Raw genomic sequence first — 60,948 nt, forward strand, 5'->3', positions numbered from 1 at the left:
TCCTGGGCAACCAAACTCTGCCTTGTGCCTATGGCTGGCACAGGCCTCCCCCCCTCCCCCAGCAGACTTAGTGTCCAAAACAAGGTCCTAGGCCTGAGAGTGTTTCCTGCCTCTGCCCCAAGGGGCATCTACCCACCCCTCATGACCAGGTAGCTTGGTTTCCACTTCTCCCCCAGCAGTGGAGTGTTTCTGCTCAAGCCTGGGGAGCAGGAGTCTTTTCCTTCACTTCTCCCAATAGCATTGGGCTTTTGCTTTAGGAAAGAAAGTCCATGGGAGTAGGAGGGGTTTATGCCTCTGACCCTGCTGCGGCTGAGCATCACTTGCATGCCTGCATCACTGGTCAGGGCTTCCTCATGCTCCCTGCCCTGCTTCCTGCTTTTCCTGGGAGCCCACTGCAGGAATCTGCAGAAAAGATATCCCTGAGGCTCTGAATTCTACACTGTCACACCAGCCCATGCCCAACCTTTAAGAATTCATTCCAAGTCTAGCTCCTTTGCTCTCTCCTACTTTATGGCAGCCAAACCTGCTCCTCATGTTTTCCAAAGGTGACACCTTTCTTGTGATGAAGGGCTCACTACTGCTTGGGATTCAGTCCATGTGGCTGCCTCATGAGCTCGGCTCTCCAAAGGGCTCCAAAAGAGTTATGATTTGGTAGATTATCAGGCTTTTTCCCATAAGGGCAATGGGAGGGACATTCCTGGGTGGGAGGGATTTCTACATTCAAAGTAGAAGCAGGGCTTCCCAAGCACATTAAGTCTGAAGTGATCTGGAGACGGTCAAGTGAGCACGTGCAGGAGGCAGTTGACCATATGGGTCTGGAAAGGAAAAACAAGAATGGAATTTGGTCCAGTTTATCAACTGCTGTATAACAAACCACCCCAAAACACAGCAGCCCCAAACCCTGCTTATTTAGCTCAAGAATCTGCAGTGTAGATAGAGAGTGGTGAGGATGCTTGTCTATGCTCCATGTTGGTCAACTGAGGCTGGAGGAGCCATTTCAATATGATGTATTCACACATCTGGCTGGCACAGGGACACTGCTGTCAGCTGGACCTCAGGCAGGCCTGGGAATGGGGGGTCTTCTTGCAGGATGCATGAACTTCCTCACAGCATGGCACAGGGCCCGAGAGCAAGACCCCAGGAGAATCATGTGGACATGTTTATGACCTACTCTTGGAATTCGCTTGGCAACACATCCCACCAGGCATAAGGGGATGGAACATGGACCCCACCGCTGAATGGGGAGACTATCACAATCAGATTAGCAGGAGAGCATGTAGGACGGGATATATTGACAGACTATTTTTAAAAAATACAATCTGCTCTAGATTCTAGGATTTAGATGCAGGCTGGTGAGGACAGGATGTGTCTGGACTGGGATCTTCCTTGGGGGACACACCATAGAGTGGATTCCAAGGCCATTAGTTTTCTGCTTGCTTGAAGAGTATGTTGAACCCCAAAAGATTGTAATAAATATGAGAGGGTGGTAAAGGGTCCCTCGGTGGCTCAGTGGTTGAGCATCTGCCTTCAGCTCAGGGCGTGACCCCAGAGTCCTGGGATCGAGTCCCACATCCGGATCCCCGCAGAGAACCTGCTTCTCCCGCTGCCTGCCTCTGCCTCTCTCTTGTGTCTCTCATGAATAAATAAATAAAATCTTATAAAAAAAAAAAAAAGAAAGAAGGTGGTAGAGCACAAGGGTTTGAATCCCAGCTCCACTGCTTATCACTGGAGTGGCTTTGGACAAAGGAAACAACCTCTGCGCACAATCTTACTTTCTCCAACCGTAAACCGGGGATGATAAATAGTTTCTACTTCCTAGAATCGCCACAGCATCAGATGAGATCACTCATGTTAAAGATCGTAGCATAGTGCCTGGCATTTAGAAAAGAGATGTTAATCACAGATAACAATATATAATAACACAGAGGAATCCTGATTCAAATGTCTGCTGTGAACTCACATTGGCCGGCGCACATACGAGCCTCCAAACCAAGTTTCACAATTCAGAGTTTGGAATAAAAATACCAGAGTACCTATTTCTTGGCTAATAATAACAGAACATTTGGGGAGCATTTTCTGCTTCAGCCTTGAAGCCCATTCCCTCATGAATTGTTAAAACAACCCAGATGAGAAAGTGGATGCTGGGGGGAGGAAATGCGCCCACGGAGCCACAGCCAGGCAGGGGCAGGAAGGGGCGGGAGGGCAAGGACGGGTCAGGCAGATGGTCTGACTCTGAGTAGAAGATGGTCTGACTCTGAGTAGCAGTCTTCTTCTCCCCCAGAAGAACGAAGACCAGACACACCCCCCGTGTTTTTCCCTGGAGATTTCCACTCGTCATTAATTATCTATTGTAACGCTTCGGGTTTACAGCCTCGGCTGAGAAATGCAGGATTATTCCAAGTTATCACTTTTATTAATGATGATCAAAAGTATCCAGCGATGTTTAATGAGGTTCTTCAGAGAGACAATTACCAAGGCATTGAAGACTGGGAATAATTCATTACATACTAATGATAAAACTGGAATCGGCTTTAATGAAAAGTTTATAACTTCCAGCCTGAAAGGGCTGGACTCTGCACCTTTTCTCTTCTTGCTGTGAGCCTCTTTTTGGGAGCAGGAGAGACAGACTGGTCTCACTTTCTGGGCTGGGGAACAGTGGGCAGAAAAGTAACAGGGGGGAACCTGTGATCTTTGGAAGGCCTTGCTTGGGGTCTTTGACACTGGGAGACAGTCCCTTCGTACCCCCATGGCACGTGGAATCCTGGTCACTCACCTCCTACTGTGTCGAGTGTGCAGGGAGCAGTTTGGAGCAGCATCCAAAGCAAGGGGCTCCCAGTCAGGAGACTGGGGTGGGACCTGCCTCTGCTAGGAAGGCCTTGGGGTTCCCAATGTCTTACTGGCACCCCGAGTTGGTTGTGCCAACCAGCAGGTGCCCAAGCATTCCCTGTGAACAGGGATGTGTTTCACCTCAAGGTCATCGCAGCACAGGGGCCTTCCATGGGGTGGGGAGGGATAGGTAATGATGAAAACACTGATTCTCCGCCTGCCCCACCACTCAGCGCACTCGGCCTCTCTTGCTATCATGGGACTGAGTGTCTGGCCGGCGCCAGCCGCAGGCCTGCAGGACAGATGGGGCCAGAGAGGTTTCCTGGAGCAGCTGTGGGATCCTGGAGCACAGAGCTAACCGCTGTCCTGGGTACACGGGTTTGCGGTTTGTCCTGTGAGCATGCTGGCCAGAGGAAGAGGAAGAGGGACTCCTGCAAGGGCCACTGGGACACCCCTACCGCAATCGCCATGCCACCATGCACACCGGGGACCACAGGCTGGCTCGTCCACGAACTCATTGTGTGATCACCAGCAGGGCGCTAGTCTTCCATGACCTATCTTCTCGCCATCCCAGAAAGAGCACACGGTGGGTCGCCACCACCAAGGGCCAATGACCCTGGACCTGGAGGGTCAGCCTGCACTTTGTTCTGATCCCCCCCCTCGTGCTCGGCAGCCACATGCATGACCACCACACTGTTGCCATGGCAACACTGATGGGCCCTGGATTCAACCTGCACCAGCATGGTCCTTCTTGTCATATCTGCTGCCCCTGTCGCATGGCCGGCTCGGGGTCGGGCATGGAGGAGGCTGTCCTCTCAGTCCCCTTTTTCTAGGAAGTCACAAGAAGTTCCATCATTGGTCTGACTACTCCTCAAAAAAAGCAGAATGTGTCAGTGGAGTTATGAAGCCTCACCTGCCATCTGTGGTCTGGGGACCCCTGGCCCCACTGAAGGTGCCGCAGTGGGTGCCCCAACCCAGGAAGGACAGCCAGCCCCAAAACCTCTCTTCTGAGGCGACCATTAGTCTGATGCCTCTTTAAAAGGGCATTTTGCACGTGTTCCTACACGATCCCACCAACTCGTTCAGATTAAAAAAACCTGATGATAAAGTATTTCATACATTCGGAATATAACATGATGCCTGTGAATCCAATTCCCAGATTGGACAGAATGTCAACATTTTATCAATATTGGCTTTTTCTCTCATCCTCAATGCCATGAGTCTAGATGTGGATTTACTTTTTTTTTTAAGTTTTTTTTTTTTTTTTTGCATTCAGGATTCTTCAATCTGAAGATTGAGGTAGTTCAATTAGGGAGCATTCTCACCCATCCTGTCTTCTGGGGGTGTTTGTTTCCCTTCTGACCTCGGTCGTGACCTGTAGCACGCACAAAGAAGCCCACACGGCTGGAAAGCACGGTCTGTAACTCAGGGCCCTGGAGGCGGCCCTCAATCCCTGCCCCTCCAGAATCCTTCACCACCTCGCCGTTTGCGGCCATTTGTCTCCAGGTTTTCCACACGGGTTTACCCCAAGGATGCGCGTGTAAATACCAGGGTCAGCTCCGTCTGTTTTGCAAGTGTGTCGTTCCGTGCATGTTCTCCTGAACGATCCCATGTTCTGTAATCCGCCGCTCTGCGACATGCTTCGATAGCATTCGATTTGCGGCAGAAAGCAGGACACACGCGGCTGGGGAAGAGTGTTCCTGCTGGAAAAGCGAACACCCTCACCATCCATCGTAAGCGTTTTTAAGTCAAAACACGGCAATAGCGGTTCACAAAGGCAGAGCAGCGTCAGGGGGTGCCGCCACCCCCCAGCCTTCCAGGTGTCAAAGCTTCTAGTGGGTGGAAACAAGCTGACCCCAAAATAACGGGGCTGCTCATCAAATTGAAGAGACACAGGAAACCCCAATGAGCCACGCGGTGTGTTTGCGTCTGTGTCTGCGGCGTTTGCACCTGTGTCTGCAGCGTTTGCACAACGGCCAGCACCCTGCCCACGGTGGGGAAGGGGGTGTCTGTGGGAACAGTCATTGTGTAGGTTGCAGAGGAAAGTAGATCACGTACAACCCCAGAAATCCCAGAGAGTCGAAAAGATAAAGAAAAACAACTCCCTGGCTATGATTTGCTAACATCGCAGAGTAATGATGATAAAATAGATCCGCAACAAGACCCATCAGTCAAAAAACAGGCAAACATCCCCCACCACCCCTCACCACTGCCCCTAATTCTGAGTCGTGTCAAGAAACTCCAAGCAAGACAGCAGAGGGATCGATGAAGATGCCGCGAGTCTGTCCCCATGGGCTTCAAGCTCGAAGTCAGGTTCTGAAATACCAACATCATTCCTTGTTTTTTTTTTTTTTTTTTTTTTTTTGAGAAATGAAAATTAATGAATTAAGGCCTCAGCTCCAAACGGCCGGGGGCGGGTAGAGGAAAAAAAAAAAAAAGACATGTGAGAGGAACAAAATAAGCTTAAGAAAAGCAGAAGAAGGAGCTGCCGGAGATAAGAATAAAAAGTGATGCATTACCAACCGAGGAACCAATAAATACACAGACGAGCCGGCGCTTGGGGGGAGATGTGATAAAATAAGTAAACTGCTCGCTCATCTAATTAAGCAAATAAAAAAGAGCAAAAAAGGCAAATATGTTAAAAGAGAAATGAGAGAGTAAGAGGAATCTCCAAAGAGAACACGAGACGATGGAAAGAATCGCAGAGACAGAGGAAATTAAAAACGGATGATTCCCGGGGGCCTGGCTCCCCTCGCGCCGCACCTGCTTTGGCGCCGGCACATCACGGCCACACCCCCACCTGGGCCTCATGGAGATGCTCTGTCCCAGAGGACACGCGTGGATGTTGGCTGTGCACCTGCCACCCTGTGGCCGTGGTCAGGGGTGCTCACCCGCCTGCCCGTCCATGGCGCAAGCACCTTCTCTCCTTTAAATGAACCGATAGCCATGGGGTGATGTGCGGGGGGGGGGGGCGCTGGCATGAATTTCCTGTTGCCCTGTGTCATGTCCCCCTGTGGCGCCGTCATCCTCTGTGTCCGTCCCTGCGGGGCTGGCTACAGAATGCGGACTTCAGCCCCAGTTTTGAGAGATGTGGCTCGAGGAAGCCGAGTTCAGCTCCCACCCAGGCATGGGCCTTAAACCCGTGCATCCTGCCACTCCTCCCTGCTGCGCGGGGAGGGGGCGCTGCTCCGGAAACTCTGGACCCATGAGTTCTGGGGCAGCTGCCAGGACACCTGCGTCACCATCAACCCATCCTCTGGAGCTTGGGCTCCTGCAAGCAGAGGGGAGGGAAGCAGGGCTGGCGGGCATGGTGGGCAGCAGGTGCGGTGAGATCTGTGACCCACTAAGCGCCGTTGGCCGTGGGTTCTGCAGCCTGCAGACCAGTGTCGGGGTGGCTGCCTGTGCTGGCGAGTCAGAGTTAGTCCCGTTGGCCTCTTACGTCTCCGCTGACACCTGTACACACGCAGGTGTTCACTTACCCCCTGGGTGCTTGTTTCAGTTGTGTTGATGCTGCAGCAAGATTCGGATATCTCACCATGCACGCCTCACGTGGCTCGTCACTTGGAACTAATGACAAATGTCCGGCGTTTGCAAAATGGTTTCATTTTAAAAAACTAACAAAAACTGGAGGCATCTGGGTGGCTCAGTGGTTGAGCATCTGTCTTTGGCTCAGGGCGGAATCCTGGGGTCCTGGGATCGAGTCCCACATCGGGCTCCCCGCAGGGAACCTGCTTCTCCCTCTGCCTGTGTCTCTGCCTCGTCTCTGAGTCTCTCATGAATAAATAAATAAAATCTTTAAAAAAGCCAATAAGAACTGGAGAGAATTTGAGGTTATTTTGGTAAGATATGCTTTCATGCACTGCTCTGGCGGTGAGATGGGAACCAAACCTACCAAATGCCTAGAAGGTACCCAGAAATCAATCTAATGAAAGACTTGTAAGAAGACAACCTGCTGTGCCGGAGGTCCTTAAACTGTCACATGCAGCAGGGTGACCTGGGAAGTGTATTCAGACACGAATGGGCCTGGGGCCCCAAGTGTCTGACACCGCTGGCGGGAGATGAAGTTGGCAACCTGCGTGAGCCTGATGCTCTCGGCCCTTGGTCCATGCTCTGGGGACCTCTGCCTGCCACTTGCCCTGGGAGCCCGCAAGGCCCGCCCCCCTGCCCTCCACCCATCCCCAGGCCAGGCTGTCTGGGAGGCCCTGGGTCACGGTTTTGCCTGCACCAACACCTTCAGCTGGGTGCCTGGCTGCGTGGCCACAGCTGAGCATATGTCCATCTCTTGGAAACTTCTCCTCCCATATCATGTTTGTTGTTGTTGTTATTGTTTTTCTTCTGAGGGAGAGCTCCCCACCAACTGAGTCAGTCAGACAAGAACCCGGGGTGCAGCTTGGATAGCTCCTTGGATCCTTCCAGGGGGATTGTTGGGCAGGTGGCAGGAGGCCCAGCCATCTCCAGGCTTTGCCTCTTGTCCCTGTGCTGAAGATGAGGTTGAGGACAGACAACAGAAACCATACAGACGTCGAGATATGTCATCCACTGTATTACCAATGAAGGTGGATCAATGAGCTCATGACAGACTGAGCCCCACACACTGCGCGGGCATTTGAATTTGATCAGCCACCCGGCGAGGGCTGAGGGCGGGAGCATCTCCCCGGGGGCAGTCCCATCCCCAAGCCTCCTGCGAGGAAGAAGCAGCTGCCGGGAGCGCATGGGAGGAGCGGGGTCCGTCGCTGGTCACTGGCAATGCTTGGCCGGGGGTCTTCACCGTCGTGTCTCTGATTTGATGAGGGTTTTCCCATTCTCGGAGGAAAGGGCTGCAGAGAAGGATGGGAATGTTCCTCCAGCCCCATCCCATACTGGGAAGCCTCCTGTGCTCCCTGGAAAACACAAGAGGATGGTGAGCACTCCCTCCCCAGAAGCCCCTAGAACGAACCGCTGACCTGTGCTGAGCCCCGGTTTCCCCGTCTATGGGTGTGAACCTTTAGAACAAAGGCTGCGAAGGTCTCCCAGGCTTTCAGCTTTGATTGACTCCCGTGCTGGAGGAAGGCTGCGCTAGCAGAGGTTTTCCAGAGGAGCGGGCAGGCGATTTGTCATTTAATTACTCCACGAGAAGTTGGCAGCCCCGCCCTCCCCGGGGGCCCAGAGAATATTCCAGCAAACCTCCGGGAGGCTTGCATCCTGTACGGTGGAAAAATGACAGGCGTCAACACAGCGCAGGACTGCGTGTCACGCTTCCCTCATTCCTTCTTTGCCCGGGGCCGGGTCAGGCATCTGGGCCCCTCACTGGGGTCAGGGGGCCGCAGTCCGCGTGCAGCTGGCTGCCAGCAAGGTCACCCGCCAGCCAGGACAGAGCCGATCGTCAGCAAAGAACGCAGGCAGTCAGGTCACAGGGGAGAACCAGAGGGTCAACACCAGAAGGACAGCGCAGCAGGGAGGGCTTCCTGGGGAAGGCAACGTGTTAACTAGTGGCTGGCGGTGGAAGGCACCCGGGCCTGCGGGGTCCGCCAAGAGGGTTTTCCAGGGAGACGGAGGCTTGAGGACCAGAAGTCACCTGCTTGACTCAAACAGATGGTGTGGAGGGAAGAGTCGAGGCAGATCCAAGACAGGACATCGTCATCATTTCAGAAAGTTCTCCCCTCCACACTGCCTCCAGCCTGAGCCTGATCCACATGGGCGAGTCTGCCCGAACTGGGACCTCACGTCAACGGAGGCGCATGTGCACTGTGGTGTCTGGCTCCTTGGCCTGGGAGGAAAAGTCTAGCTTGTTGCAGAATGTGCCAGCAGGTGCATAAAGCTACTGCTTTGGGCTGCCCTGAGGAAGCGTCGAGCACTGTGCCCTCCTCGGGGTCGCAGCCTCTTTCCTCAGGGATGACCCCCGGGGACTGAGAGAGTGGGTCCAATGGTCAGTTCTGCTCGGGAGATGTCTGTGCGCTTCTCGGGCACCTGAACACACACTTCCTACCTTCTCTGGGCTTCCGCCAGGCATCAGCAAGAAAATGGAAAAATCTGGAAAAATGTCAGAACATCTCTAAAATCAGGTTTCCTTGCACGGTGCAGCCTAGCTGTGAGGCTCAGCCCTGAATCCCCACCTGTGCCCAGAACATGCCACCTGAACACCTCAGGGGGTTGGTGTGCAGCCTAAGCTCCTGCTCTCGGAGGAGACCGGGCAGGTGTGCAAGGCTCCCGCGGGCCAGTGCATGCCGGGTGGCCAGTGGGCGCCGAGTGGACCCCTTGGTGGCAACTCCGAGTCCCTGGAGAACCAGCCTGTCCCACCAGCCTCAGTCCCTGTAGATCTGGTCTTGTCTGGTCTGACTCTACACACCTGCCAGGCTCTTACCAGGCTCTCGGGCTGAGGTCCCTTGGGGTCATTGCCAGCCCGCCCCGGGTGGGTTGTATGGAAGAAGAAGGGATTTGGAGCCGGGAAAGGTGCAGCGTGGTGGCACGGGGACTTCCTGGCAGGGCTCGTCCCTTCCCTGTGCTGTCCCGCTTAGGCTGTTTCTCTGCTGCTGTCACCAGCGTCACTGACATGAGCTTCTAACCTGTGCGAAGACGTTACCCCAGGCCCTGCCTCTAATCACAGCTCATCCCCTGCACATCGGGGCTTCTGTCCCCACCTAAGAGCTGGCTGGGCCGTCCAGGGGGTCGTGTGCACATGCCCGGCAAGCGGGCCCCACGGAGGGAGGATCTAAATGCACGGCTGGTGGCCGCTGGCACCCTCGGCCGCAGCCTGTCCCTGAAGGCCGACGCTGGTGTCACTTTGATCTCCTAACTCCCATCCCGAAGGAGGTTCCAGAAATCTGGGCTCCCCACAGCCCCAGCACAAGTGGAGGCGGGTGGTTGGCCCTGGGGTCCTGGGGCTGGTGTCCCTCTGTGTCCTCCCAGGAACAATGAAAGCTTTGTACTTGTGACCCGGAGCGTAGACGGATTCGTGAATGGGCAGCCCCATGGACATCCCAGTGCCCGGTGCAGGCCGAGGGATGGACAGCTGAGCCCCTGTATCCCACGTGGAGCATGTCTCCGGGTGGGCCGTCTAGGCAGGGTCTGCTGAGTCTCCCTCGGGGTCCCACCCCTCCCCAACCCACCAGGAGAGTGAGGGTCAAGGGTCAGGTGGAAAGTGGGCGCCTCCCTCCCCGGATGGTGAGGTCCTGTCTCCTCCGTCTCAGGCCAGAGCCCCCGTGCTCAGCTGTGTTCTCGGCCCCCGCTCAGTCTGCATTGTCCATGCTGCCGTGTGCATGACTGGTGAGCTGCCCGCCTTTGGAAGCCGCATGCAGAGGTCAGGGCAGCACAGGTGATAGGAGCACGAGAGAGCCAGTTCCCTCTGGGGCAGGCACACACCCAGTCGGAGGGTCCTGACCACCAGCCACCTGGCAGCTGCACAGTCGGCATCCGCACCAGGACTCCCACGTGCTGAGTCTCGCCTGCCTGGCCTGTGATTCCCACAGACCAGGCTCGTGGGACTTCTGGTGCCTGCCTCCAAAGGAAATTTCATGCTATCCTTTACGTGAAGGTTTGTCTTGCGTTAGAGTCAGGAAATTGCACCCCTTGCTGAGCAGCCTCTGCGCAGATGGGAAGCCAGGGGCCGCCGTGCCCAGAGTGGTGCTGACCCAGCAGGTCACCACAGTCCCATGGACACAGGCAGCTGCCACACACACATCGGCCCAGAAGAGGCATAATCCTCAGACTCCGGCTTCTCTGCCTCTAGGGAGGGGGTCCCTGGAGCCCCTGCCACAGTGAGGGCGGCCAGGAGTGCTGGGCCCCTTGTTGACTCAGGGCCCGGGTGGCCCTTCCCAGTGCACAGGGTGCTCGCCTGCAGGGCAGCTCTTCAGGAGGGTGCGTGGTCCCTGGCCACTGACCTTGCCGGACCAGCTATGGCCTTCCCTGGGCACCGGCTGGACAACGGTGTGCTGCGGCAGGCATTTGTATCTGACCACTTCAGGCATCCTTTCAACCTCAGGACTCATCACCACAGGTGGCATATGAGGAGTACATGATGGAGGAAGTAACAAGTGCATAGGTGAGGCAGGCTGGTGGGGACGGAGGACAGGTGCCTCACAGGGCTGCCCCGCCTGCACCACTCCCCCACTCGAGAGAGGGAAGCTGCAGATGCCAGCAGAGGGAGGAGCTGGAGCCATGAGGCCAGGTCCCATGCGGACTCTTCTTGATCCAGAGGTCATGTTACTGAGCCCTTATCAGCATCAAAGGGCATTCAGCTCCGCCCTATTTCATCCTGTGCCTGTTTGCTTTCGAAAGAGCCAAGGAGATCTAGAAAACTGTGGTCTGGGGTTTCAGTGAGGGGCCAGGGATCATTTTATTCAGTCCTTCATTGTGCAGGTGGGGAAACTGAGGCCAAGAACATGGCAGGAATTGGTCACTCAGCAGACGGATGTCCAAAGAGGACTCAGGGAACAATGGGGAGAGTGCAGGCTCAGAGTCAGGAAGTGTGTGCATGTGTTCATAGATAAGTACACGAATGTGCGTGTGTGCATCTCTGTGCATATGTGCGTGCATATGCATACACGTGTGCATACATGAGTACATGCATGTGGGTGCAGGTTTGCATAAATGAGTACATGAATGTGATCGTTGTGTGCATGTGTGCGTACATGTACATTTCTGTGCATGCATCTGTGTGTATACATGTGTGTGCATGCATGTATGCACACACGACTACATGTGTACTCACATGTACTCACACAAGCACACACGAGCATCTGTGTGTGCTTGTGTGCATGCATTTTAGTGTGTGTGTGCATGCATCTTTGCATATATGAGCACACACATGTGAGTGTGTGCATGCATGTGTGCGCACAGGGGCATTTGTGTGCATGCGTGTGTACAGGCGTATCTTGGAGATACTGTGGGTTCAGTTCCAGGCCCATGTAGTAAAGCAAATATCACAATAAAGCAACGCAAATGAATCCTTTGGCTTCCCCACGCATGTATGAGTTATGTTTGCATCGTACCGTTGTCTATAAGAGCTCTTGTGTGCAAGAGCATCATGGCTAAAAAAACAATATATGCACATTAATTTAAAGATCCTTTATTGCTAAAAAATGCCAGCCTTCCTCTGAGCTTTTAGCAAGTTCCTGATTATTGATCATAGATCCCATCACACCAAAAACATAATAACAAAAAGTTTGAAATACTGCGAAAATTATTGAAACGTGACCCAGAACAGGATGTGAGCAAACGCTGTTGGATACATGGTGCGGACAGACATGCTGCATGCAGGGTGGCCTCAGACCTTCACTTTGCAGAACACGCCGCATTTGCCTGCATGCATATCTTGGCACCACTGGAGGAAGAGCAGCGTCTACACTTTGTTCCACTGTCTGGACCCCAGTTCTAGAAACCGCTCGGCGACAGAAAGTCCCGCGGTCAGACCCTAAACCCTGGCGGCTTGTCCACCCCTCTCAGCGGTGGCTGTTTGGCCCAGAGCGTGGTGAGACAGTCAAGGAAGCAGAAAACAGGAAGCAATGCTCTCACCCCAATGGCAACGAAATCATGGCTAATTTGCTGGGATGCAGACGTTTATTCTCAACAAGGAAGCCATTCCTGAGGGCCTGTGGTGAATACCAACTGGGGAAGAGCCTGGCTGACGATTTCATGTCCCGGAATGTGGGGGAGAAGCCGGGAGGGGGGCCCTCCAGCCCCTTCCCCATGTCTCTGCCATCCCACCTGGCCCCAGCCCCGGGACCATCTAGAAGCTTTCTGCTACCACACCTGCTTGTTTGCCTCGCATCCAGATAGGTGCAGTGTGTTCTTTAAAACATACGTAGATAAGCCGAATTACCAGAGAAGAAGTATGTTCAGGAAAGCACACACACGTGGCAGGCCGTTTGTCACACGTTCGCTCGGTGAGCATATCCACACCAGCTCCACCCCATGGAGAGAGACGCCGCCGCCAGCCCCTAGAAGCCCTCTGTGTGTTCTTCCCTGTGGCCATCAGCCCCTTGGCCCCCCACGCCTTGAGTTAGGTTAGCCTGATTTTGAATTTTACCACAGAGACCACAGAGAAATGGGACCACAGAGCACATGTTTTGTGTCTGGCTCTCTTCTCAGATTCCTTCACGCTGTCGCTGTCGCAAATCATCACAGTTGCTTGTGTAGTTCACCATTTGCTACTAGTTCACAAGACGAATATGCTGCAACTTGTTTACCCAGGAGGATACATAGCATAAAAAAACAGAATTCCTTCTGTTCTACTGGACTTTGCAGTCGCTCCTAGTTTTTACCCCTCGCAGGTACCATATAGGTGGCGCTTCTGGTGGTAAATGGGTTTGGGTCATTTCAACTTGGGGAGGCCCACCAAACTGTTTCCTTAAAGGGTTTGCACAAACCTATGTTCCCACGAGTGGCGCAAATGCACCCCATTCCTCCACGTCTTTGTCAGGACCCTAAGTCTCTTTATTTTGGACTCAGAGCGAATGGTGGTATTAATGCGTTTCCCTGATTCCCAATGACCTTGATTGATTTTCAGTTTATTGGTCACTTAAATATCCTTTTTCTTTCCCCCAGGGAGGTTCCGTGCCCAGCATGGAGCCCAATGCGGGTCTTGAACTCATGATCCTGAGATCAAGACCTGAGCTGAGATCAAGAGACGGATGTTTAATCAACGGAGCCACCAAGGTGCCCCTAAATATCCTCCTTCTAAAGCACCTGTTCAAATACGTTGCCTGGTTTTCTCATCTTTTTCACTTACGGGTTTGCAGGTGCTGCCATCGCATCCTCTATCAGTCCCAAGTCAGTTATGAGTCGAAAACGTCTTTTCCACAGTGGCCTTCCTGCTTCCCTGTCCCCACCCTGATGGTGTCATTAGATATACAGAGCTCACTGCAGCCCAATTTGTCTGTCATATCTTTCAAATTTAGCGATTTTGTGTCCTGATGAAATCTTCGCTGACTCTGGCGTTATAAAAATAGTTCCAGCTCTATTGTATAAACAAGTAAATCTGTATAAAGTGTATAAATAAATTCTTAAAAAAATCTTGACATCTAAGAGCATAAAGATCATCTTGTACGTTCTCAGCACTTTTAATTTCTGTATGAATTTTAGAGTTGACTTACCAATTTTTACACACTCACTGCACCTTCTGGGATTTTTACTGGCACTATGTTGAAACTGCAAATCAATTTGGGGAAAATAGATGTCTTTATAATATTGCGTCCTCTGGTCCATAAACACAGTATGTCCCCTCATTTATTTAGGTTTCGTTTAATTCACGTCAATAATATTTTATAGTTTATAGCTTGTGGCTTTTAGAGCAGAGGTCTCTCACATTTTCTGTTGGATTTTTATGTAAGTATTTGGGTTTTACACCATTATAAGTGGTAGATGTAAAAATTCTCTCATTTTCTCTTTGTGGTTAGCATATGGAAACATAATTCATTTCTGTGTATTGACCTTATGCTTAGTGATCTGGCTAAATTCATGTATTTACTCTAATAACTTATCTGTAGATTCAGATTTTCTAAGTATGCAATTATGTCATGGCTGAAAAATGATGAGTTGATATTTTTCTTTCTAATCCCACACATTTGGAAATACTTAACTTCCTCATTGCAGCAGCTAGGACCTCTATGCAGAATAGAATTATTTTTAAAGGTTTATTTATTTATTCATGAGAGACCCAGAGAGAGAGGCAGAGACACAGGCAGAGGGAGACGCAGGCTCCCTGCAGGGAGCCCGATGCAGGACTGGATCCCAGGACCCCGGGGTCACGACCTGAGCCAAAGGGAGACGCTCAACCACTGATCCACCCAGGGGCCCCCAAAATAGAATTTTTGATAGCAAACTATCACTTCATTACTAAGTGTGATATTTGCTGGAGATTTAGCAGGTTCAGGACTGTCTTCCGATTCTTTTTCTAAGTCAAAATGGGTCTTGGACTTTGTGTGCATTTCTTGCATTTATGGAGATGATTATGTAACTTTTCTTCTATATCCCCTTGTATGGCAGCTTGATCCTGGACACTGACTGTCAAAAGCTCGGTCTGTTTCGGGTTAGCCATTTGTCCTTTGAAGTGTCCCCAGTGATAAACCTGGGATAGTTGTGATCCTGGTGTACCCTGAGTTCCAATTTTTGAGTCCGCCAATCTATGAGGCCACGGAAAGCTCTCGACCTCACATTTGCTATTTTAGACAATGCTTTGGTGACTTTTCTTTTGCCTTTAAAGTCTCTTTTTTTTAGGGCAATTTTAGGTTCATAGTAAAATTCAGCGAAGGGTGCAGAGATCTCCCGCACACGCAGAGCCTCCCCACCAGAATGCCATGCTTGCTGGAGGTGATGAATGTCCGCCGACCTGTCGTGATCACCCACAGGCAGTCAGTCACAGGATGTGTTAGGGTTCGCTTGGCTCTTGTATGTGGGTTTGGGCAAACATGTGATGAAATGTACCATGTACCATACAGAATATTTTCCTGCCCTAAAATCCTCCATGCACCCCGCTCACCCCTCCCCGCCCCGCCCCGTGGCCATACCTTTTGGCAGGTCCTTTGTGACCTTGGGGCAAACTCCCATGGGTGAGGTTTGTGGGTTCAGAGCAAGACCCCCTGGAAAGTCTCTGTGTCCTCTTCCCAGCAGTTCCCCGGAGGTGCTCTCCAGTGGGCCACGTGCAGGATCCCTGCAGGGTTCCAGCACATTCTAGGGAGGCAGCTCCAGAGAACCAGGTGCCTGCAGCCGAGGGCAGGAGTCAGGAGACGCTCACCGGGCTCCAAGGTGTGGAGAGAAGCAGGCTCACGGCCTGGCCAGCGGAGCCCAGGGCTAAGTGACCACCGAGTGCAAAACACCCTCCTCCCTTTTGTCACGAGCTCCCAGAATCCAGCTGAGACACCAGAAACAGAATAAATTCACTCACAGAATAATTTGTTGTCAAATTCAGTTTTGGTGTTTCGAATAGGGCAATTTTCCCAATCGCGTCAGCTTGTTTAGCGTTTAGACGGCTGCCCGGACACCAACACTGACTTGGGTTTATGAATAATTGAAGAGGAACTGCAGCAGGCGTAGCAGTAATCAGCTCCTCGTCGGCCTCTCGAGCCACGGTTCCTCCTTTCTTACGCCCTCCCCCGACTCCGGAGAGGCTGTCTGCTTTGGGACTGTGGTCTCAGGGAAAGAGGACCCTCCCTCTGTCAGGGAGGCAGGACGGAATCTCCCTGTTGGCAGTTATCTCCGTGAGCTGCCGAGAGAACCGGGTGTGACCTCCACGTGGTCTGGGTTAATGGGAAGGTCTCTGTCCAGAGGGCCGGGGCGCAGAGCCGCAGCACCGAAGTTTGGGACACAGAGCCGCAGCACAGAGGGTTGGGGGTAGAGCCGGGGCGCATGCCACAGCACAGAGGGCTGGGACGCAGAGGTGCAGCAGAGGGTAGGGGCACACGCTGCAGCACAGCAGAGTCATAGCCCCAACCTCACAGGTTTAGGTGTGTGTCCTCACCTACACTGGGACGCTCAGCGATATTGCATCTGCTGGGTGGGATAAAGCAGGGGGAATCGCCAGCTCATGGCAATGAGGATTCCCAGCCTCCCTCACCAGCTGGAGGTCGACTCTGGGGGAAAGTGGTGGTTACCCTGGCTGCCTGCCCGGCATCCGGGGGGTCCTGCTTCGGTGGAGCTCAGGGAACAACCGTCGGGGACACTGAGTCAGTGAGAATGGGCCTCCAGCCCAGACCCTAACCTGAAGGGACTCCTCAAGAACATGCAGGTGGCAGGGCTGAATGGCCACTGGGCTGAGGGTACAGTGGTGCAGCCTCCAGGAGATCCTGGGACAAGAGGCGCCAGCTCTGGGCTCCTAGTCCCAGGACCAGAACCCCTGCTGAGCTCCTGACTTGGACCTGTGCTGGGGCCGGAGCCCGTTGGATGGACTCTGAGAGGTCACAGCAGTGGAGGAGGAGGCAGGTGGCCCTGAGAGGGGGGATACTGGGCTACTTTTGGACGTTCACATACCTGCAGTGGGCAGGCCTTGCTCACTTAGGCTTCCTGGTTCCTGCCCAGAAACGGGGAGACATCATGGTTTGACGAAACATTGCTGGTCTTGGGGCCACGTGGACTAGGTTTGTACACCGGGCTCGGGCCTGTTCAGTAAAAACATGGTGTGTGCCTTCCAGGGGGGCCAGCGGTGGAGAAAAACATGGAATATGTAATTATAAAAGAAGGAAATGCATGAATGTGCACATGTGTGTGCCTGCGACAGCAAGTGTGTGTGCCTGCGTGTGAATGCATCTGCATGTGTATGCGCATGCATGTGTGTCATGTGCCTGCATATGTGGGTGCATGTTTGAACATGTATGTGCACCTGGTTGGGTGTGTGTACATGTGTGCATGTGCCTGCATGAGTGTGTACATGTGTGAGCATGTATGAGCATCTGGTTGGATGTGTGCATGTGTGAGCATGTGCATGCGTGCATGTGCCTGCGTGAGTGGCATGTGTGCTTATATACGTGTTCCTGCAGGGGTGTGTGTGCATGCATGTGTACATATGCGCGTGTGCCTGTGCTGGTCCCATCACAGCAAGGGGTGACTGGGCCTCAGGGCTGCGGCAAAGGCAGCCCAGAGAGCAGGGGTGGCTAGCGGCGCAGAGCCAGGGATGCGTGGGCTCCTGTATCTGCCCGGCCTTGCCCGGTGCCCAGTGCGGCTGCCACCAGACCCTAGGCCTGACAATACTGCCCTGAGGGACTCACGTCCTGGCGGGTCGGGGGCCATCGTCTTGCCGTGCTTGGGCTCCCATGGGCTGCTCGTCCCCGATCTGAGGTGAGCCGTGGGTGGCTGGGAGTCCAGGTAGTGGTGTCTCACCCTGCCAGGTCCCACTGCAGACGTGGGGGTACTTGACGTGCTCTCCGTCCCCTCTCGGGTGGGCCCCCCATGCGAGGGCATTGTGGGCAGGGTAGCCCACGTGATGGTCCCGGCTGGAGAGTCAGAGCCTGGCAGGTGGGTGGAGTGGAGCTGGTGGGGCCGGGAAGTGAGGCCTCCTGGCCTCCAGGAGAGGCGGACGCGGGAGCTGGGTGCGCAGATTGCTGGCGGTGAGCGTGGTGGGGCCGTGTGCAGAGCCCTAAGCTCCCAGCCTGCGGTCTGTGTGCACAAGGTCCCTCATTTAATTGAACTCTTACAGGGACCTTGGGAGGGAGGCTTTTTTATGCCTATTTTCCAGACAAGGAGACTGAGGCTCAGAGTGGGAGAGTCAGTGGCAGGGCCAGGGCCCCAACCGAGATTGCAGTGGGAAGGGGGTCACCTGGGACAAGGTGGGGCAGGGGGTCGGGCAGAGACGCTGCCCTTTGTCCTTCACTCTGGCCCGCACCAGTTGAGTCCCTGGAGGGTTTATAACAGGGTTGCTGTGGCCACAGTGGACGATGACTGCATGGACAAGGACACGTCCACCTCAAGGGTACTAATCCCAGGGCAGCATGAGGGTGGCTTTGCTGGTCCAGGTGTAGGAGCAGAGCAGGTGGCGCTCAGGCTCTGGACGGGCCGTGAGGCTGCAGTGGAGTTTGCTGACGGGATGGACACCCGATGGCATGGACGGCAGGATCAAGGAGGACACGGGGGGTGGGGTCTGAGCGCCCGGGGAAACGGAGCCGCTGTGAACAAGAGCCGCCTGGTTCCAGGCTGTCCTGGCCGAATCAGCGGAGAGGAGGTTGCTTCCAAGGTGCCGGCCGTGACATGGGTGCCCAGGTGCCCGGCCCCTCCCCTCCCAGGCAGGCCCCCCAGCAGACCCAGGGCCCCATGCTGAGCCTAGGGGGGAGCCCCCCATCCCCTACCATCCTGCTCCTCAGCGATCCCCAAGCAACCCCGACAGCCGTGCGTTCCCTCTGACCCCTGTTCCTTCCACGTGGCTGGCCCGGGGCTTGGAGCAGGCGCTGATTGGAGTGATGCCCCAACCCTGGGGGGGGGTGCCCTGCCCCCTGCACACGGCGTCTCCCCTGTACTGCTACAACCAGTGGGAACCAGCCTCCCCCAGGGCCCAACACCTCCTTCTCTTGTGGCTGCAGAGGACATGGATGTGCTCGGGGCACACTCTGACCCGATGGGTGGGGGACCAGCCTGGCTATTCCCTGGGCTGGACCCCAGGATTTTATTTGTTCCCTGATGGTGACTAGAAGGACTCAGCTCCGACCCCGGGGCTCAGGCCTGGGCTTCCCTCCTCACTGGCCCCTCCAAGAGGAGGTTTTCCCTTTGGTCAGAGCCCTGCCTGGAGGAGGAAGCTTTCCCTCTGACAGGGATGCAGCCACCAAGGGGACTCAGGACGGGGATCTGGCCGTGAGGACACGAGTACCCTGACCAGTTGCTCCACGGGGAGGGGGTGGGGGGGCTGTGGGAGGAGCAGGCCTCAGGCTGTCCCTGCCCCTGAGCTGGGGAACAGTTTCTACCAGGAGAGACTCAGCCCTGATGTGAGGAAAACACACATGGATATTCAACCCTCCGTGACCTTTGGGGCCCCTGGGGAGCAGAGCAGGGAGAGAACTTTTGGATAAAGTCCCAATAATCCTGCTTGGAAGGCAGTTGCTATGGTTACTCCCAAAGTCTCCAGGGCTGTTCCTCACTTGGGCAGGCGCTGGCAGGTGTTTGCCCCAGGGCGAAGCCCACTGACCAAGGGGTGCGCTGGGGGGGGGTGAGCGCTGGGAGCCCCCCACCCATGTCGAGGGAGCAGGAAAACCGAGTCCTGATGGCGTGGCGGTCAGGACCCCACCCCTCTCTGGGCACCGGACAGGCACCCATGTTTCACCGATCCTCACTCACAGCATCAGAGGGAAGGAGGTGATGCTCCCAGGTCACAGCCACAGCCACTCTGGCCCTGCAGAGGCTCAGGCCCTGGCTGATCCCACAGCAAGAGGTGGAGCCAACCCCAGCCCAAGTGCACGGGGTCAGCTCTCTGGGAGCCCCGGCCCAGCACTTCCTTCTCCTTTCTCTGGGTCCTTACCTAGGGGGTTAGTAGGGGGTCGGGGGCCAGTCCTGCAAACACCTCTGATGTTGGGAGGCCCTGCCCACTGCCGTACCCCCCAGGGAAATAATTCAGGAGCATCCCAGCTCCTCCTGCCAGGTGGGCTGCCACGGTGATGAAGTGGAGGTTCTGCCGGGGATGGGGTGTTTCCAATGTTCCCTGGCCTCTGACCCCAGAGAATTTAATTCTGCTCCTTTCATAACTCCTGGGAGCCTAGATTCTGTGCACGAGCAGGTTTCCTCCTGCAGAAACCAACCTGGATCCTGAAGCTGCAGGCTGCTGGTGGGAGCGGTAAGCATGAGCATGGGGCTGGGATGGGAGGGCTCCAGGGGTTGGAAGTGCGAGCCCCTCCTCCATCATTCATGCCTTTCGCTTGATGCAAGAAAATTTATGTTCCCGTCACTGGATAGGGTTCAGGAGGAGGCAAAGAGGAGAAACGTGTGGCCCCTGAGAGGAAGACAGACATGTGTGGACAACAGGTATGGTGGGAACAAGGTGCTCCAGAGTGTAAGGCTGTCCTGCCGTCCGGGCTGCACTGATGCACACCTGACCCTGGAGGGGCCGCTCAGGGCCCCGTCTGTAGAGCCCTGGGACTGAACCGGGAGCTTTGCTGGGTGTGGCTAGAACCACACGGAAACATGAGAAGGGGAGGAAATACCTTTCTACCGTGTGGCTGAGCTGAGGAAGACATTCTGCAGAGACAGACTGAGGGTCAGAGGGGGAAAAGGGGGGAAAGAGACTCTTTCCCGGGTAGAAGGGAGTGTCCCGCGTTCCAGGTTTATACTCCGAGGTTTAGACCGAGGCCTTGCCCTCGGGATTCTGAGGATGCCCCAAGGGCCTGGTAACCGGACCCTCTTTCTGCCTGCATGAGCTTCTGACCCTGGGGGCACAGGAGTCCCTGTGATGAGGCTGAGGGGCTCGGGTGTGTGTCGGCCGCGGGGGCGGCCTGGGAGCTGGGGGAGGGCACCAACATCTCCGAGGACAGTTGGCTTGTCAGAGGATGGTGCTGACGCCCAGGCTCAGAGGACAAAGGGCAGGGACAAACATCGTCAGATGGTCCTTGTGCCACATGCTCCCCAAAGCGCTGGAGGGGAGTGGGGGTGGGGTCTGCGCACGGCCCTTGGGGAGGCCTGGGAAGCAGCCCCCCCCCCCTCCACGATCCTGTTCCTCAGACGGAAAACTGAGGCCGCGGGGGACTGTGGTGTTCAACCGTGAGTGGGAGGGCAGAGATGTGCTCCGGGACCCTGGCTTGTTCAGACGCTGGGCTGTACGAACCCCTCCCAGTACTGCCCTCCACCGGCCAGGTTTATCCTGAGGACAAGGAATGTGCGGCCTGGATCTGGGGCAACTGGACAATGTGGGGAGACCCTTAGTCATGCATGATTGAGAATTTTAAGGGAGGGGCACAAGGTGGCTCAGTGGTGGAGCATCTGCCTTCAGCTCAGGTCATGATCCCAGGACCCTGGGATTGAGTCCTGCATCAGGCTCCCTGCTCAGTGGAGAGTCTTTGTCTCCCTCCCTCTCCCTTTGCCCCTCCCCCTGCTCATGTTCTCTCTCTCTCTCTCTCTCTCTCTCTCTGTGTGTGTGTGTGTGTGTGTCAAATCAATAAAACCTTAAAAAAAGGAAAAGAAAAGAAAGAGTTTCAAGTTGACAACATTAAGGCAGATGCTGCCCTTCTGGCCACCGGGCTGCCCAGGAAAGCGTCTGGAGCCTGGACAGCTACACCACCATTTTGAGCCTGGCACTCAGCGGGGAGTGTGGTGGGCATCACAGCCCCAGTGAGGACAGGCTGGGGGGCTTAGCTTCATCCTGGAAGAGCCAGGGAGCCGGCAAGGGGCTCTGAGGCACCGCGATTCCGTCAGAGCCGGTACTCACACAAGGCCGCAGGCCGTGCGCGTGACAGGTGGGCAGGGAGGGCGTCGTTTCCATGCAGGATTCTGACGAGGTCGCCTTGATGTGGGCTGCTCATGGCCTCGGACTGCATAGGGGATCCAGCCAGGAGGGTTCAGAGGCCGGGGTGGGGAACGTACCCACGTAGGGGGAAGCTGAATCCATTAACACAGTATTTTTTGAAAAAGCCTCAGCTGGAGGAAAATATTTAAATAGAAGTCATTAGTGAGCATATTTCTGAAGCTGTTGATGCCTAATAAGCCAGAATTGCTTCCCCTAAAAATGAAACCTATTGAAAGTTTCCAGCCCCCTTTCTGAAGTCCTCAATAAGGAAGGAAAAAAAGAAGGAAAAAAATCCCTGTAGCTCTCCCTGGATTGAAATTGCTGAGAGGCGGGAGTGCTTTCTGGTCAGGCACTGTCCAACCACACTGATACAAGTCAGCCCTTTAGGGTAATTTATGTCTTGGAGAGGACTTCAGAAATGGGTCTGCTTGGAGCTAAAAGCATCATAAATAAGCTGCGCCAGCTGCAGTGGGAGATGTGGACTGGCCTCCCCACCTCCCTGCCCAGCATTCAGGGCCTATCCACCTGGGGCAGGTGAGCCCACTGCCTCCTGCTGCGCCGGGCCATCCAGGTAGTCTGTGCTGGGTGCTGGGTCACTGAAGGGCGGAGAGGCCAGTGAAAGAGGCACCCAGGATCTACTGTGAGGCTCACCAGAAACACATGCAAAACCCATCTGTGTGCATGTGTGCACTGTCCATACACGCACAGGTGAATGCGTGTGCACCTCTGTGTATTCACTCATATGTGTAGGGGTGAGTGTATGTCTATATGAGGACTGGTGGCACTGGACCCAGCCTGGGGGAGTCAGAGGATTTAACTCCTGGGACTGACGGTGGGTCATGTCCTGGGTGGGACTGGCACAAGGTGGTCTCAGGTCCAGCTGGATCAGGTTGCGTCTAGCTCATGCGTTCCCCACTCTGTAGGACCCAGGAGGGTCCTGAGGAGGGGAGTGACTTGGCCAGATCTGTGTTTTAGAGAATGCAAAGGCCCGCGTCTAAGATGATGTTAGATTTCTCTAAGTTTTCCCTTGGAAAAGATTCCTCCTGAGGTTTGTCGGGTAACAAACGGGACGCCGTCCGGGTTGTTGGGAAAAGCAGGGCCATTTGGAGAAAGACGCAGTAGCCGGGAGCCCCTCAATCTGTCACCAAAAAAGGGGGGGAAGGAAATAAACGAAACGCAGATGGAGCGATTCATTGCTCCCGGGAGTCTGGCCCCAGACGCGCCGATGCAGACGCAAGCGCCGCTTTGAGGGGTTCGCTCTGCGGAGCCAGAGAGAGGAGGGCGGGTTGGGGGAGACCCCGTGATGTGACTGGGGTGAGGGAGGGCCAAGCCAGGCTGTGGGGGCAGGGTCTGGAGCCGGACAGGAAGCCTGACCCCCGGGAGGGAGGCCGGCAAGGGGCCCGGGGTCCCTGAGGGGCCGTGTCCACTTGAGTCAGCTCCACCCGCCTGGACAGCTAGGTGATGGAGACTTAGTGGCTGTCACTTCCCGTTTCCTCGTTCAGTGGAGCCAGGCGGGAGGGGGGCCGAGGCGCGGGGGCGGGGGCGCAGCACAGTGGTGCACCTGACACACCTGAGCCCGCCGTGGCTCCTGCGGTGGCACCTGCTACGAATCCAAGGGGCGTCCGCGGCCGGGACATCTGTCTGGATCTCAGCCTGAGATCCTGTGGGTCAAACCCATCTGTCCAGAACCGCAGAGAAGGCACCTCGCCTGCTGCCCCGCCCTGGGCCTTCTCACCTCCCCCAGCCATCCAGGTGGGCCTACGGCCTGACAGGACACCAGCACGGCTGTCACTCCAGACCCTTACCCCCCTCCATCCCTCCCGGGTCCCCTGGGCGCTGGCGGTGACCCTGGTCACATCCTCTATGGCTCAGCCGTGTCCTTCCCAGCACGTCCTTCAGCCCTTGGGGGGGGGGGGCGGGCACATGCAGAGGGGGTGCCCACCATTGTGGCCACAAGGGACAGGGCCTCAGGGACACGGGGATGCTCTCTCACCAGCTGGTGCTGGGATCCGGGCTCAGCCGCTGATGCCTCTGAGCCTGTGTTCTCACCTGGAAAGCAGAGCTAACACGTGCCCATGTTGTCAGGTTTGTAGGATGAGCCCTAGGGCCTCTGGGTCAGAGCCCCAGCGCCACACCCACAGACCCGGCCTCTCCCCAGCCACCAGGCTAGCAGTCAGTGGGAGGCAGGGAGGCTCCACTGGTGCACACACCCCTGTGCTGCCCGCTCACCCCGTGTCTCCCCATCCTGGCTTTTGCTCAAGCACAGGCTGGGGGGACCCTGGTGGGCGGGGGCCGTGCCCCTGAGAGTGCTGGTCACCTGGGAGCAGGCATGCCTCAGGACCTCGCTGACCCTGTGGGGGATATTGGGGCCTCCCAGCTTGGGGGGAAGAAACCCACAGAAGGGCTCGAGTGTGGAGCAAAGAGACATAGTTTTCCCCACATGTATCCAGAGGGAAGGGTCCTCCGTCGGCGCTGCTGCCCCCGTGCTCTGTCCCCTTCCAGAGGGAGAGTCCCTGGTCCCTGGCGGCCTCTGAACGGCCACTTGGCTATGGGGCACAGAGGACGGGGCACCATGTGGGAGGTCCTGGGAAGGTTACACGCTTCCCCTGGGTAGGATCCATCCAGCAGAGGACGAGGTGCCCCGACCAAGACATCTGGTTTCCTTCATGTGAGGGCCATGCAGGTGGATGATGGGGGCCCCACTCGGGGTGGAAGAGGGCGCGGGGGCAGTGGGCAGGGGCCGCGAGCATCCGCAGCCTGACCAACCTGTCCTCCAGCGATCATTTCAGCACCGGCCACCTGCCAGCCCTGGTCCTTCCACAGTGGCCTCTCCTTCTCTTCCCCTCTCCTCAGGATGCTGACCAGCCGTCCAGTGGCAGAGCTTGGCCAGGAGGCCTCACACAGTGAGAGATGGCGTCCACACCCCCCGGACCCTCTGCAGGGGTGAGGGCCTGGCCGGTACCTCCCAAGGCTGCCAGGTCCCAAAGAACAAGGGAAGTGCAAGGAGTTGTCACAGGCCAGAGACCAGGGGGCATGGCCACCAAGGCCACGTGGGTCCTGGAGCAGGGAGACAGCATTTATGCAGGTCAATTCTGGAACATGGTCACTGGCGGCAAGCTGGTGCGGGGTCGTGTTTGGCAAAGGTGTCCCGGTACCATGAGAATCCACAGTCACTGCACGGTAGGACGTGCTCAGAAGTGGACGTGCATCCTCTTGCACTGAAGGAGGAAGCCTGGGCTCCACCTGACCGAGAGGACCACCTGCTGCTCCTGGACCTCTGACGAGCGACGTACAGGGACGTTCACAGAAATGGAAGAGACGAGGCAGATATTTCTTCTGCCGCGCACCCCCGTGTGCGGAGCAGGTGCCACCCGCGGTCCTCCTGCCCCAGGTCTGCTCCCCAACCTCCGCTGTCTAGGTGACAGCCGCCCCCGTGAGCTCAGCATCTGACCCAAACCACGAAAGCTGGCCTCTGCTCCACCAAGAGGGGCCTGTGTGCTGTGGGGAGGGCTGTCGGCTAAGGCAGCTGCAAACCCGCCCCAGTGAACCTCATCCCGCACCTGCCGAGCCAGACCGCACGCTGGGGCCATCGGGGGCCACTGGGTGAAGGGTCACCGTGGCTACCGTGTACTGTGCCAGGAGCTTGGCCCTGGAACCTTCTCAGTCTGGCAGACTAGGAAGCCACCCGGAAAGGGGGGGCAGGGGCGGTGATGTGATTTATACAGTTAGAGGAGTAGAGCTGACCCCCAAGCACTGCCCTCTGCTCCCCTGCATCCCCCACAGAAAGGCCCTTCCCTGTCACCCAGACATCGTGCCCTCTTACCGCGAGGCAAACCAGGACCCGGTGGAGGGGGTGGTCTGTATGGGGCCAGGCAGCCGGCTCAGGTCAGCCCAGAAGGGACCCCGGGCTTCCTCCGCTACCCCCACGCTCCCGAGACTCCGGGCTCCCTTGGCCAGGCCTGCACGTCTGGCTGCCCCAGGGCAGAGCTGGGGTCCGGGGGCGCCTTTCCAGGCAAATGAGGTCCTTCTTCCCACTGCAGGCCCCTCCTTCTTCTGCAGGCTCCTCCGTCCCATAAGGGTTACAATTCCCGGCTGTGTCTCGGTGGCCTCGCCAAAGCCCGGCTGCGGCCCCTCCTCACGGGGGGCGGGGGGGGGGGGGACCTGCGAACAGGCAGCCCAGCCAAGCGCAGAGCCAGGCCTGGCATCTGAGTGCGCAGAGCGTGCCCCGAACGGTTCACGGCGCTGCAAACCAGCACAGGCGGGAAGAGGGTCCCTCCAGGTCTCCAGGTCTCTGAGGGCCGCGGCCTCTGGTGATGTGCATGCCATGCTCCACAGGAGCGAGGGCAGCCTTCCCAGGCCACTCCAGGGCAGTGGAGCTGATCGCCCTGTGGGTCAGGGTCTCCTGGAGTGGCAGCCAAGGGCTCCGCGGTCAAAGGGGAGGGTGCTCATGGGCAGGTAGCCAGGCGCTGGTGCCTCATCATCCCACCCTGGCCCGTGGTGGCTGGACCCGGCACAGTGAGCCACCCATACTCCCTCCGACCCAGGGCCCCCCTGGCGGCCACAGAATCCCACAGGTGACCGCAAGACGCAAGCCGACTGGGTGGAAACGGGGATCAGTGTGCGACCTGAGTGGGAGGGCGTGGTCTCTGAATTCCTGGGAAGCACCGTGGCTGACCACTGGGGACCTGCCCGGATTCATTAAAAATATGTCATGCTAGACTTACTGCATTTTAAAAAATCAATCAATTATTTATTTAATAAATATTTAGTGAGCCAGCCTATGTGCCAAGAATTAAGCTAGACCCCAAGGATGGAGTTGTGAACTATGCAGACGTTTCCCCAGGTTTGCATTGGCAACATTCTAAATGGGGCGCGGTGGGGGGCTGTGAGGGTCAGGAAGGAGATGACAGACAAAAACCATGTGCCCCGGGTCACGATGGGGTGAAGGTTTTGTGCAGCCCAGGAACTGGCCGGCAAGGTGGCTGCTTTAAGTAGGACATCAGGATGGCCGCGCTGCGGGGGAGGCACGCCATGAGCCTGCTGGGTCAAGAAAGTGCCCATGTGCGGCATTTCTGGAGTGCGGAAGCTTGGGGAGAGCTCCTCAGATGGTATTTGCTAAAAAACATTATATGTTTATTCTGTGGCAGACCACAGGCTACACATGTCATGACATCGGGTCACCAGCAACCCTTCCACCACACTGTGTGTTTCATGCTTCCCCTGCCTGGAATGGCGCCTGCTCCCTAGAGCCCCGATAAAGCCGACTTCTCCTCTAGGAGTCCATGGAAATGTCACCTCCTCCGTGAGGCCTCCCCTGATTTCCTCCAAACTTTTGGTGTCATATGCATCCATGCACACCCTGCTATTTGCCCTCCCAGCAGCCATCATCCTCCTTGTGCTTTGCTACCCCCAGAGGAACACTTTTGACCACGTGGTGATGAGCTTGAAGCTACAGCCTCCCAACGGACACAGCAGAGCTCCTTCTTTGTTGCACATGCTCACTTTATGCATTATTTCATTGTCCCGTTCTTCACACTGGAAATTCTTTGAAGAGATCCCTCCTTCTTTTCTTTTTTTTTTTTTTTTCCCCTCCTTCTTTTCAAAGAGGCTTCAGTGGTCAATACTAATGCAATGGACGTCTTGCTCAGTGAATAAGTGAAAACATGGGTGGATGGAAGGATGGGTGGATGGATGGTTGGGTGGATGGATGAATGGATGGGTGGGTGGAAGGATGGATAGATGAGTGGATGGATGCATGAATGGATGGATGATGGATGGGTGGGTGGATGGAAAAAAGAAAGGATGGATGAAAGGATGAATGGAAGGATGGATACATGGGTGGATGGACAGATGGAAGGATGGATGGGTGGATGGATGGATGCATGGATGGATGGTTGGGTGGGTGGGGGGATGGAAGGATGGGTGGATGGATAAGCCAGCAGGTAATATGAAACTAGGAGACAATGTAAATACTTGGGGTTCAGTCCCTGGATCCAAAAAGAGAGGAGCAGATGGGGTCTAAACCCAAAGACAAGAGGTGGGATTGAAGTGGGAGCAGATGGTCAGGTCCCTAGTCCCAGACCTGCAGGGAGAGGGAGGCAGTGCTCTGCCAGGGGTAACTAGATGTGTCAGTTCCACGGTGGGACCCCCACAGAGGTCCCCGTGGTATTAGGTACCTCCTGGGATGTGGACAAAGATGACATGCGGACCACTGTCAAACAGTTCTACCCGTGCAGACGTGACAGCTGTGAGGCAGAGCTGGACAGTGGTCGGGAGTGACAGCTAGTCCAGGCGGCCTCCTCATGACCTCTTGTCTGTCACCTTGTCCCAACTCTGAAACACCCCTGGCTGTCTGGACACCTGACAGGTGGTCCGAGCCCCATAACCAAGCCCTTGTCCACCACTTCCTGGCTTCCATCCTCCTCCTTCCTGCTCCACATGTCTCCCAAGTCAGCAGACGCCCCTACCTGTGCCCCCGGAAGAGGCTGCATGGCACGCCCCTGGACGGCTTTGCACAGCAGGTGCAGTGTGGCATGGGGCACAGAAGTGGCACAGACACACAGTGGACGGCTCTTCTCTTGTCATGAAGCAACTCTCCTCCCTGGCAGTGGCCACAGGGGTCTTCCTGGCTGAATGCTGTCCCCGGTGACCTCCCCGAGGGGCTGGGCTAACAACACTCCCCTGAGCTCTGTTTGCTGGGAGCGTTGGGCATTTATCCGCCTTCGGGCCACAGGAGCTTCCTCTGTAAAATGAGCCGGTGAGGGCAGCCCCTGACCTCCTGTGAGCCCCCAGGGAGATAATGGGCAGGGGGAGGGGGCCAGGACCAGCGTCGCCAGCATGATCCTCTGCACACATCCGCAGTCTGGGAGGGATACACGTGGGGCTATTCTGCAAAGCTGGGAATGCCAGGGCAGTGCCGGATGTGGATCTCACCCCGGTACCCTCGCCCAGTGTCCTCAGGGCTCCAGGGGGGGCTGACTCTATTCTGACTCTGGGGCTTGGCTGAGCGAATGTCAACAAGTCCCCTTCCCCTCTGGGTGCCGCTTGGCTGACCTCCATGAAGCGGGGCTCCAACGGGTCCCAGTCTCATCCTCTCCTTGCCCGCCCTGCACCTGTTGCAAACAGGCTCCTCAGAGTCTTGCCAGGCAGCTCTGCCCCTAGCGGTTGTTGGAGGCATGAAACTCCCCTTTCAGGAAGACAGGGTTAGAGCCTCGCCACCGCCACCTGCTCCTGCAGCCTCTGCTGCTGGTCCTCAGCCTCCCGGAGCCTCTAGCCGCGGTGAGGACAGGGCCCGCTGGTACATCCGCAGGGGGTGGCACTGTGGCTGGGGGGACTTCTGAGGGGCAGGGGCAGGGGAGAGGTGTTGAGGGGAAATCCTTAGGGTTGGATCCAGCCCTTATTTAGAGGGGGATTGTGGATAGCAGAGTGATTGTATACCTGTGTGTCCGTATCAGAGCCTGTCTGCCTCGTGTGTCACACACGAGTGCCTGTGGGTCAGTGCCTAGGCCGACTCCACACCAGAGTGTGTCTGTTAGTGGTCTCTGGTGTGGGGCATGGCAGGAAGGAGTGGGTCGGCCCTGAGGGTGGAGGGTCGGTGTGGGGGCAGTACAGTAGCAGGTGGCAGCACCCTGAGTGTGCAGGCTTGGGAGGTGGTGTCCGTGTGTCTGCTCGTGGGGTGGTGATTCCGTGTGTCCGAGTCCAGCCGTGGATGGGACAGTGACCCGGTGTGTGTCTGTGTGTTGGAACCAGAGTACCACCAAGTGTGTGACCCTGTGTGACCCTGTCACAGCGTCCTGGGTCGCCTGTGAGTGAGTGGGACAGAGCACAGGGTGCGTCCGCGGGGCTGGGAACAGGGATGCGGTGTGTCCTGTCCTCTGTCTGAGTGAGTGTGGCAGTGCCGCGTGTTGTGTATACGTGTGCCGGAGTGTGAGCACCAATGCACTGCTGGGTGTGTGCATCACGGGGGGGGGGGCGGCGTGCGTGCGCGTGTGCACCCGTGTGCACGCGCCCGGGCAGCTCACGCGCGTCCTTGCTCCGCCGGGGTGGCCGGGCTCGCGGGCCAGGTCCGGGCGCGGCCCCCGCCCCCAGCCCGAACCCCCTCCCACGCGGCGGCCGGAGCGGCGCGGGCGCCTCTAGGACCCGGCGGCGGCCGGCCGCTGTCCCCGGGCCGCGCGAGTGAGCATGTGCAGAGCCCGCCGCCCCCCGCGCCCGCGCCCGCCCCCCGCGCCCGCCCCCCGCGCCCGCCGCCGCCCGCCGCCCCGAGCCCCGGAGCCTCTGCCTGGAGGCGCGTCGGGCCGCTCGCGAGGGCGCGGGGGCTGCGCGGCTGCGGGGCCGGGGCTCGGACTCGGTGCCCGGGGCGGGCGCCCCAGCCGGCGATCACCGGGTGAGTCCTGCCCCCGGGCGCGCCGCCGGGACCCCGCCCGGACCCTCGTCGCTCCTTCCCAGCCTCCCAGCCGCCCGCGAACAAGTTTGTGCAGACGCGGCCGGCGCGCGGCAGGGCTGCACCTGCCTGGGCTCGGGGCGGCTGGCGGGGGCGCCTCTGGGGCCGGGGCGGGGAGTGGGGTGCGCGCGGGCGCCAGGGAGGGCGCGGGGTGCACCTGCTTGGCTGGGGCGACCGGCCAGGGCGAGGAGTGGGGGAGCACGCGTGGGGGCAGCGATCGGGGCCCGGGGTGGGCGGGGGCGCGCAGGGCAGCTTTGGATGCGTTCTACACCCGCCCTTAACCGCCCGTGTCCGTGGAAGGGAGGCCATGGGCCGCGGCGGTGGGCGAGCGCGGGGTTGGGGTGCGCGCTGCCTCTCCGGGAGGAGCCGCGTCCCCGTGGCAGCTCCCCTTGCTCCGCGGCCAAGCCAGGCTTCCGGCCAGCGGAGGCTCCGTCTGCCTCTCCGGGAACTTGAACGGAGGCAGAGAAGAAGGCGAACCGAACCGTATTGCTGGTGCATTTGGTCTGGAAAATATCCCCAGCAGAGCCCTGCGCCCCCCCCCCCCCCAGGTGGGGACCCACACGGGACTGGGGGCTGCTAATTGTGTTTCTCCTGTGTGTCCTGAGCCTCGGGGTGGCCAGTCGATGGGGGGTCTGCTGGTCCTCCCCAGGGAGGTAGGGGCACAGAGGTCCAGCTGTCCATCTCTGGGCAGGGGGAGGCTGGCACCGAGGTCTGGCTCCCTCCCCACCGGCAGGGAGTGACTGTCCACACGGGCCCTTCCAGGGCTGCCCCCAGACAGACAGACTGGGAAATCCACTGTACTTTCCTGACCGCAGCAGATGCCACCACCCTTTCTGTGGCCTGAACGGCGTGCTTGGGTTTGTGGAGTCACTGGGGCCATCCTTGGTTGGGCCATCCTGAGTCAGGTCAGGAGATGGGGCCTAGGATATGGGGTTAGGGAAGCGAGGGGTGGGGGGGGCGGTGGAGAGGACGGAAAGGCTGGCCAGCCTTGCTGTGTGCAGCAGCTCCTTCCTGAGGGCTGCAGGTGCTGGACAGGAGGCAAGGGGGGCTCCCCCAAGGATGCCCCTCACCCCCCATCACATACTGTTGGCTAGGGTCTCGGAAGTCCCTGGGAGACGGTGCCCCCATGGGCCGCAAGAGCCCCGGGTCCTGTGAGGAGCGGCAGGGAGCAGGAACGTCAGTCTCCTGAGCACACTCGAGGTCAGGGCAGCTGGGCAGGCTGCTGGGCTGGTGCGCTGAGCCCGGGGGTGGGGGTGCCCGCAGCCCCCACCTGCAGCTGCACCTCCCATCCTCAGCGTGAGATCTCCTAACTCCTCTGGAAGGATGCTCAGTTTGGTGGTAAGCACACCCCGCTGTCCAGCAGGTGTGGGGGCCCTGCGGGGTGTGGCCCATGGCCTTGCAGCACACCCGGCTGGAAGTGAAGTAAAGCTTAGGTTAGGCAGAAGGCCAGGCCCTGTCCCTTCCCTCCTGTCCACCTCACCAGACAGAAGGGGATGATGCTCTGGGCTCCCAGTTGGTGGGCCGCCAAAGCCCGAGTGTCCGGCCAGGTCATTGAAGGGCCAGCACTGGGGAGTGAGTCACGGAGCTGGTTCCCGTGGAGTTGGCCTGCAAGGCCCCCGGCGCCCCACGCCTGGAGGCCGCACTGAAATCCTGCTGAGCAGGCGCTTGTGAAGGGCTGCTTCCCTGGTGGGCAGTCCGGCCTGTGCTTCCATCCGGCTCAGCCCCAGGGCCGCCCGTCCCTCACGGGCTGCACTGAGGTCAGGGCCCAGGAGTGGGCTGGGTGCAGGGTGGACCCTCGGGGACGTCATCCAGGGATGCGCCTGACCAGCATGCCCACCAGCGGGCCACCCTGCTCACCTGGGGAGTGCGTGCGTGACCATACCCTGTCCTTGGGCCTCCAGGCCTTGTTGTCACATGGTTTCTTCTAACCTTTCCTTGCTGGTGTTGATGGGCTGCCTGCACGGTGTTCACGAGTGTGCCACTTTTGGAGAATGTGGTTGGAGAGGAGCTGCCTGCCCTTGTGGATGGGGGACGCAGATGGGGGAACAGGCTGGGTTAGTTAACTTAGGGGGTCAGAAACAAGGCGCACCTATTGGCTACGGGGTCCCCTTCCTTCTGCGTGGCTTCTCTTCTCCATGAAGACACTGGGCAAGGTGAGCCCCTCCGGGAGGGTGGCCGTCTTGGCCTGAGGCCCGCAGGGTTCTGAGGGCAGGAGCGCCCCGGGCACCCCATCCTGTAGCGACTGCAGGGCGGGGCTGAGGTTGCGGGTTCCACACACTCGCCCAGGCACTTCCGAATTGCTGGGAGGGATTTGGAGAAGCATGTGAACGAACAAAATGGGGTTCTCCAGGAGCAGGGCCCCGCGGTAGCCCAGACAGGTTGTGACAGGCTGCTTCGGGGGAGCGTTGGGCTCCCTCCCATCAGCCCGCAGAGGAGGGGAGTCGGCAGCCCCCACGGTGGCTCCCTGCTGCCTTTCCGGATCTGCACCGTGGGGCTCCCTGGACGTGGGCTGCGTGGTGTGTGCGGCACATCGGGAAGCGCGGGTCTGGTGTAGTGAGCCCTCAGTGAAGGCTGGGTGGGGACGCGGGCCCTCTGTGATTCCTTCGTTGGGGGCTGATGGGGAGGTGGCGCATTCACGCCTGAGCGAGCAGGTCATTCCAGGCGGGTCATTCCAGGCACGTGGAAGCACCCAGTGGGCTCTGGGGCTGGGTGTGAGCCGCGCTGGTGGGAACCTCAGCATCCCTCCTCCCCGTCACGGTGCACACAGTCTCCACCTTTCTCTTATGTTTTATGCCCTCTTAGCAGCTTTTCTTATTTTGGGCTTTTTCATTGAAGTCCTGCATTCAGATCAAAGTACCTGGGTCTTCAAAGCTGGGGATCCCCACCCCGTTCCCATTTCCCAGACCTTGTCCCGCCCGAGGGCCCAGACATTTAACGTCAGGGAGTCCTTTGCTCTTTGGTCTGAGCCTCCAAGATGCAGAGGCGTGGGCACCAGGGTGAGGGCGGCCGGGGGCACAGATCTGCTGGGGGTCTGTCCTGCACTCCACCCAGAGCGGAGGGGCCCCCAGGCTGAGAGGAACCGTGGGGAGAGCAGCGTGGAGCCCTGACTCCAGGCAGGATGCATCACCCAGGTGTGGTTTACCCAGCATCCCTGTCCTACAGTGGGGCTCTGGGGGCGGGGGGTGGCTCTGCCACAGATCAGGAAGGCTTCCTGGAAGGGGTGGCACTGAAGCTGAGCCTTGATGGTCACAAGGCATTTCAGAGTTATGTCAGGGTCACAGGCCCCCCCAGCCCATGGAAGAGCATGTGAGGGGACCCCACATGACACAGCTCACGCTGGCCAGGAGACACTGTGCTTGGGACGCAGCCTTTCCAGAAGGGGCCCCGAGGACCTTGGGCTGGGCCGTCCGAGTCTTGGGGAGTCGCCACGAGGGGCAGCAGCACTGATTCTTCCTGTGAATGAGGCCACCGTCCTGGGCTTTGGTGATGGCAGGGAGCTGAGTGCATGGAGGCTGGGCTGGAGGCGGGGACAGGCAGTGCCTGGCTGGGGGCTCCCCAGTGCGGCTCCCCACCCCCCGCCCTGGGTCCCGAGGCTGAGGACACCCCCCATCCTGCAAGCTGGAGCTCTGAGTGGCCGGGACCCCATGGCCCATCTCCTGGGGGACAGTAGCATGCTGGGCCCCGGGCCTCCATCTGTACAGCTCTCGCTCCCTGGGGAGGGTAGCTCTGAACCCGGGGTCAGGAGGGGACCCCTGCCAGCTCTCCTTCCAGCCCCCAGGCCCCAGGGGCTGCCTGCTGTCCTCTCCCCATTGCCCCCACCCCCCGAGAGGCAGGCACCATGGGCCTGACACCTGTCCACCCACAGGCTGGGCACCTGCTGCCCCTGAGGCCCAGACAGCAACAGAGCAACAGGAGAGGGCCCCAGCTCCCCCGGGATCCCCAGGAGCTCTGTGCCCCCTTTCCCTCTCCTCCCCGAGGCCTGCCCTGGTCTGGGCAGGGCAGCGAGCATCCACCTGTGTCCAGCCCCGGGACAGGCTGAGCCCCACACCCCCTCCTGATGAGGGCCTGGGCGAGGTCCCTAGAGCACCTGCTTGATTCCAAGATGGGAAAACTGGCCCAGGCCCCCAGCGGAGGGGCCCAGGAGCTGGCACGCTCCCCCACACGCTCACTCACATGGCAGCATCTGGGACACTGGGCTTGGGGCACACCGGGCACGACACCTGCGGCTCGGACCCGGCGTGATTTTAGGGAGGTGCTGATGGAAGCGCGTGGGAGTCCTTGCATGCAGCGGGCGCAGGGGGGGCTCCAGAGCAGGTGGCCCAGGCAGGGGGCGTGCGGCCCTGTGGTCCGACGGCAGGCAGTGGGCCTCACCCCACGGGGCGTGGGGGCTGCAGCTCTGGGGTGGGGGAATGCCGGGCACCCACGGGGGTGGGGTGGGGGTGACCGCGGCCCAGCTGGGATCTTTCCTCACATGGGAGCAGCTGCCAACAGCTGGGGGTGGTTTCAGGCAAGGATGAGGCACCAGGCCTGCCCCAGGGAGTGGGGGTACAAGGGACACCAGGGGATGGGTCACACCTGCCGCGGCCCCTCCTCTGGCTCTTGCTCCCTCATTTGCCTCCTTGGTGTTCGTAACTTCTCAGGAGCAGGAGTTTCAATGGCAGGGCTGAGCTAGCTGCCCCACATCGTAGTTGAGGAGCCTGGGCTCCGTCCTGAGCAGCACCTCACCCCCGGGGCTGTGGGGTGCCGCAGGCACCACTGATGGGTGCTGACCTGGGCGGGCAGGCCATGCTGTGGGGCTGACCCTGCGCTCCCCCCACACTCCTTGGAGCCGCCCTCTCTGCGGGCTGCGTGTAACACATCTGGTAGGATGGGTGCCCTGCTGGAGGGGCTGCTGGCCTCAGGGAGGGTGGGCATGGGTGGGGAGGAGTGCAGGGTGGGGGACCCCCCCTCCACCCCCCACAGGTGTTCTGGGCTGGGAGTCGGCCTTATAATGGAGAGTTTAGGATGGCGGCCTGCTTTATAGGATTTCAGGGGCCGTCCCTGCCCCCAGGCGCAGCCCCTCCCTGCCAGGAGGCCCTCTGGGATGGGTGACTACAGAGGTGGGGTCCTGGGGGAGCCTAGGGGTGATCCCTGGCTCTGCGAGCACCCACCCACCATGTGTGGCTTGTGGGGACTCCAAGCTGTGACCATACATTCACAGTGCTAACCCGCCACCCCCTCCACCCCATCTGCCCCAACCCCTTCCCTCCACAGCCAGAGTCTGGCTATGTTCATTTTAGAGGGTTTTTCTCAAACAGAACCCCAGGTTCATCAGCAGAAGCCTTTTGCAAGCAGACCCGAGACCCCCTCCCTAGAATGACAACACGGACAGGGGTCACACCTCGTGGCTCCTGCTGCCTCAGGGTCCTGGCTGCTGGGTGTCAGCGCTCGCCCCAACTCCCCCACATTTGGGCGCGGCCTGAGAGCTCGGAGCCCCTGGACCCCATAGGGGGAGCAGCTTCTCGACCTGAGGATTTGCCTCTCCGGTCATCCTCTCCTTCACCTTGAAGAGCGTACTCAGAAACGAGGATCGCTGCATGTACAAGGCCGGGCAAGCTCTGCGCTGGGGTCGGGGTTGCAAACATGAGCCGGGCGCAGGATCTTGCCTGGAGCTGGTCACAGGCCACCGTGGGTGATCCACAGCTTTCTGGGCGGGGTCAGCTGATGCCAGGAGCCGGGTGCTGGGTGCTGGGCCAGGGGTCAGCCCAGGCTGTGGGACGGCAGAGGAGTCTACCCCAGTGTGTGCATGTGGTGGCAGTGGGGTGGTCAGGGAAGGCTCCCTGGGGGAGGTGGCACCCAGGCTAAGCCCTGGAAGATACCCGGGGATTCACTGGGCCTAGAGGGTAGATGAGGCCCAAGAGGAGGCAGCAGAGACTCTGTGCTCAGGAGGCTCCCTTCGTCTGGGTGCGCGCATCCCTGTGCGCGAGCCCCGGGCCTGGGGCGGGATGAGCTGGTTGGAGCCTGGTGTTTATCCCAGAGCCCTGGGGTGGGGGTTGTGAGTAGGGCAGCGCCCGTGAGCAGGTGTGCATCGGGAGGGTGGCCCTGGCGGCCTCTTGGAGCAGGAGGCACAGAGAGCAGCAGGGATTTCTGGGGATTTTCTCTGTGGCCTCACAAATCCGATGGGGCAGGGAGAGTCTGGGAGACCCACTGCAGGCCCCCACCCTGCACTGTTGGCCCAGGACCTGCCCACACCCCCACCCCTGGCCCCCAGGATATGCACAGACCCCGCACCCCACCCCAGGACCTGCCCACACCTCCCCACCCGCTAACCCACCCCTCCCCCTCTGGTGATGGGAGGGGGTAGGGGGTCGGAGGGGGGTGGCCTCATGGGCTCTGGGGGCGGGCTGCTCTGGCTGCAGAGTCTTCTCCCAGGATGCCAGCCCCTAAGAGCCCAAACACCTCTTTTCTGCTCATGCTGGGCTGGCTGAGCCCCACGCACAGAGCGGCCATTGAGGGGCTGCGGGCCTGGCGGGGGTCCCAGGCCGCGTTAGTCACGCTCCCAGGAGCTTTTCTTCCTGGGACAAGACCGTCCTTGTGCTCAGGGCCACCCTCGCGCGGCGGCCCGGCTCCCGGCAGCTGCAGAGCCCCCCTCCCCGAGCAGCGAGCAGCACACTTGAGGGGCGCCGCCGCAGGAGCCTGGGCCAGCGCGGGGCGCCCTCCTGCTTTCCCACCAGGTGCCCACCTCCGAGATAGCAGGTGCGTGCCCACACCCTCTCCCCTGCTCAGCCCAGTGACCACTGCAGAAGCAGTTTCTAGAACAGTTTCCAGTCCTGAGGCACCCCCAGCGGGGACTTGGCAGGCCGTTCGCATGCATGGGGCACCTGCTGCTTATGGGTACCTTGGCTCCTCTGCCGGCTGAACGACTCGGCAAACTATCTTTGCCTCCAATCGCCTTGCCTGTAAAATGGGGCTCCTACCCCTTCCGCCTCGCTGGGCTGCCCCGGGGTCAGTGCTCAGGTCAGGGCCTGGCTGGTGGAGTCTGTCACAGTCCCTCTGTCACGGGATCTGCTCAGTTGTGGGGATGGGGGTGTCATTCCCCATTGGTGGGGAGGCTGAGGCTGGAATAACTGCCCAGGGGCACACAGCCGGCAGCTCGCAGGGCTGTGCCTGGAGCCCTGCGCTCTGTCGGTGCATCCATAGCACAGGTGTCCCGTGGGTAAACTGAGGCAGGAGCCTCAGTGCCCACCCCCCCCACACACACACACACCGTGGCATCTAAGCGTGCTCTTTCTGCTCTTCCAGATTCCGCAGCCGGGGATGTGTGTCCGTGTAGCTCAGCGATGGTGAAGCTGGTGACACAGGGGCAGAAGCCACAGCTGCGGGGTCCTGTAGCCGGAGACGCGTGATGCTGCCCCCAGCGCACCTGCTGACCCTGAGGAGCACAGGCGGGCACCGGGACGCGGGGATGAGGCCTCTGGAGGCCCCGGCCTCCCTCCCACCTGGGCGTTAGGAGCCGTGCCCAGGCTCCAGCCGGGAGCCCCTCTGTCCCGGGGGCATGGCCAAACCCTCCTTCCGGCTGCAGAAGCTGCTCCGCCGCACCCAGTTCCTGCTCTTCTTCCTCACGGCCGCCTACCTGATGACCGGCAGCTTGCTGCTCCTGCAGCGAGTGCGCGTGGCCCTCCCGCCGGGACCCCGCGCACCTGGCCCCCTGCAGGCCTTGCCGGTGGCCGCCGTGGCGCTGGGCGTGGGCCTGCTGGACAGCCGGGCGCTGCAGGCCCCCCGTGTCAGCCCAGAGCTGCTGCTGGGCGTGGATGTGCTGCACGGGCCCCTGGCGCGGCCCCGGCCTGGGCCCCGCTGGCTCCGCGGCCGAAACTCGGAGCTCCGCCAGCTGCGGCGCCGCTGGTTTCACCACTTCATGGGTGACCCCCAGGGGCCGCTCGCCCCAGGCCCCGAGGCTCCCAGGCCCGCCGCTGGCAGCCGAGGTAGGTGCTCCCCCGGGGGCCCTCCCCTGCCCGGGGTGGCTCCCAAGACCCCGTAGGCCCCGCAGGCCCACTGCTCCCATCTACATCCTCAGGAGTCCTGCTGTCACCCGCGGGACAGGCCCCACATCCCGGAGCGCGTGTCCCGGCTTTGTGGCAGGCTTGACGGTCAGGTGGACATGTCCCCCAGCGTCCCCGGGGCCCCGAGGCAGCAGGGACAGAGACTAGAGCCCCAGGGCTGCAGCCTCCCCCAGAACTCCGGGCACGAGCCGCGTCTGCACAGCAGTGTCAGCAGGTGATGGTGGCTCGTGCAGGCTGAGAGCCCAGGGTGGGAGGGCCTGGGGCATCTGTGGGCACTGGGACCTGGCAGCTGTATCTTGTCTGTAACCAGTTCCATCGTTTGGCATTTATGGTGCGTGTATAAATGTACCACATGCAGGAATTACCGTAATGGTTGGATCCCGATCCTACGGGGGAAAACTCTGGGGTGCAGAGGTTCAGGCAGGTCCCGCCATCACCCTCCCCTGAAGCCCTGGCCTATCTGGGGTGTGACCCCAGGTGCTGGCAGGGAGTGGAGAGGGAGTCGGGGAGGGGAAGGTGGCAGAGGAGGGATATGGAGGGCAGAGTGCGTATCTGGGAGTGCAGCCTGGAGGCAGTGGGTCAGGAGGAGAGCCAAGCCTGGCAGTCTGGCTTTATCCTCAGGATGGTGGGAAGGTCCAGGGACAGGGAGGAGCCCTGTGGCCCTCGTGATGGTGAGGGAGGCCCAGAGGATGGCAGGCTCCTGATATCACAGAAGGGTGTTTCTCAGGAAGTGACCTAGGTCAGAGCCCTGTGCTGTGGGGTTTGTCAGCGGGGCTTCCCCCAGGCTGGGGGGGGGGACACCGATGGTGCATGCAGCCCACTGTGTGCAGGCCTGCCTGCCGAGTGTAAGCCTGCCCTAGCACCTGGGAGTCTGGGTCTCCATGCAGCCTGTACTACCCTGCCTCACTCAGACTAGAGTATGAACGACTGCTAGTCAGCATGGAGTCCTTGGGGAGCCGCTGTGAAGAAGCACAGGTGTTGACAATGGACCTGAGCTTGTCTCTTGGTGCTGGGGTCACTGGCTCTGTGACCCTGGGCAGACTGGTCTGCACTTCTTGGGGTTCCACGTGTGAGTCTACTAGGCTCTGTGCACTTGAGACCTGGGGGTAGGTCTTTATGACCTGGCCCTCAGAGGGCAGGGCAGGGGTGACCCTGTAGAGCCCCAGGGATCTCCCCCTAGTGAAGGGGTGGATGGGGTACACCAAGCCATGCTCAGGCCCGGAGGGTGGCGGTGCACTGCGGGTGTGGGATGGTCAGCACAGTGACCACCAGGAGCACCCGGGACCAGCGCAAGGAGGGTGAGTGGCCGGCTCAGCAGGAGCGTGTGGGCGGCCCCCCACCCCCACCCAGGACAGGAGGAAGCGTGTGTGCCCTGGGGGTAGCGGGGGCATCCTGCAGAGCAGGGGGCCGCTGGCCCGTGATCCGCCCCCGAGCTTGTCACGAGCATGGTGCGCCCCCGGGCCAGCTGCTGGGGCTACAGACAAAGAGGGCGGCTCTTTGCGGCTGGGCAGGCGGCCACGCTCCTGGCCGGGGATCCTGCGGAGCGCGGAGGCTGCGGGAGGCCCATCCATCACCCGGCATTTCATTATACCTTGGACAACGTCCATAATGGAGTAAAATGTCAGGAAGTTTACTAGGGGAGAAATAGTAACTTCCCACCGCCAGTTTGTTTTTTATTGATAGTGATTCCCAAAGACGTTCCAATATCTCCAAAGCCATCGTTAACGGCCTCGCGGCGTGTCCGTGTTGATGTGCAAATGAACAGTTGCGGAGTCACAGACAATAATGCGCTGCCTCCGTTTTAGCTGAAAGCAATAAATCCGCCTCAGAATGTGTCCCAGCGTGTCCCCCGGATGTCCTCTCCCCGCCGCACACCCTCGCCTCTGTCAGAGCTGGAGGAACCATTCGGTATTTTTCCAGGAGGGAGGGCTCACCTCCTCTTCCAAACGGAGCAGGCGCGTGGGTCTCAGGCCTGGTGCGCGGCCCGGGGTACGGCGAGTGGAGAGCCCGGCCTTGGAGTGTTTCCTCCCATCTCACACGTGTGGGTCATGGGCCGAGTATCCTGCGACGGTTTCCTGTCCCCGGAGTGGGCTGGGTCCCTGCCGGGTGGCACCAGAGCATGGGGAGCACACCCAGCTACACCCACTGAGTCCATCCCTGGAGTGAAGGAGGTGGTGCCCCTATCTCAGGGAGAAAGGAGTCCAGTCAGGAGGGGACGGCGCCCCGTTTGTCATTTAGAGTGAACCCAGTCCCACTGGGTGCCACTTGCGCAGACCCCGCCTGCACGTGACCTCACCCTCTCCACCCTCCTGCGCCTGCCCCTCACAGGTGGGAGCAGACTCATGCACAGACTCGTGCCCCCCTGCCCCCAGACACGTCCCACCTCTGCCAGCCAGGACCCGGGGCCTGGAGCCCTGACCCCCGACTTGGTCTTGGGTGATCTCCCATCAAGGGCGACAAACGTTCGATGTGCTGTGGGCTTGGGTTTGGGGTTTAACTGAAAGCTGTAATAGGATCTCTTTGCTGAGCAACTCTCTAGAAATGTCTTCAATGAGGGTTTTCTCTCCCCAAGTAGGTGACTGGGGACGGCACTTCCCTGCAGTGGGGGAAGGGTGGTGCTGGTCTCAGGGGGTCCCCATGCGGCCATAACCCCGAGGGCCCACATCCCGAGTGAGAGCCGGGGCCTGTGGACGCTCTGGGTGAGGGGCATTCCAGGGTGAAGGTGAGGGTGCACAACCTGCGGGAAGACACTGAGAAGGTGACCTCGGCCGCACCCTCCACGGCGTCCCCCTCGGTGACCCTGGCCTGGTGGGGTCCTGCCCCTGGCCACCCACTCACCTCCCGCTGCTCTGCATCTATTAGTCGGGGCCTGGGAGCCGCGGGCAGGTGGCGGGCAGACCCTCTGGGCCCCTCCCCGTCCTTGCAGGACTCACCTAACCCTGGGGCCCTGACCCACCTTGGACAGTGGGCGCTTGTGCCAACGGTGTGCTGGGCCCGGTGGGGACCCTGGTGGACACAGTGGCGCCCGTCAGGGACAGGCAGGAAACAGAGGGCGGTTATGGGCAGGGGGAAGGCATAGGTCCATGCTGAGGGCAAGGGAAGTGGCTCGGGTGGGGTGGGGCAGGTGGCAGGCCTTTATCCATTGGGCCGCTAGGGAACCGGAGGGAGGCACAGAGCATTGCCTTGCGTAGCAGAGGTCAGAAGTGGAGTTAGGTGTGACACTCACAGACAGGGCGATCACCCTGGATTCAGCCCCGGGAAGGAAGGCTGGGACCTGCGTCTCCAAACCCCTTGGCAGGAGGCCTGCTCCTGCTCCAGGCTGGGATCCCAGGGGCTGTGGGCAGAGCATCCTCCTGCCACAAAGCTGTCCAGGAGCCGCGGGCCGTGGGGTCGCCTTGGGTGTCACTCCCCAGAGGCAGCGTGTGCTACATGAGTGCCCTTCCAGACGTCCTGGGGGTGACAGGCGGCATCTGCCCATGGGCGCCCCATCCTCGTCTCTGCACAGCACTGGCATGCGTGGCATGGGACCCAGCGAGCTCCCGCACAGGGTGGCAGTGCCTTCACGCGCCCCATGCGCTGGCTCTGTGCTTGCAGTCTCTGGGCATCTCTGGGAGACTCCGCTGTGTCGGGAGACAGCTCCCTCCACCCCGTAACTGTGGGGTGACACCGGCACCACCTGGCAGGGTCACACCCCCCAGGTCACCTTCCAGGGAGGGGCCAGAGGTGCCCGACTGCCGCACTACCGATTCCCTCCAGGGACTGCTGTCTCACAGCCTGGCAGACACATGTGGACTTCTCCAGCAACAGGGCTTCTGTCCTCCCCGCCCAGGACCACAGATTTTTTCTTGAACTCACTTTTTCCATTTGTGGGATGTTCTTTATTTCAGGGAAGGTCAGACTTTCCATGCCTGGCTTCTTCCCTCAGGGTTGTAGGGAGGCGACATGACCTGCTGCAAGACCTTGGTGGAGGCCGGGCACCTTCCACGCCCGGGAGGTGGGCTGGCAGTGGACAGTAGTGTCAGGCTGATGCTGGGGGATGTGGGACCTATGCCCTGGGCCCTCTGAGGTCCCTGTCTCCCCCGGCCTGAGTCTCTGCTGTGCTTTCCGCCCGCAGGAATGTATGTTGGCTGCTTCAGTGACAGTGGCCGGGACAGGACCCTGAAGGGGGCCGTGTTCTTTGACCTGAGAAAGATGACCGTCTCCCACTGCCAGGATGCATGCGCCGAGCGGTGAGTAAGAGCTCCAGGCCGTCCAGCTGCCGGGAGGGAGGACAGTCCCCAAACCCACCAGGTGGCCGGGAGCTGGACCATCAGCCTGGGCTTACTGATGCTGCAGCGCTGCCTGCGGGGACAGGGCCCGCTGTGCGGGGCAGGGGGCTTAGTGGGAGGTTCCTCACCCTGAGCCTCGGGTTACTTGTGTGTCCAGACATCGCCCAGGCCCCAGTCCTTGTGCCAGAACCAGCAGCTCGCCGGACTCAGCCGACACCCGCCTCTGTGAGGGAACGGCTCCCAGGTCACAGGTGGGGGGTTGGGTACAGGCGTGTGCACTTGCACATGGGACACGTGTGTGCCAGCATCGAGGGGGGCGTGCACTTGGCTTGTTTCTGCCACATCACATTCCTCCTCGTGTGTGGTCTTGAGTCCCCATCACCGGCCGATCAGTTAGCTCCCATCAAGCCCGTTTTATAGATGGAGAAACTGAGGCCAAAACAGACAGGATGGGTCCTGGCTCAGCCTCGCAAAATAGACAGAATTGAAAGTGACTCTGGCAGTTTGGGGAACAGCCTACAGGTAGTAGGTGCTGGTCAGGGCCAGGAGGCCAGCAAGTGGCCACACAGGCACTGGGATTGTGTGGGGGTGAGGGTTTCACCTGGGTTTTCCGTGTTGGCCTGTGGAGCTGGGGGCGGGAAAGAGCAGGCCTCTTGGCAGGGCTGACGTCCCGAGGGGCACGTGGTTGGTCCCACCTGCAGTCTTTTTTTTTTTTTTTTTTTAATTTATTTTTTATTGGTGTTCAATTTACTAACATACAGAATAACACCCAGTGCCCGTCACCCAGTCACTCCCACCCCCCGCCCTCCTCCCCTTCCACCACCCCCAGTTCGTTTCCCAGAGTTAGCAGTCTTTACGTTCTGTCTCCCTTTCTGATATTTCCCACACATTTCTTCTCCCTTCCCTTATATTCCCTTTCACTATTATTTATATTCCCCAAATGAATGAGAACATATAATGTTTGTCCTTCTCCGACTGACTTACTTCACTCAGCATAATACCCTCCACTTCCATCCACGTTGAAGCAAATCCACCTGCAGTCTTTCTTCACCTGTGCTGTTGCCACACCTGGTGGAGTGGGGACTCTGGGGGTCGCGGTCCCAAGAGGCAGGTGGTAGTCGCTTACAGTCGTGCTGGCTCGGGGAGGACCGACCATGGATGCTCCAGTGTTGGGCTACAGCAGCATTGCCACCAAGGCGCTGACCCATGCCACAAAGCAGGGCCCCGTCCCCTGGCCCAGAGCCCATTCAGGACACCCAGTGGCACCTCAGGGCAGGGTGCAGGCTGGCGAGGGCCCCGCGGGGCTGGCCGCTGCCCCACAGGGGAAGGTCTGCTCCCCACCTCGCTAGTGGCCCTCCAGTCTGGCTGACAACCGGCCCCTCACCCCACCTGACCCCAGCCCACGGTCGGTGCTGCGGGACCTGGGCCGCGACAGGAACCCAGCGGGGCTGCTCTCCCTGCAGGTCCTACGTGTACGCGGGCTTGGAGGCCGGGGCAGAGTGCTACTGCGGGAACCGGCTCCCGGTGACCAGCATGGGGCCCGAGGCGTGCAACCACGAGTGCAAAGGAGAAAAGGGCTCTGCATGTGGGGGCGTCGGCCGGCTGTCTGTGTACCGCGTGGAGGAGCTGCAGCCCGGCTCCAGGAAGCGTGAGTGTGCCGGCCTGCCCTGCCCTCTGCCCTGCGGCCTGAGGCACACGCAGGGTGCAGCCCTGCTGGGGGGCTCACGTAGGGGTGGGGGGTCAGGCTCAGCCAGGCCTGGCCCCTGGCCTGTGGGTTGGTCACGCTTCTCTGGAGGCCTGGCCCTGCCACATGTCGGACATGCTATGTGGCCCTGGGCATCCTGCCTGCCCACTCTGGGCTCTGGTTCTTCGTAAAGCGTGGAGGCCCACCTGGCCGTGCAGCAGTGAGGCGGGCCTGGCGGCCTGACATGCCCTGGCTGTGGAGCGCCCAGATGTTCCAGGCAGACAGGAGCAATCCTCAGAAAGCCCAGGCCCCAGGAACAAAGAGGGGCCTGAGGGTGGCAGGGAGGCCCACACGGGAGGAGGTGCAGGGCCGTAGGCACAGAGTTGGAGTCAGAGCTGCCAACAGAGAGCTTCAGTTCTGCGGGAGAACAAAGCCCTGGAACTTTCTGTTCAAAAGCAAACAGGGGATCCCCAGGTGGCTCAGTGGTTTAGCACCTGCCTTTGACCCAGGGTGTGATCCTGGTGTCCCGGGATGGAGTCCTGCATCAGGCTCCCTGCATGGAGCCTGCTCCTCCCTCTGCCTGTGTCTCTGCCTCTCTCTCTCTGTGTCTCTCATGAATAAATAAATAAAATCTTAAAATAAATAAATAAAATCTTTAAAAAAAAAAAAACCAAAAAACAAAAGCAAACAGCAGCTGCTGTGTAGGGAGAGAGGAAGGTGGAACTGACCTGAGCAGGAGGGGAGGGGCAAGCAGACCTTGCAGGGAGCGGTGACCTGCAGGCCTACATGGTGGGGGGGCGGCGAGCATCCAGTGGGCATCCAAGTGATCGTCTGGTGGGTGTGGGGATGGCGTCAGGGTGAGCCTCTGGGTAGGCATTGGAGGGGCATCCAGGTGGGCGTCAGGGTGGGTGTCGGGGGTGGCATTGGGGCGGGCGTTGTTGGGGGCGTTGAGGTGGGGGTGGGGCGGGCATCAGGGCAGGCATCAGGGTGGATGTCCAGGGGATGTGGGCTAGGGGCTGGACCCTTCCACCTGGCCTGGAGGACAGCCTGGCAGGAGGCTTCCTTGAAGCATGGGCTCCAGGAGCTCCTGGCGGGAGTTGGATCAGAGACAAGAGGGTCTGACACGGCAGCACAGTGAGCCGATTGTGGTGGGATTTCACGCATCCGGGTCTAGTTCCTCCTCACGCCTGCACTGCAAAGACATGGAATTTTGCAGAATATCAGCCTCTTGGGTCACAGGGTGCAGAACCTGGCCCATAAGGGGCACAGAGTCCAGATCTGTGGAAGGAAGGAGGGAGGGACAGAGGGCTGGCTGGATGCTGTCCCCGAAGTGGGTGGGAGACGAAGACCTGAGGTCCACCCCTGATGGCAACCACAGTGACAAGGTTTGGGCGCCTGGGGTCTCAGGAGTCTGGCCTGCCAACCCCTGGCCGCAGTCTGCTCTCTGGTTTAGAACCCACCTGCTGACTGCGTGGGCACCCGGGTCAGACCCCGAAGCCACCTTCCCCCCCGTGACAGGCACCAACAAGGATCCTCATCAGCAACCCATTTTGTCCCTACAGGGAGGACCGTCACATACCGCGGATGCTTCAGGCTGCCGGAGAATGGCACCCACGCCTTCCCCGACTCCCTCGTGCAGGCCAACGCAACAGTGGAGGCGTGCTCGGGATTCTGTTCCCAGAAAGTAAGGCCACCTGTGACAGGTGCGCGCGGGGTGGGCTGCGTGGGGCAGGTGCGCAGGTGTCGGGGCAGGAGGGGGCGGTGAGGAGACCCCGGGAGGGCCTTGCGGCCTGTGCTAGCTGACAGCAGGGCCTCATGGCTCCCTGACGGCAGCTCTTGGCAAGGGCGTCGGGTGCTGGACTGACTGGTTTGTTAGTGAGAAGTGCTGGCCGGCTCAGAGGGAGCGGGAGGGTCACCTGCTTCGCCTGAGGACGGGGCAGGGTGCTGAGCCTGGCTTCAGGGGCCATGGTCACGGGTGTGCCTTGGGCTCCGTCCGAGCTCAGGGGTGGGACGTGGCTCTGCAGAAGGTGGGTGGGGCGCCTGGCACCGCAGCTCTGGGTGGGACACAGTGGTCAAGGCCAGACAGGACCCCCGGAGCGCTGAGGTCTGGGGCCGGGTCCAGCGGCCCTGCGGGTGGCCCCTGTGGGGGGCAGTAGGCTGCTGTGAGGACTGTGACCAGAGGCTGATGGTGACATCGTTCATCCAGCTGCTGTGCGTCCCTCACTAGGCAGCAACCCCGCCTGATCCTTCTGACGGCCCCTCCAGCGGGCACTAGGATGCGCTGCGTTTTTGGGTGAGGGAGTGGAGGCAGAGGGGCTGGGCATGCTGTCCGAGGTCACGCGCCCCTACATGGGCGAGCCGGGATGTGGACCCAGCCAGTGCCTGGTGCTGTAGGGAACCCCGAGAGGCGCGCCCTCCTTAGCACCCCTTGAGATGTCCCCCCTGGAGGCCAACACACAGTCTTTCTGCGCTTCCCACCCAGGCTGCAGCCTTTGAGGTGGGTCTCTGCGTCTGCAGCAGCTCGGGATTTCTGGGGCGTTCTTGGGGCTCACACCATCTGGCTGCTCACAGCTTCTCAAGAGCACCCACAGGGACCAGACCTGCAGGTGTCTTATGTGCTTGGGGACCTGCGGTGACCTCTCAGGGCTCTGGGGGGACACTCCACCCCCCCACGTGCTGCCATCCCCTGGGGCATCAGGGGAGGGACGGACAGCTCCATGTCCCTGACCCACAGCCCATGGCAGGGCCCAGGGACGGCTCCATCCATATTGGCAGGGAGAGCACTTTCCCGCTCTTCTGCTCTGCTGTGCGGACATCCTGTTCTTCGTGTGACCAGTGCTCTGCTGTGGAGTGTTTCGGTTGTCTTCAGCGTGTGGCGTTTGCAAGCAGGGCTGCAGTGACCTCTTGGTGGGTGGGTTGTTCTGTGTTGCTGGATCCGTAGAACAAGACCCCAGGGGGATGCTGGGTCAGAGTCTGTGCATCCTTGTCCCAGTGGTAACCTCGGTCATGCTGCGCTGGGCACAGAATGCGTGGCTTTGATGCCCTTGCTGCTGGTGCATGAGAGGCCAAGGAGGTGGCTTTGTGACGTCCAGGGGGAGCGGCTGCAGAGCAGTCCTGGGCCGAGTGCTCTGACCTGGGTAACCTGGGACCTGCACGATGGCTACAGACACAGAGTGTGCAGACTGGGGACCAGTTTCACCCTGACGGGGGCGGGCTCGCACTGTCCTGAGCCATCTCGGGCTTCGGCACCTGAGGGTCTGCCGTCCAACGGGTCTCATGGACCAGGTACCTGCCTGGCCCGGCTGGTGCTGCTGGGGACTGTCTGGGTCAGACCGAGGCTGGAGGTGCATCCTGGGTTCTCAAAAACGGCCACGGGGCCCCCACTGCACACACAGGCCTGCCTCCCCCTCCCCTGTACCGTGGATGTGGCTGGAAGAGGGGGTCTGGAGTCCTGTTGCCATCCACAGGACTTCCAGCTTTGAAGCTGAGGGCAGGTCTTAGCAGGACATGTATAGTGGATGGAGGGTTGTGGGCAAACCCTGGGGTGGGGGGCACACAGCTCAGCACCCGGAGGGGCTGGGGCAGGCCCGGAGGGTCAGCGGCCCCCGCGGGGGATGGTGACCTGTTGAGGGGTGCCGCTCCTGGAAGGGACGGAGCTGGAGGACATGATAGGAGCCGGCAGGCAGATGAGGGTGAGCAGAGTGCACAGAGCGGGGGCTGCGTGTGTACAGTGGGCGCGGGGGCCGTGGCCGGGTCCAGGTGCGAGTCTTCAAGTAAGCGGGGGTTGTGACAGCCGCAGGGAGGGCTGGCTATGGTAGGATGCTCTGGAGATGTACTCTGGAGACCTAGGGGGCACCTGACATACCATGGAGGGTGGCCTATGACCTGGCTCTGGACCCGGGGTCCAGGTAGGCAGGGAGGACACAGAGGGTCACGCAGCCAGGTGAAGCTACCTTCTACCCAGTGTGCTGACCTCTGTTCCCAGCCTGCTGTACCCCTCAACCTTGTGCCCTGTGGCATCCATGTAATGTGCCTGGCCTCTAGGCGGCTGCCAGGTTGGATTCCGTGGGGTCTAGGGGCACCCACGTCAGCCTGCAGCGAGGGCGCTTCCTGGTAGATTGTGTCCCCATGGACAGGGGCGCAGCACCCCCAGTGCGAGGCCAAGGCTGGGCTCAGGTGGGGCTTCACAGGGACCAGCCTATGCCGTGGCCACCTTGCGGCACCCCGCTTCCCAGTGCCTTGGGAGTCCTGCTTCTGGCCCTGGATGAAAGCCTCTACTGTTGTTCAGTGGTTACGATGGTTCAGGAACTCCAGGATATGGCCAGACAGGATGCCTGGGGCACCATCAGCCCCCCCAACATCGTCTGAACCCAGAGAAGCCATCTGCTCTGACTTTCTGCAGTCTCGGGAGAGACCTGCCTTGTCTCCGTTCCTGGATCTGGGATGGTGGTTTTGGGGCTGGTATTTATGTGCAGGCCCCGCGGTGGGGCCCAGGGACTCAGGCACCATCGGCGATCCAACTGCTGACACCTGCTGCTCCTCCAGCAACCCTGCGTGCGGCTGACCCCTGCTGCCCGACCCACCTGGATCCCCGCAGGCGCAGTCTGTTCCCTGGGGGCAGGTGGGGGCACTGCCTCTGCGGCTCTGCCAAGGGTCAGGTCAGTAAGGGTCTGGGTTTTGTGAATTAACTGCCTGGACATTCGCAAGTTTTCCCTTTGCGAAAATGCTGGACAGTCCTTCATCGGGGGACGATCCCGCACAGCTTTGGGTTTCTTACACTGTTTCTGCAGTAGATCTGTCGACGTTGTACCATGTGTATCTTTAAACAAAATGTATTATTTTTCGGGGGGTTGGTGGTGACAAAGGCATATCTATTTTAGAAAATTTCGAAAATTTTGAAATGCAAAATTACATGAAAACTCAATGGTAACTTTACCACATCGGAGAAAACCACCAATAATATTTCACAGCCTCTGGTCTTCTACCTTTGTGGAATTCGCTTCTCAAAAATTGATGTTTGGGGGCCCTTGGGTGGCCTCGTCGGTCGAGCGTTTGACTCTTAAACTCAGCTCAGGTCATGACCTCAGGGTCGTGGGTTCAAGCCCTGCATTGGGCTCCATGCTCGTCGTGGAGGCTGCTCAAAAAAAGAAGGAATGTCTCCTTCCATTTCCCCCCTCTGTGATACGTGCCCCCTGTGGCTGCAATGCACGCCTCCTCCTGTTGGGCCACCTGCTGCCGCGACCCTTCCTAAAGGTGGACCCGTGAGCAGGTGCACAGCCGTTTGCTGCGTCATCACACGTGGAATCGCTGTTGTGAAGGAGTTGTGTGTCCCCATCCCCTAAGTCACCCCTGAGACTTGAGGTGTGTTTCCAGGAGTGAGTCACCCGGCCTCGCTCTGACTTGGGTCAGTGACCCGGATGCGTGTCCCTGTGCAGCCATGTCCTTGCTTTGCAGTCCTGGCCAGTGCGTGGCCTTGAGCCATGGCATTCTCACTGACTGTCATGGATGCGATTCGAAGCTGTGGGTTCCTGGCGTCGAGCGTGGGCTGGTCCCGCCTCTGGACCTGCCTCTGCAACCCCATGGTCCCCACTTTGCAGCCAGACAGCAAGAGCCTCAGATCAGCAGGAGACAAGGATGAGGTGTCGTGTTCCGCGGACGGGCTCTGGTTCACCCTGACGCTCGCCTGCCAGCAGAAGTCCGCCCTCCACTCCCATCCCCGCAGCCACCCCCGAGTACCTCCTTCCCTTTGGGCCTCAACGTCCAGGCCTGCCTTGGAGCAAAAGCAGGTGGGAGATCCGTCCGGGTGAGCTCCGTGCTGGTTCAAAGACTTCACCAAAACCTCCCACCTTGCACTCATCTGTGTCCACAGAGTTGAGTGTGGAGTGTGGCAGAGCCCTGGGCAGCTCTGTCCAGCTTGGCCTCACGGTCTGAAGTCCTGGCCTCCTCGCCTCCACCTGCCCTCCTGAGGCCTCGAGTCCTGATTCTGGACGTTTCTGGGAGTCCCTGGAATCCTGGAGACTGACAGCAGGGGAGATGCTCAGGGCTGCTGGCCTGCTGGGACGTCACTCCCGAGCCTAACCACAACCACGCTCTGCACGTGGGCCCCCGGCACCTAGGACCCGGCCCCTGCTGTGCCGTGACCCGACGCGGGGCCCAGGCTCTGGATGCAGTTCCAGGCAGCAGGAGGACGTGTCCCCCACCCCAGCCCTGACAGGTTGAGCCGGTCCCCTCTTCATGCCTGGGATGTTAACAGTCCCATGTCCGCGTCCCAGATTCCTCCTCCCGCCTCCCCTCCTCTGATCGTCTTCTTGCGCGGGAGCTGGCAGAGAGGAGCTTCATCAATATTTAATCTTTATGGAAATCACGTCCTAGAAATCCCCAAGGGGCTGAAAATTGTTCTGTGTTTTCAGAACCCAGGGATGTCGCTGAAGCAGGCACGTTGTAAATAAAATCACGTTAGTGTCTGCGGCTCCCCTTGCTCTGCACACGCCTGGGAACTCGACTGTCTCATCCACTCGTGGAGGCCGAGGGGCCGGGGTCACTGGTGGGGGCAGCCCAAGCCGGCCCGGGGGTGCGGGGTCATGGGGTGGCCCTACGGCCAGGGAGGGGTCCTGCGGTGGCATTTTGTTCTCTGAGCAGAGCCCAGGATGCTGGCGGGTGAGGCCCTGCCTGGGTTTGCTGCTGTCTGTGCGTCCCTCCAGGAGGCTGGTGCCCACGCACGCTGGAGGCACCTCAGGGGACACTTGTCTGCCCGCCGGTGTATTCGTCAGACACTCACGGGGCGTTCACTGGGTGCAGACCTGCTGGAGCACACAACACAGCACGGTGTGCCCGCGGCACTCGATCCTGCCAGCACGCCCGTGGACGTGGCACACAGGGCCCAGGGGCCACCCGATGCATGGGAGCCAGTGGAGCGCCCGATGGCGCGTCTGTACACGGACTGCGACGCTGCAGTAATAAGGAACTGTCCCAACGGAGGCATCAGCGCACGAGGACTGGCACCCAGACTTGAGTGAAGGGAAAGTACGTGCTTCGGGATCCTGTTCTTGGGACTAGACCGACCGGGCACAAGAGTCAGAGCCGCAGCTGTTACAGGAGGGAGCGGGGGCAGGAGGGAACGGCGGCGCGTGTGTGCACGGGCGTCAGAGCTGTGCGAACGTTTCCATGGGACTGAGCTTTCCTCTGGGTCAGTAAGTCCTGCCTCTCAGGGAAATAACCAGAGGGCTCGCCCAGGGCATAGGGGGCTGGTGAGGGTGGGGAGGGTGTGTCGATGTGAAACAGGGTGGCCAGTGAAGGCCTGTCAGGGAAGGGAGCTTGAAAACGTGAGGCAGGGGCCTGAGCGCAGAGGGAGCTGCAGGTGCAAAGGTCCTGTGGTGCACAACCAGGGACCATAAGGACCCCAGTGTAGGAGCTCTCCACAGCTGCCCCAACAAAGTGCCATGGATGGGGGCTCGCCCTTCCTGGGGTTCTAGAAGCCAGAAGCCTGAGGTGGGGTGTCGGCAGGGCTGGTTTCTTCTCAGGCCTGCCTCTTGGGCTCACAGGTGGCCATCGTGTCCCTGTGTTCACACGGCCATCTGTCCATGTCCTAATGTCCTTATAATGACACTAGTCAGATGGGATCACACCTCCCACCCCGTGGCCCATTTTCACCGAATCACCTCTTTAAAGGCCCTACCTCTGAAGACAGCAGCATCACGGGGAGCGGGAGGGGGAAAATGTGGGTTCGGGACAGATTCCATGTGTGCAGAGTGCCAGCTCGGAGCCCTGCTGGTGCTGCTGACTGGCTTCCAGCCTCTGTGACACACCACCCCCCCAACACCAGCCCCGCTGTGGTGCCCAGGCATGTGGCCAGTGTGGGCTGGGGCCACTGGGGCCACAGGCATGTCTGACAGGTGTCCTGCGGTGAGACTTCCAGCCTCTCTCCATCCCAGGCGCAGGGGCCTTGGAGGGGAGCCCATGGGCAGAGTTCGGGGGTCAGACCCTGGGGTACCCTACACATGTGGGGGGACAGTGGAGGTCTTGAGATAAAAGCGGGGTGCCTAGGATGCATTGGGCTATCATCCCTTGTCCTCCCAACAGCAGGGAGTTCCTGCCCCCAGCTTGCAGGTGGGGAAACCGAGGCTTGGATGGGGCAGCTGTTGAGCTGTAGGGCTTTGTGTCAGGGTCTGACAGGTTACACACCTGCTGCTTCCTCCCTGGTCCCTGCGCTCATGAAGACCATGGACACCCGGAGCCACTGCCTCCCCCGTCCTCCATCCTCCGAAAATCCACGTCCTGAGCCTCGCCTAGCAAAGGCATGGAGAGCAGGGCTGCGGCCCCGGGGGAGCGGGAGAGCTGTGAGGAGACTGGAGGGAAGCGAGGTCCTCCGCCTCTTCTAGGCAGGCCACCCGCAGGTCTTGTCTGTGTCACAGATGGAGAGGCTAGGGTTCCAGGAGGTCCCACAGCTGTTCCAGGGCTTCTCCAATGTGAGAAGGAGCTCGGTGCTGGAGCAGGGATGGGCATGCGTGGTGGGGGTGTGCAGGGATGTGCAGGGGTATGGGGGGTGCACAGGGGTGCATGGTGGGGGTGAGGAGTGCACAGGGGTGCATGGTGGGGATGAGCAGGGTGCGTGGTGGGGGTGAGCAGGGTTGCATGGTGAGGGTGAGGGTGAGTGCATAGGGGTGCGTGGTGGGGGCATGCAGGGGTTTGTGGTGGAGTGTGCAGTGTCAGAACAGTTCAGGGTCTCTCCCGTCCCTGGGGTGGGAACCCTGGGAACTCCTGGCAGGGGCAAAGCCACCCGCAGGCGTGCTGGAGGAGCAGGGAGGCAGGGAGGGGCTCTCGTGGGGGCTGCAGGGCACTGGGGTCACAGGGGCAGGCCCCGTGTTGCCCTCCTGCTGTCCGTGGGGGGACTCAGCCCATGGTGTCCCCATGGAGATCCCGGCTCTGCCAGGCCTTGCTCAGAAAAACATGATTGATTGTCTTTTTACTTATTTATGAGACTTTTGTTGTGAGCGAGAGACGACGAGGCCTGTGTGGCACGGCTTCAGCCGTGAGGGGCTTTCTGGCCTCCCGCCTCCCCCTCTGCTGGTGTGGCCGGCCTTCCTGTCTGCAGGAGGCAGGACGGGCAGGGGCGAGTGAGGCTGGTGTCCCTCCCTGGTGCCCGTCCCCCAGAACATCCGCCTCACCACCCAGCCCCACTATGACCTGGCCCTGCACCCCCACCTCTGCAGGAGGGTTGGGCTCCCCCGACTCCAACGTGGCCCATGCTGCCCAGTCCTGCCCCCGCCCAGGCTTCTCCATCCCATCCTGACCCCCCACACACACCCCTACCTGCTCCTGCCCACACTCCTGCTGGCAGGAGGACTCCTCTGGGATGGCCATGCCCGGCTCCATCCACGCGGGGACTGCTGAGGGGTCCACAGCCTCTGGAAGCTGCTGGGGGCAGAGGCCGTGTCACCCCCGGCTCGTCATCCCTGTGGATCCTGCGTGTCCCCCCAGCCCTGGGTCCAGGAGGCCTGGCCCCCCGCGCCCCAGCTGCTCTCACCCCTCGCCCCCCAGGAGTTCCCTCTGGCCGTCCTCCGGGGCTGGGAGTGCTACTGCGCGTACCCCACGCCTCAGTTCAGCCTTCGGGATGCCGTGGACAGCTCGCTGTGTGGCCAGGAGCCTGAGCTACAGAGGCTGGCTGAGTACTGCGAGGTCTACCAGACGCCCGTGCAGGGTGAGTTGGGGACGGGAGACGCACTGTGTGGGGCCCCCACCCCGTGTCCACCACGGTTTGCCCTCCAGGGGTTTGGGGATGCCAATGTGGCTGTGTGCAGTCCTGGGGAGGGCAGGGAAGGGGAGGGCAGGGGAGGCCACCACCGTCCCTGGAGGCACCTGACCTTTTCCTGAGTCGGGGAGAAGGTGGTTTGAGGACGGGCAGGGGAATGGAGAGGCAGGGCCCGGCCATTGCCCTGTTCTGGAGCTTTCTGTGCTGTGGCTCAGGGCTTGCCGAGGCCACAGAGACCAAGCAGCAGCGGAGCTGCCCTGGGCGGAAACCCCGTCTTCCCTGGGCCTGCCTCAACTTCCCCAGTGTGAAGCAGGGTCTGGGGGCAGCCAGTCCCCTGGGCATTCGGTGGCCAGCCTGTGCACTTGCAGACACCCGCTGCACTGACCGGAGGTTCCTGCCCACCAAGTCCAAGGTGTTTGTGGCTTTGTCGAGCTTCCCAGGTGCCGGGAACACGTGGGCGCGGCACCTCATCGAGCATGCCACAGGCTTCTACACCGGAAGCTACTACTTTGACGGGACCCTGTACAACAAAGGTGAGCGACAGCTGCCAGCAGAGGGTCCCCCGGAGGGTCAGGGAACCTGCACAGCTAACATGCTCCCAGCTCGCGGGTTCCCAAGAGCCCCTGTGTGCGGTGGCCCCACACGCAGCCCCCTCCACCCCCAATGTCATGTCTAACTGAGCACAGCAGCATCCTGTGGGTGCACGTGTGGCTCTGTGATGGAGGGTGGGCCTGGTATGGGGCCACGGCATAAGGGCAGAGGGCAGGGCAGCCGTGGCTTATGGCCTGGCCCCTGGTGACTGCACGCCGGCCCCACTGCCAGAGGTGGGAAGGAGACAGGCCTCCCAGGGACACACGTGCCCTGGTTGTGCCACTGCACTGCTGTGGGATCTGGGGCAGGGCACGTGCCCTCTCAGGGCCACACCTGCAGCCACGACTAACTCACAGGTGATTTGCTGTGCTTGTGTGGCATCGCCATGCAAACGCCCCCATGGACCACGCATCTCCGCATCTAGGGGGCATCGGGCTCCTGTGCCCTGACCTCGGGGTCTCCTGGAGGCGCGTTCAGCTCGGCCTGCTGCCGTGGCAGGGCCCTGGCGCCTTCCTCAGGGGCCTCCCCTCCCTGTGCAGGGTTCAAGGGTGAGAAAGACCACTGGCGCAGCCGGCGCACCATCTGCGTGAAGACCCATGAGAGCGGCAGGAGGGAGATTGAGATGTTCGATTCAGCCATCCTGCTGATCCGGAACCCGTACAGGTCCCTGGTGGCCGAGTTCAACCGCAAGTGTGCCGGGCACCTGGGCTATGCGGCCGATCGCAACTGGAAGAGCAAAGGTAGGTGGCAGGGGCAGGTGGGGGGCGTTCCATGCAGCTTTATCTGGTGCAGACACATGTCCCCTATCCTGCTGGGGTCGGACTGGCAGTCCCGGCCTCTGCCTGCCACCCCAGGCACCACAGTGCGGCCAAAACACGGGTCTGCATGGCAAGTGACAGGATACCAGGTGGTCAGTGGGGACTCGGAGCCATAGGGTAGGCAGGCCGTCACCACAGACTCCAGCCCTTGCCTCCCGGTGCCTCCTGCCGCCCCTGCCCCTTGCTGACCTCCCGGATACAGGACACTGAGCTCCAGTCCCTCCTTGGCTCTCACAAGCCTCGGTTTGCTCATCTGAGAAACCAGGGAGACCCTGAGCTCAGGGTCATCGAGAAGGCTCCTGGGGCACATGAGGTGTGCTTGTGCTGGCGGCTCGGTTACACCAGCTGTGTCGGGGCGGGTCTTCACGTTTGCACCTTCCCACCAACACGGAGAGCCTGCCGATCGAGCTGCACTAGGACCCCCGGCATAGAGTGTCTGTGAACGTCGGCAGCTGTCCCTCTGGTCCTTCATGGCGCTTCCTGCCACTCGGCAGGGTCATGGGGTACACTGACGATACCGCCACCAGACACGGTGGGGGCCTCGTTCACTGAGCTTCCCAGGAGGACCCAGGGCAGGCGATTGGGCCGGAGTGCATCCTTGCCGCAGCCCTGCTCATCCCCGTCACCCGTGCTGGACGGGCAGAGCTGGCGGGGGAAAGGTGAAGGCAGCGAGGGTCATCTGGTTTCCCAGTCATCCTAACGCCGCTGTGGCTCCCCCGGCCCCAGCGTGGGCCCAGCGTTCAGGGACTCCCGGTCCACGGCAGAGGGAAGCAGTTCGGCTGGTCTCGGTCCACATCTGTCCTGGCACGGTGCGCCCGCGGCCGTGGCCACGTGACCCAGGCCAGCCCGGGGTGCTGCTCGCGCTCCCTGTGGGTTGTCACAGGGCCTTGTCCGTCGGGTGCCCCGGAGGCTGGCCTGACAGGCACCGTCTCTCCCGCGCAGAGTGGCCGGACTTCGTCAACAGCTACGCGGCGTGGTGGTCGTCGCACGTGCTGGACTGGCTGCGGTACGGCAAGCGGCTGCTGGTGGTGCACTACGAGGAGCTGCGCCACAGCCTGCTGCCCACGCTGCGGGAGATGGTGGCCTTCCTCAACGTGTCTGTGAGCGAGGAGCGGCTGCTCTGCGTGGAGAACAACAAGGAGGGCAGCTTCCGGCGGCGCGGCCGGCGCCCCCACGACCCCGAGCCCTTCACCCCTGAGATGAGGGCGCTGATCGACGGCTACATCCGGACGGTGGACAAGGCGCTGCGTGAGCACGGCGGGGCCGGGCTGCCCGGCGAGTACGTGCCCAGATGACGGCTCGGCAGCTCTGTCCGTGCCCGCCTGGACGCTGCAGGACCCTCGGTGTGTGCACATGCCACGGCGTGCTCACGGGGCCACGCAGGGGGCTGGACACGCTCGGACGTGCAGGCGTGGGCTCCTGGGCTCCCAGGCTCCTGTTTCCCGCTGTGGACTTGCTAGCCGGGCTCCTTGCCCTGAATGCAGGGCCAGGTGGGCGTCGGCACCGTGGGCAGGTGCTGCTGGGCCCCACAACTCTGACAGCACGTCTGACACCCGACAAATGCATGTGGTGTGACCACCAGGCACCACGGTCAGCAGTCCTGCCTCTCCCTCCTCTGCAGACAGGCCGGCAGCACTGGACACCGAGCAGGATCCCCCAACACTGACCTCAGGACCTGTGCCAAGCTCTGCACCCCCACCCTGTCCACATCTGCAGTCCCTGCAGGGCCCCCTGCCTGGCTCCCAGAAGTGGTCTAAGGGTGGGGGGACAGGAGGGCCTGGCTTCAGGGGAGCCCCAGGCCTCAGGGGTTGCAAGGGGTTGCAAGCCCCTCTCAGGGGGTGCTCAGGGTGCACATGGAGAGACCTGGGGGCTGTCCTGCTCCCTGTGGGGTCCCATGGGCCGTGTCCCCCTGGACACACCCCTGGGGGGAGTCTGCCCTGCGGCCAAGCCCTCAGTGTTCACCCCACGCCGTCCCTGGGCCTCCTGGTCACACCCCGGTCTCTATGCCCCTCCTGGAGGAAGGCCCCTCAGGGATGCTGCTGCCTGTGGTGTGCCAGCCGGGGCAGGGGGCAGAGGAGAGGCCCCCAGCTCACAGCCTCAGGGACCAGGCAGGGCTCATCAGAAACCGCAGTGACCTGCTGGCAGAGGAGCTTGTGTGCTGTGTGGGCGGGGTTGGCACCTGGGCTGGGGGCTCTGCAGGAATCACGCGCACAGCAGAGGGAAGGGTGAGGAGGCTCAGGGAACAGAGGCATGAAGGACAGGTGGGTGGGGTGTGGCCGTGTGTCTGAGTCCATGCAGTGAGGACGGGAGCAGGAGGGTGGGGACAGAGCTGGAAACGCAGAAGGGGACTGTGCACACACCACCTGGCACTCAGCCTGGAGCACAGACAGCCTCCTTCATGGGCACCGCGGGTTCAGAGTGAGGCTGCGGAGACCAGGGCCCGGGGCCAGAGGTGGTGGGTGTGGACCCCTGCGAGGGGCGTGACAGTGACTCTGGCTGGGCCCTTGGTCTGGCCTCCTGCGGCCTGAGCCAGGCTGCACCCAGGGGAGAAAATGAGGCACGAGATTTGGGAGAACCAGCACTGGGACACCCTGACCCTGCACCCTGCCAGCCACGGGAAGCCAAGAGCCACTGCAGCGAGGGTGGGCGGGGTGGAGAGCCCAGCAGGCTGCCCTTCCCAGAGGGAGGCCTCCATGCCCGCCCGGCTCTGCTAAACCCACACTGGTGCCGAGCCAGTTCTGGGCCCTCTCATGGCCGTGCATGGCACACAGGTGGACATGCCAGGTCTTCGTAGACATTTATGGGTGCGGCTGTGACTCCGCAGTCCAGCCTGGGAAGGGCCCCGATGGCACTCTTTCTCTGCAGTCGCAGGAAGGGGGGACCTGCCAGGAGTTAGACCTGCCGTGGAAGGCAGCCAGCACCAACGGGGTCCTGCAGCCCTGGGCAAACCTAGTCTCCAGGGGATGAGGGCCAGAAGCTGGCCACCTCCTGGGAATGGCCCCCTGGCTTTGGTCCTCTTCCCGGCCAACTGGATGGTTTGGGGAGAAGACCTAGATGCCAGGGAGGCCGGGAAGTGCAGCGGTGTGGCTGGAGGGCCACCCACTCTCCTGCCCACCCCGAGGTCAGGATAGCAGCAGCCCACTCCCCCCCCACCCCCCCGTAGATGGTCCATTTCCTGCTGCCAGGGGCCCAGAGACCTCCTCTCCCTCCAGGTGGAGAGCCACCTGCTCAGGCGCCTCGTGCTTCCTGGGCACCTTAGCCAGACATGCAGATGAGTAACTGCATGAGGGGGGATCAGTCTGCACCCGGGTCATGCCGAGTTGGTCCACACGGTCAGGCACCTGATATGGGGCTGGTGCTCCTGGGTGTTGGATGGGCAGGGACGTGCCCGGGACCTGGAAGTTACACAGACGTGTTAAGACGTGTGATTTCCATGGATTTCACCTCCCGTTGTGGATCAATTTGGAAAAACCAAAATATGTAATTTTAGGAAACTAAAACACATTTCTGATAATCCCAGTGATGTGCAAATGAGACAGAAGAATAGACAGGCTCCCAGACCCCGGGAAGAAAGCTGCTTAATTATGTGAGCGTCTCGTAATGAAGCCTCTTACAGCTAAAATTAGACCGCGAGTGTGTGAATATGTGATGATGTTTGCACACCAGAATGCATTTCCCCCTTAACGGGAGCCGGAGCTGCTTGGTTCCCCAAGGGGGCCTGGGTGGGGGACGCGAGAGTGCCGGGGGTGGCCTTCGTGGCTGCAAGAATTCTGAGGATGCAGGTTTGCTCACTTGCGGCTGGAAGCTCATCGGGGTGTCACCGCGTGAGGCCTCCGGGGCCGGGGTCTGGGGCGGGTGGGTCAGGATCCACACTGATCACTACTTTGCACAGAACTGGCCGGCCCGGACAAGGTCCGAGTGAGGGGAACTCAGCCCGCCCACTGGGCAAGGCCGCATTCCGTGTGGTCTCAGCTCCCAGGCACACAATGAGGGGTGTGGTACACGGAGTCGGTTCCACCCCCCCGTTCTCCCCATTTCTTTCCCCAGCAGCCCCGGTTTAGGTGGGGGGACCCCCAGCCTGGACAAAGTCAGAGTGGCTCTCTCCATTTCCCTGGCTACTGGCCGCTTCAGGGACGGTCACGTGAGCTCAGGCGGCCAGAGGGCACCCCAGGACACCCCAGGACATCAGGAGTTGTGGGTAGAGACTGCGTGTGTGCATGTGCGCCGCTGCTGGGACAGGAGGCAGGCAGCCCTGCGCCTGGAGAGGGGCCACCCCCAGCGCGAAGCTGGTTCTCCCGCAGGGGCCGTCGGGAGGCACAGTGAGCCGCGCCCCTTGTGGCACCGATGCGCGCTCCAGCTTTGCCTGCGATCGCCCTCCCTCTGGACGGTTTTGTTACACAAGCCAATAAATCCCCTTTATTATTCACATTGTGCTGAGTCGGGCTTCTGTTGGCGCCGCGTTCCGACCGTCTCTGTGGCTGACACAGGTGAGGGCTGAGCCTCAGCCCGGCTCCAGCTGGGGGCCTGGGGACAGTGCCTTCTCCTGGAACGGGGCCGGGTGTGTGCTGCTCTGCAGGATGCTGGGCTCGGCCGGCCAGGACCAGCCGCGGTTGGTCACCACTCAGTAGGTCGCCCATATGTCCTCATAAAGTAACTCCTGTCATGTGCCCAGTGCCGACCAGCAACTGGATCGTTTAACCTTTAACCAATCCTTGTTGTCCCCTGGACAGTATGAGTGACCATGGAAGCGTGGCCCTGTCGTGGTTTCCATACCTGCTTCTGTGGGGGATGTGCTGTGGGGCTGGGGGGAATCCTTTAATTAGTGGTTTTGGCTGGGTGGGGATGCGTCTGTGCCACAGTCCCTCGGGAGTGGGAGGCGGCCACGCAGCTTCAGGCAACTGCGAGGGGCGTGGGAACGTGAGAGGGCAGCGTGGCTGCCGTTGGAGGCAGGTGGGCTGATGTCAGTGAGCAGCAGCCCCTCCTCTGGCCCCGTCCTTCCCTCTTCAGATCGGAGGACAGAGTGTGCTCTGTGTGGCCCGTCTTCAAACCCTCCTCTGTGTCAGCCTACGACACAGGGCCCCAGGGTCCCAGGAAATCGCCAGGATCCCCCACCCCCACCCCTGTACTCCTGTTTGTGGCCGAAGGCAGATGCGGCCCACCGGGGAGCCCCTACTGTGTGCACACTGCAGGATCCTGGGCCCCTGCCGGGGGGAAGTGAGCAGACCCCCCAGAGGAACAGTATCACTGCCCATGTACAAGGAGTCTCCACCTCAAAGATAAAAGCAGCCCCAGCTGCTGCTGTTTGTGCAATCGCAAGTTGGACATGCAGCCTTCCCGAGGGGCCTTGGGTCCCTTGAGGTGTGCTCAGGTCAGACGTCAGGGACGGGCCCGCGGTGATGGGATGTCACGGAGTTACAGAGACCTCGCCCCGGGTGTGCCTCGGTGGGGTGCACATTGTTTCCATTCCTGGGAGGAGAGAGTTAGCACTTCTACTTCACAGACAAGGGAAATGGGACTCGGGGTAGGCGGGTCTCCCATGAGGTTGCCCTGGCAGGATGAGCCAGCAGAGCGAGGGTGGGAGTGCGGGCTCCTTCCACGAAACCACCTGACCGCCCTGCTGCATCCCTATAACTCTTGGAGGCGTCGCCACA

General features: G+C 60.3%; 1 protein-coding gene across 3 annotated transcripts; it reads left to right on the forward strand.

Annotated features, from left to right (window-relative positions):
• Positions 1-28,885: 28,885 nt before the first annotated feature.
• WSCD1 (WSC domain containing 1) lies at positions 28,886-59,723 on the forward strand. 3 transcript variants are annotated; one of them, XM_077893131.1, is made up of 9 exons: positions 28,886-28,987; positions 37,431-38,110; positions 42,303-42,417; positions 43,920-44,104; positions 45,703-45,824; positions 53,678-53,837; positions 54,257-54,421; positions 55,019-55,219; positions 56,240-59,723. In XM_077893131.1, exons 2-9 carry the CDS (start codon positions 37,684-37,686, stop codon positions 56,590-56,592), a joined length of 1,728 nt encoding a protein of 575 aa, XP_077749257.1. In that variant the 5' UTR covers positions 28,886-28,987; positions 37,431-37,683; the 3' UTR covers positions 56,593-59,723. The 3 variants fall into 3 exon arrangements, with proteins under 3 accessions (XP_077749257.1, XP_077749256.1, XP_077749258.1); XM_077893130.1 differs by lacking the exon at positions 28,886-28,987 and adding an exon at positions 29,962-30,092; XM_077893132.1 differs by lacking the exon at positions 28,886-28,987 and adding an exon at positions 36,638-36,884.
• The last annotated feature ends 1,225 nt before the right edge of the window (positions 59,724-60,948 follow it).

This window comes from Canis aureus, chromosome 3 (genome assembly GCF_053574225.1).
Source record: "Canis aureus isolate CA01 chromosome 3, VMU_Caureus_v.1.0, whole genome shotgun sequence".
Classification (NCBI taxonomy): domain Eukaryota; kingdom Metazoa; phylum Chordata; class Mammalia; order Carnivora; family Canidae; genus Canis; species Canis aureus.

What these genes read in the sequence shown, in the direction of transcription:
- WSCD1 (XM_077893131.1), top strand. Translation starts at nt 37,684, where the DNA reads ATGGCCAAACCCTCCTTCCGGCTGCAGAAGCTGCTCCGCCGCACCCAG. An exon ending in GCAGCCCGGCTCCAGGAAGC is followed by an intron (nt 44,105 to 45,702) that starts GTGAGTGTGCCG and finishes TTGTCCCTACAG; the next exon opens with GGAGGACCGTCACATACCGC. An exon ending in CTACCAGACGCCCGTGCAGG is followed by an intron (nt 53,838 to 54,256) that starts GTGAGTTGGGGA and finishes GTGCACTTGCAG; the next exon opens with ACACCCGCTGCACTGACCGG.